The sequence below is a fragment of the Lacerta agilis genome, chromosome 3, assembly GCF_009819535.1.
Source record: "Lacerta agilis isolate rLacAgi1 chromosome 3, rLacAgi1.pri, whole genome shotgun sequence".
In the NCBI taxonomy this organism is placed as follows: Eukaryota; Metazoa; Chordata; class Lepidosauria; order Squamata; family Lacertidae; genus Lacerta; species Lacerta agilis.
In genome coordinates this window covers 112,403,238-112,474,899 of record NC_046314.1, presented here as the reverse complement: position 1 = coordinate 112,474,899, position 71,662 = coordinate 112,403,238, and the positions used below count along the sequence as shown (strand labels likewise).

The 71,662-nt window shown below is 46.5% G+C and overlaps 1 protein-coding gene across 1 annotated transcript; it reads left to right on the top strand.

Annotated features, from left to right (window-relative positions):
* The first annotated feature begins 21,747 nt into the window (after positions 1-21,747).
* GATA4 (GATA binding protein 4) lies at positions 21,748-71,223 on the top strand. Its single transcript, XM_033145482.1, has 8 exons — positions 21,748-21,845; positions 27,217-28,060; positions 35,103-35,166; positions 63,444-63,610; positions 65,521-65,646; positions 67,094-67,181; positions 68,434-68,585; positions 71,021-71,223. Exons 2-8 carry the CDS (start codon positions 27,461-27,463, stop codon positions 71,201-71,203), a joined length of 1,380 nt encoding a protein of 459 aa, XP_033001373.1. The 5' UTR covers positions 21,748-21,845; positions 27,217-27,460; the 3' UTR covers positions 71,204-71,223.
* The last annotated feature ends 439 nt before the right edge of the window (positions 71,224-71,662 follow it).

Genomic DNA, 71,662 nt, shown 5'->3' with positions numbered 1-71,662 from the left:
GTTTAACTGGCCCACAAGCCGCCCCCGAACCAAACCACCCGCTCTGCAAGTCCCCATGAGCTGCGCTAACCCGGCACAGCGCAGCACAGGGACTCGCAGAGAGCCAGTGTGGTGTAGTGGTTAAGAGCGGTAGACTCATAATCTGGGGAACCGGGTTCGTGTCTCCACTCCTCCCCATGCAGCTGCTGGGTGACCTTGGGCTAGTCACACTTCTCTGAAGTCTCTCAGCCCCACTCACTTCACAGAGTGTTTGTTGTGGGGGAGGAAGGGAAAGGAGAATGTTAGCCGCTTTGAGACTCCTTCGGGTAGTGATAAAGCGGGGTATCAAATCCAAACTCTTCTTCTTCTTCGCTTCCACGGCACCAGAAATCGCGTCTGCGCGGACGTTAGAAATCACAGGTGTGCGCGATCCGGCCCACGGAGGGATCTCCACTGGAGTGAACCGGCCCAGGCGAAGTCAACCTTGCCGACCCCTGGCTTAAGAGTGTCAGACTAGGACCAGGGAAACCAGGGTTCAAATCCCCACTCAACCACGCGAAGCCCACTAGGTGATATTGGGCCAATCGCCACCTTTCAGCCTGACCTACCCGGCAGGGTTGTTGTAGGAAACGAATGAGGGAGAACCGTGTATCCCAATTCGACCAACTTGGAGGAAAAAGGTGGGGTGTAAATGCAATTAAAAAGCAAAGACATCACTTTGCCGACAAAGGTCCGTATAGTTAAAGCTATGGTCTTCCCAGTAGTAATGTATGGAAGTGAGAGCTGGACCATAAAGAAGGCTGATCGCCGAAGAATTGATGCTTTTGAATTCTGGTGCTGGAGGAGACTCTTGAGAGTCCCATGGACTGCAAGAAGATCAAACCTATCAATTCTCAAAGAAATCAGCCCTGAGTGCTCACTGGAAGGACAGATCCTGAAGTTGAGGCTCCAGTACTTTGGCCACCTCATGAGAAGAGAAGACTCCCTAGAAAAGACCCTGATGTTGGGAAAAATGGAGGGCACAAGGAGAAGGGGACGACAGAGGATGAGATGGCTGGACAGTGTTCTTGAAGCTACTAACATGAGTTTGGCCAAACTGCGAGAGGCAGTGAAGGATAGGTGTGCCTGGCGTGCTCTGGTCCATGGGGTCACGAAGTGTCGGACACGACTGAACGACTGAACAACAACAACAAATGCAATTAATGATGATTGTTGTTGTGGGGGGAGGGGCACAACTGCAAATTAAGCCTGTTCCTGTCTTTACCACCAACCCTCTGCCTTCTGTTTCATGGGCATCTTGCCAGCGTGTGATGGGATGAGGAGGGTACTGGCTTGTCTGTGCGTTGGATTAAAAAAGAGGGAACAGTTGCTCAGCCCAAAACAGCAGCCCGGCAACAAGAGACCTTGCGCAGAGAGCAGCTCGGAGCCCCGGTGGGTCCAATAACCACTTAGGAATCTCAGTCTGTAGCATATTCCAAATTCCTGGAAAGCTGAGCTCATCTGGGGGAGGTTGCGAAGGAGAGAACCCAGTCACGATGTCTTCTTTACCTAGGACCGACCGTTTGTTGGGCACACAGAAGCCATTGTGGGCGATTGCGGAAGAGAGAGAGGAAATAAAGGAAAGGTTTAAGTGTGTGTTTGCTTGTTTGCTTCCTTGCATGTGTTTATATATCCCTTCCAGCTCTAATAATAATAATAATAATAATAATAATAATAATAATAATAAAAAATAATTTATTTGTACCCCAGCCACCCTTGGCGGCTTCCAACAAATGTCAAAATGCATTAAAATGTCACAGATTAAAAACTTCCCTAAACAGGGCTGCCTTCAGGTATTTTCTAAATGTCAGTTAGTTGCTTTTGTTGTTGTTCAGTCGTTCAGTCGTGTCCGACTCTTCGTGACCCCATGGACCAGAGCATGCCAGGCACGCCTATCCTTCACTGCCTCCCGCAGTTTGGCCAAACTCATATTAGTAGCTTCGAGAACACTGTCCAACCATCTCATCCTCTGTCGTCCCCTTCTTTTTGTGCCCTCCATCTTTCCCAACATCGGGGTCTTTTCCAGGGAGTCTTCTCTTCTCATGAGGTGGCCAAAGTACTGGAGCCTCAACTTCAGGATCTGTCCTTCTAGTGAGCACTCAGGGCTGATTTCTTTGAGAATGGATAGGTTTGATCTTCTTGCAGTCCATGGGACTCTCAAGAGTCTCCTCCAGCACCATAATTCAAAAGCATCAATTCTTCGGCAATCAGCCTTCTTAATAGTCCAGCTATTGAAGCCAAAGCTGTGCGTAAAATCCAAAACTGAAGCCTCCTTCCAGAGCAACAGGCATAACACACTTAGGAGGCAGGGAGCCTCATTAAACTAGGCACATGCAGAGCTGAACCCACCCTGGGGCCACATTTCAGGCTTGGTCAACCACCAGGGGCCACATGCCAGTGGTGGGCGGGGCCAGACTGGGCGGGGCCAACATAAACGTCAAACACGCAGGGCGTGCCGACAGCCCCTAGCTTACAACTCTTCATTAGGAAAATAATTGAAAATGAAGTTGCCAGTATCGTAATCCCGTTACACAAATCTATGGTGCAACGACATTTGGATCAAACCCGTCCACGCATCACATAATATAAACTGTGGAACTCTCTCCCACAAGTGGCAGCGATGACCACCAACCTGGATAGCTTTAGGAGCAGGTTGGACAAATTCCAAGGTGCCTACTGGGTGTCTAACTTAACCATTAAGGCTCTGATCAGACTCCAATGTTTCTGAATACCAGTTGCTGGGAGCTACAGGAGAAGAGAGTGGCGGGGAAGGGGCCGGGGGCAGCTCAAATCAATTTAATCAATAAAAATACTTAACAAAAAATTGTAGAAAGATTTTGACAGATTTCTCTAAGCAATTTGAAAGAACGGTTGTTGAGATGTTTCATTCGCAATCTGCTAAAAAGAGAAGGGTTTCTGGTGGGTGCCCTGCCTCCTCCCCCCCCCCCAACATAAATCCTGGCTCGCCCATGGAGAGTGGGTGCCCTTGTGCTTGAGTCCTCTGTGTGGGGTTTCCATAGACCTCTGGTTGAGCCCCTATGGGGAAGCCCAGCCAGATGGGCGAGGTACAAATAAATTATTATTATTATTATTATTATTATTATTATTATTATTATTATTATTATTATTTCGGCTAGCTGATATTCCTGCATTGCAGGGGGCAGAACCAGATGAACCTGGGGGCATAGATGAACCTTTTCCTGCGAGGAATCCTATTCGGAATAAGGCAATTTCCCTTTAAAAAGGGGGGGAAGTTGACAGCTATCCCTGGGGGAGGGAGGGTACAGTTCTGTGCTTCTATGCACATAGGTTCATAGGCACACACACGCAAGCATTCATAAGAGGGCAGGATATGCTTCCATCAGCGGTGTCTCCAAAAAAAATTACCGTATATACCCGAGTATAAGCCGACCCGAATATAAACCGAGGCACCTAATTTTCCTACACAAACCTGGGAAAGCTTATTGACTCAAGTATAAGCCGATTCACCTTTGCCGCTGTGGAGGAGGAGGAGGAACGAGCAGCCCGAAAGCAGCCCTTTGGGCTGCTCCTTCCTCTTCCTCCTCTGCCAAGTTTGCATTTATGCGAGCAGTTCAGGAATGGAACAAGCTGCCTGGGGAGAGTAAAGAACCGCCATTCTTGTACACTTCTTAAGGAATGGTTGACTGGGGTGAGCGGGCAGCGGCGGCACGAGTGGAGAGAAAGGGCTTCTTTCTCGCCGCCCCCACCGCCCACCTCACTCGAGTATAAGCCGAGGGCAGCTTTTTCAGCACAAAAAATGTGCTGAAAAACTAGGCTTATACTCAAGTATATACAGTACACATCTCTTGGGAAGACAGGCGAACTACCAGTAACACCAGTTTGCTGGAAGAAGCAAAGATCACCAGTGTTGAAGCAATGATTCTTCAACTTCGTTGGACTGGTCATGTTGTGCGGATGCCTGATTATCGTCATCCAAAGCAACTACTCTATTCAGAACTTAAAAATGGAAAGCGTAACGCTGGTGGTCAACAAAAGAAGTTTATAGACTGTCTCAAGGCAAATCTAAACATAAGGTAAAGGTAAAGGGACCCCTGACCGTTAGGTCCAGTCGCGGACAACTCTGGGGTTGCGGCGCTCATCTGGCTTTATTAGCCGAGGGAGCCGGCGTTTGTCTGCAGACAGCTTCCAGGTCATGTGGCCAGCATGACTAAGCCGCTTTTGGCGAACCAGAGCAGCGCACGGAAATGCCGTTTACCTTCCCACTGGAGCGGTACCTATTTATCTACTTGCACTTTGTGCTTTCGAACTGCTAGGTTGGCAGGAGCAGGGACCGAACAACAGGAGCTCACCCCGTCGCAGGATTCGAACCGCCGACCTTCTGATTGGCAAGCCCTAGGCCCTGTGGTTTAACCCACAGGGCCACCCGTGTCCCTACTAAACATAATGTAGTACTGTATAAACACTGACAACTGGGAAACACTTGCCTGCGAGCGCACCAATTGGAGAACAGCCTTTACCAAAGGTGCCATGGGCTTTGAAGACACTCGAACTCAGGACGCAATGGAGAAACGTGCTAAGAGGAAGACATGCTTGGCAAACCCTCACCGTGATCAACTCCTGCCCGGAAACCAATGTCCCCACTGTGGAAGGATGTGTGGATCCAGAACTGGCCTCCACGGTCACTTAAGGACTCATTGTTAAAACTGTGTTTACAGAAGACAATCTTACTCGGCTAAGAGGGATCGCCAAAGAGAGATATATAAGAGAGATATTCACACATTCAGAAACACACGCACTAGGCAGTGGGGAACAGGCAGTCAAGCAGATATTCACATACACACACAGCAATTTGGGGGGGGGGGCAGGGAGGACAGGCCGTCTTTAAGCCACTTCCTTTCGAGTAAGCCTGCTTAGGATTTGTTGCCCCAGAAGCCTCGCCTTCGTTTCTCCCGCGGCGTCCTGCTTAGCGGGAATGCGCTCTGCACATGCTCTGAGTCACACTTATCGCACAGTGGCACATGTCCGGAATGAAGCCGTGCCAAGAGCAGGCTCGCTTCTTCTCCGCTGGGCAAGAGCGCTTCTTCTCTTCCGCCGCCTCCTCTCCTCGTAGTCCGGAGACAAGCGAGGGGATCGGGGCCGCTGGCTTCTGCCCCCAGCCAGCGCCTGGGTGTCTGCGCCCCAGCGGCAGAGACAGGCCGGCGACCCCGGCGCGCTTCCTATCAGCGGACACCTCATTAATATCCCCCCGGGAGGGCGGCCTGGCTCCGGCGCAGGAGGGGAAACCGGAGCAGGCGCCGTTTACACGGGGCGGAAGAGGACGGAGCGGGAAGCGATTGGAGAGCGCGCAGAAAGGGGACGGGGAAGATCATTGCGTTCTACAGGAGAGGGAGCTGAGAGGCGCGAATAGGGCAGAGGGTGGAGGGGGAGATTGTCACATAAAACCAGGCCAGGCCACGATAGGGTGGGTTGCAGCATCAGTGGTGGTGCAGGAAGATATTCAAACACGCAGGATGGGGGGGGGGGGTAATTGTATTAAAATGGGGCCAATACGGGATCAGGCCCGGCCCTTGGCCCATCTAGTCCAGAGCATCCTGTTCTCACAGTGGCCAACCACGTGCCTTTAATGGGAAGACCAAATACTGGATCTGGGCATGGGCATAGCTGTGGAGGGGGGGGGGAGCAGAGGGGCAGCTGCCCCCTCCCAGAAATCAAATAAATCAATTAAAATATTTAAGTAAACGAGGATTCCCCCCCCCAAAAAAAAAAACCCACCAACAACCATAAATCCTGGCTACGCCCATGGACGTGAGCAGGAGAAGGGCAAATCTTCCTGCTGGTACTTCCTAGCATTCAGACAGTAAACCAGGAACGTAACCACTGATAGTCCTCTCCTCCATGAATTTCTCCATTTTATTGCTTTGCATTGCATTTCTATACGCCGTTCATCCAAAGATCACCGAGAGATTTGCAATTGAATTGAAATGAAATGAAATGAAATGAATTGGAATGAATTGAATTGAATTTATTTGGTCCAATCTGGTGACCATCACTCCATCTCCCGCAGTGAACGTCATAGCTTAACTCTGATGGATGAGTGCGTTACGTCACGTGCCCCGAATCTGCCAGTTTCCCACTTCATTGGGCTCCTGAGCTCAAAATCAAGGCAGAGGAAGCAAGAGGTGCGTCAGGCTCTCAGATCAGGCGCTCTGAAGTGGCCCCATTGACTTTACCGGGGTCACTCTTGAAAGAAAAGTGGTTCCGGGGGCTATAGCCAATCTCGAAGGCAGAGTCCTCTCTCCTGTTTTGATACTCAGCTGGCCAGAGCTAAAAATAAATAAATAAACAAATAATTGTGTGTGCGCGTGTGTTTTAATATGCCAGTGTTTTAAAACTGTTTCTGTAGATGCAGTAATTTCACATCTGCCTTCGTCGTGTTGTGAAATTGCTTTGAGATTCTCCATAGGAAAACGAAAATGAAAATTCGAATGAATGCTACCGAATGCAGGTTGTAGCCAAACAGAGATGTATGAGCGTAATGTGTGCACGAGAATTAAGATTTATGCATAAAAATACAAATGTATTTGAAAAGATGATGATGATGATGATGATGATGATGATGATAATAATAATAATAATAATAAAAATAATAATAATAATAATAATAATAATAATAATAATGTGGCATCCAGCTGCCTCGTTCCGTCAGAGCAAGGTTTTTTACGTGTGCCAGGGAACTTTGCCCGCTCTCCTCTCTCTCTCTCCTCCCTGGGTGCGCCTACTCCCTCCCCCAAATCTGTCCTTTGAAAGAACCCGGAGAGAATATTTAAAGGGAACATGGCGAGGAGGAGAAAGAAAAGTATCTAGTATTATTTATAGCACTACATTGCTGCTACTCTGTTGTTGTGCGCTTCAGATTTAATTCAGTTTCTTGTGTGAACGTGGCTGGGCCATTTAACTTGGAGAAAAGCTGCAGAACTTGGAGCTTGGAGCAAAATGATGAGGGCTCGACATAGTGGCGATTGATCTGGCTTTTTAAATATATGCCCCACTAATTGCACAATTTATGCATTACATAAATTGAGGTTTAAAATTAAAGCCTCTCCATCATTGGGAGATTTAATTTACAGTGTCTGCTCTGGAGTAAGCCCCACTAAGTTCCAATGGGGGGGGCATGCATGCATTCATTTGCAACCTTGAAGTCAGTCCCATTGAACTTAATAGGGCTTCGCTCTGAGTAGACGTGCTTGCAGACCCGTCATACTGGCTGCGAGGAATTCTCCCCTGAAATCAAGGAGCAAATCTGCTACTGGGTAAATTTGCTTAGGATTTACTCAGGATTTTAGCATATTTGTCTTGGGAACTAATTAGAGAAGCTCTGTTGAAAGGTGGTCTGCGCATAGTGTCAACAAACAAACAAATTTAAAAATGAGTATTTGGGTGGGGGGACAGAGAGAGCGACTATGTCCGTGGCGTTCTGCTTGCATATTTCTTCTTGAAAATGAGAGTCAGCATCAGGTAGCGGCTAGCAATGAAAAACCTAGGCAGCATCTTAAAAAGCAGAGACATCACCTTGCCGACAAAGGTCCCTATAGTTAAAGCTATGGTTTTCCCAGTAGTGATGTATGGAAGTGAGAGCTGGACCATAAAGAAGACTGATCTCCGAAGAATTGACGCTTTTGAATTATGGTGCTGGAGGAGATTCTTGAGAGTCCCATGGACTGCAAGATCAAACCGATCCATTCTGAAGGAAATCAGCCCTGAGTGCTCACTGGAAGGACAGATCCTGAAGCTGAGGCTCCAATACTTTGGCCACCTCATGAGAAGGGAAGACTCCCTAGAAAAGACCCTGATGTTGGGAAAGATGGAGGGCACAAGGAGAAGGGGACGACAGAGGATGAGATGGTTGGACAGTGTTCTCGAAGCTACTAATGTGAGTTTGACCAAACTGTGGGAGGCAGTGGAAGACAGGGGTGCCTGACGTGCTCTGGTCCATGGGGTCACGAAGAGTCGGACACGACTAAACAACAACATGAGGTAGTGGCTAGAGAGTCGGACTACGACCTGGGAGACCAGGGTTCAAATCCCCACTCGGCCATGAAGCCCCTGAGTGACCTTGGGACAGTCACTACCTCACAAAATTGATGTGAGGAGTCGGATATGCCAACGTAACTCCTTGCAGGGAAGGTGGGATATCAAAATAATATTAATAAATGTAAATCACAAATAATATGTGGACTGCAATCACACTTCGTTAAGTTCCCGCTGAATGCAATCATCATTTACTTCTGAGTAAATATGTTCAGGGTTCCATTAATGGAGAGCAGTAATTATTGATGCCGAACACTTGAAATGATTGACATCAGCAGAGATTTACTTTCAAGAAATGAAAAGTCTCTCTTTTATTTGGATATACCCCAAACTCACTAGTTCACATTATAAACGGTTACACGAAGTAGCAAATCCCGCAGCGGCTCCAGATTATCTGTTTGTCTGTTTCTTCAAATGCATTACGGCAGATAAACATGTTTTTTTTTTACAGCCTGATGCTAAATATTTGATTTTGGAAAGATCAAAGGGATCCCAACTGATCCTGTGTCTCTTCGCTAAGAAGTAAACCCCACTAAGCTCAACGAGTGTCTGCACAGTTTATTCCAAAGTAAAACCCATTGTGTTCAATGGTGCTTACTCCGTAGGAAGTACCGTAGTAGGATCCTGCCCCCTTTCCTCCCAAGAACGTGTGCAGCGGATTAAACCCTAACACTCCCCCAAATCCTGTGCGTTTTTCTTAGAAAGCGAAAGCTGCAATTCTACACCAACCTATCCTGGGATTCAATGGGGCTTACTTTTCAAGGGACATGACTGCGCTGAAGTCTCAGAAAGATCCTATACACCTTTTCTCAGTGATAACCGCCCACTAACTTGGACTTACTCCCAAGTAAACCTGGGGAGGATCACGGAGCCTGAACTCACTCTTTCTTTCTTTCTTTCTTTCTTTCTTTCTTTCTTTCTTTCTTTCTTTCTTAAAACGAAAGTTGTATTCAACTGTCCTCCCATAACCAGAAAATAATCTGAAAATATCTGCCAGCTAACACTATGTGCTAATGGCTGAAAATGGGGTCCTAACCCTCAGTGTCCCGATGTAAAGCAGATGGGCCCTATCCGGATTAACAGTTAAATTGGTGCCGTGTTTATAGGCGAATGGGCGGCGCCTAAGGCCACGATCCTAAACGCTTTACTTGGCGGCCGTGCAAGAGAATTTCTGCGTGCGCTCCTGAGGGATTTGCGCGCGCCCTGTTTCTGAGTAGGTGAGCATTTAATTCCTCCCCACCGGATCGATCGGCCTTGGAAAACTGGGCGCCCTCCAAACGTTGCTTTGGTCTATAACACCCACCCGCGGTCCCAGGCAGCTGAAAATCCAAAATAACATGATTGTCGAAAGCTGCAATCCTAATGCATACTTTCTGATTCTCCAGGGAATTTGCGGCCGCGGCCCTAACCCCGAAAGTAAGTCCTGTTGGATTCCATACGGTTTGCTCCTAGCTAAGTGGGGTTTAGGATCGCAGCCCTTCTCGGGGTTTGTAATGGATCAGATTTGCTAAAGCGTTGACGAAAATAATAAAAAAAGAAGTTGGGAAATTCATCAGACTGGACGTTCTTTCTTGATTGCCATACGGTGACATCAGTAATGCTCCGAGTAGACCTTTTGAAACCAATGGACTTAAGTTACACTACTCCATTGATTTCAATGAGCGTATTTTAGGACTTACATATCGCCCTTTGTTACTATAATTATTATTTTTAAAAAAATGTAGAGCAGGCTTCCTCAACCTCGGCCCTCCAGATGTTTTGAGACTACAATTCCCATCATCCCTGACCACTGGTCCTGCTAGCTAGGGATCATGGGAGTTGTAGTCCCAAAGCCATTTCTCTACTAAGCTTAACGTCCCCACTGATCTCGGGAGAGGTTTAAGCAGGTGCTTATATTTTTCCCTTCCCCTCCCCCTTTGAAATAAATAGAACATGCACCGCCATCTTGGCCACGTTTACTCGGGAGTAAGCCCCACTGGGCTTGCACTAGGAGTCAGAAGGGATGAGACTGCCCCCTTGGCAATTTCTCTGGATACAGTCTTACTTGAACGCAAGTCCCACATAACACATTTAATTTACTTATAAAAATGTTAATGTTTTATATGAATTTCCTTCTTTTCTTTTCTTGTATGATGTATTTATTATGGTTATGTTTTTAAATGTAAGTCGCTTGCAGACTTTTTTAGATAACAGGCGGCATAATAATAATAATAATAATAATAATAATAATAATAATAATAATAACGAAATAAATAAATTACAATAATATACAATAAAATGAATACAATAAAAACAATTGAATTTGCTTCCAATTAAACGTTTTTTTTCTTTTTCATAATTTGTCCTTTCTCAATTTATTGCCACTTTTCCCTTATCTCTACTTAACTTTCTTCGATTCTTTTCTTTCCCAGCAGAAACCAACTCGATCTCTTCCTATACGTGGTGGATGTCTTTCCCGCAGCTTTTCCGTAAGATTTTCCTCCTTCTTTACACAAGACTGAGCGAAGTCCAGATTCATTTTTTTCTCGCTGTCAAGAGAAGCCTTCTTCTGGAAAAGGCAGCAAAACCACCAGCGCTGAAGTCAGATTTTACACTGTTCCTCTTTCGTGCGTGTGTCATGTTGTAAAAATATTATTACCTCTAAAGAAGAAGCATTTTTCCTTAAAAAGCAAATTAATAACGAGGAATTTTTGGAATAAATTTTAAGCAGCAGGGCTAAAAACCGAAAAAGTCGTTATTTTCCATTGCATTCACGGAATTTACGGAGGTAAATTTGCCTTTACGGGGGTTATTTGGTTATTGATTTTATTTTGATTATATATTTTGTGGTTTTATATTTTGATTTTTTTCTGTGAACCGCCCTGAGACCTCCGGGTATAGGGCGGTATAATAATAATAATAATAATAATAATAATAATAATAATAATAATAATAATAATAATAATAATAATGTTTCCTTATGAAATATCTATGGCTGTGTGTTTGTTTGTTTGTTTGTTTGTTTGTTTGTTTGTTTAACGAGCGTATTTTTAAAACCTATTTTTTCCCACGTATCTTTATATTCCGCAAAGATATTAAGACTAGTTTGTTTTTATCTTATTAAAATGTATAGAATTAAGGCATATTCAATGTATTTGGCGTTCTTTCATTTCTTTCTTTTTAAAAACAAACAAACAAACCCTCTTCTTATTGAATATTCCATAAGAAACTACAGTCACACACCGTATAAATCCTTACTCGGGAGTTCCATTGATTTCAACGCATCCTTCTCCCGGGTAAACGCGGGACTCCCCCACAGAAATCAACTGGACTTACTTCTGAGTAATCCGACTGCAGGCAAACCGGGCGCAACCCTACCGAGAAATCCTCAGTGGAACAAAGTTAACTTCCGAGTACAGTAAAAGCATATATAGGATGGATCAGGCCGTTTGGTTTCTTAAAAGCAAAAATGCCATCCTGTTATTTCGGAGTGTGTGTATATGTTTTATGTTCTTACAGCAACGTTCCGCGAGGACGGAAGATTCCCTTCGGAGACAAATCAGAGACTACTTTATAGTTTATAGGAAACGCACCCATTTTCCTGGATCGTCGGAAAAGCTGTAGATTACCTCTGCTCATTGCAACGTTTCAAACAGATTCAGCCGCTCTTTCGACACCGCGCTCTGAAAAATATACAGTACATATGCGTAATTTTGCGCCATCATCTCTGCCTCCAGCTGGACATCGAGACGATCGCAGACTTTCCCCCACTTCTTCTTGGCTGTTGTTAAGTAAGAGTCTGTCTCAATTTCACAGCCGACTCTTTACTCTCTGCCTGTTTTATCTCGAAAAGATTGTAGCTCCCCCCCCCGTTGTTGTTTTTTTTACACACCCGCTAAGCTTCATACGCAACAGAAGCCGACCACCGCTATCACCGCGTGCAATTTTTCCAGACGCTGCGTTGAACACTATATTCTGCAAGCCTTGATATTCTCCTTGAAAATAATTACTGCCTCCTGGAAGAGCAGAAACCACCATTTAAAAATAAATAAAAAAACAAAAAGGCATTTAATTGTCTCCCTTCGAATTGCAAAGCAAAATGTTGGCACTGGAGCCAGATCAGACACCATTAAGTCATAGATAATGCATTCTGCAGCACCATGGTTAATGTCACAGCTCTGATATGAATGTGCTTTAGAACCACAGTGATTCTTTCTTCTATGAAGAATGCAATTGTTCCCATTTCACAGACAGGGCAAACTGAGACCAAGCAGCGGCAATTGACCCGAAGTCAAGGAGCCCAGCCTAGAGCTCTGAACTTCATTGCAGGAGTTACCAAACTGCGGTCCATGAACTTGAAGTGGTCCAGGGCATGCCTGTGAAGGACACTTGCCGTTTGAATTCTGTTCTATGGGATTCAAACTGCGATACAATAAAATGCATTATAGGAGGCAAAGGAAGGAATTAAAATACAATTTAAAAATCATACAGCACCTAGCACAGCACATTACAATTGCTCTACAACAGGCAGGGAAAAGTCATTAGATGGTTCTCCAAAACTCTCAGCAGCTGTCAAGTAATCTGTAGCAGGGGGATTGATAACCACAGCCCTATTGGATTTCACTGACTCTTGAGGGTCGCAAGATGTTAATATAATACAAACAATCCACTTAAATACAATTGTAAACGGGGGGGGGGCGGTTGGAGGGGGGGAAGCATAAGACCAGTTTACAATCTCATAATAAACTAAACAGCAGGTCAATTTAGTTTCAGGTTAGGAAATAAAACAAAGATAAACTAAAAGAAGGTATCATATCTGCAGCCCATGCTATATCACAGTTTGCATTTGATTTCAGTGCTGATGAGCTTCGAGACCCCAGTCTTAAATAATTTACTTCTACATAAATCTTTTTTGTAGCCGAGCGATTTAGTTTCATTTGATTTGTTCAGGGGGATCGTGGTCTTCAAAGTATATAACATTTTGATGCAACTCTTGTTCCTTTGTTATGTGTTTTATACTGTACTGGTGCTTGTACACCAAAAAATAAAGGAAAGCATTCAATCATATTTGGAAGGGACACCTGAGGATCATCTAGTCCAACCCCCTGCAATGCAGGAATATGCAGCTGTCCCATACGGGGATCAAACCTGCAACCTTGCCATTCTCAGTACCTCACTGTGACCAACTGAGCTATCCAGGCAGTGTGGAAGGGCAATCATTAATTTCAGTAATTAAAAAGTTTTTGTTTAGGCAAGCCTCTCCAGGCATGTAGAAGTCAGGTGTGTTTTAGTTCTTTTTGGCTAGCGTTGATTTTAATCACATTTTGAATATTGTTAAATACCTGTTAAATATTGTTAAATACCTGGACATGAATTTCAAAAAGAAAGGGGGAAACGCAGGGGATACTTTACCGAACGGTGCCCCAAAATATGCACCTGGACTTGTTTCGATTAATTTCTACAGGAGACTTTGCAGTTTTTAAAGTCATAATTAGGAAAAATTGTAATAATCACATATAAAAGAAAGAGTATGCAAGAAGTAAATAAGGAGGCCATTTACAGGATAAAGGAAGTCTTTTGTTTTTATGTGTAAGTGGATAGGAGTTTAATTTTGATAATTAAATTGTCAATTGTGGTGGGTTTGTTTGTATGTATGAGTTGTTGTGGACTATGTTGTAAATAAATTTAATTTTAAAAAACACCTATTTTTGACTGTTTTTTGGTCCATGCATCCATGTTTTTAGGACCTACCTTATTTCTACCATTTTAATCTCAAGTGTCCAAAGACAAGGTAAAAAGGTGCATGTTCGGCATTCGCTGGCATCTGTACAGCGAAGGTGCCAGGTGAACCTATGTTCCGCAACTTAGGAGCCACCACAGAAAAGGCCCTTATGTTTTAGCTACTGAGAAGAAGATTTGTAGGAATGCATAAATGATAAAACAGTACAGAATGAGGCAAGATCGGGGCCAGAATTATGGGCAGGCTAGTTCTGCGCTAGGCTCAGGAGTTTAGGTTTATCCCCATCACAGATGATTTACTGAAATTTCCGCTCAACAGCTGAAGCAAACAGTGCATATTCACTTGTAAAGATGGAGACAGTGACGTGCACAGCCAGCAGTGCATTAACATTCTTATTCTATTTTAAAAAGCATTATTATTATTACAACAACAACAACAACAACAACAACAACAAAACAACAATAATAATAATAATTTATTTATACCCCGCCCACATGGCTGGGCTTCCCTAGCCACTCTGGGCGGCTTCCAACAAAATATTAAAATACAATAATCCATCAAACATTAAAAGCTTCCCTAAACAGGGCTGCCTTCAGATGTCTTCTAAAAGTCTGGTGGTTCCTGTTCTCTTTGAAATCTGGTGGGAGGGCATTCCACAGGGTGGGTGCCACTACCGAAAAGGCCCTATGCCTGGTTCCCTGTAACTTGGCTTCTCGCAGTGAGGGAACCGCCAGAAGACCCTCGGAGCTGGACCTCAGTGTCCGGCCAGAACGATGGGGGTGGAGACGCTCCTTCAGGTATACTGGGCCAAGGCCGTTTAGTACAGTACTTAGAAGAAACTGTTGCAGCCGTTGAGCCCATTCCACAGACTTGTAAGCAACCCTGCATGAGAATTGTGTGTCAGTTGCAAAATAAGCTGGGATAGAGGGTATTCATCAGCTGCTGAACAAACGGGGGGGGGGGTTGATGCTGAAGATGCTAGGAGCCTAGGGCATCATTTGGTCTAGGGATGGCCTCTGCCATGATGATGGGATTATATATTATTTTGACTTAGTCAATGGGTAGATCAGAACCAGGATCTAGGCAGCCACTCCCCACCCGCAACAAAGTGACTTGGGTTCCTGGCAGAAGAGATAATCTGAATTGTTTGAAAAGGACCTGATTAGGGTTGCTAGACCTTCAGGGCTCACCTGGAGTCTTGGCTTGCCTGCTGCCCTCCAGGTGGCAGAGGGAGGGTTTGAATCTGGGTGAGAGCACCTTAACAAATTTTTTTTAAGAAAAGTGCATGCAGATTGCAAGCTTCAGGCTACAAACCATGACATCACCACGGCCTGCCCTTGGGTCTCAGGCGCTCCTGACCTGACAGTTCTAGACTTGATGTGGCAACAGACAAGCTCCTCAGGCATTCTGCACAAACTGCACATATTGTAAAACAAACAAACAAAAAAACCTAGAAATTATTGCACATATAGGAAGTCAGATCATTGACCCATCAATCTCAGTATTTTCTACACTAGTTTGTAGCAGCTCTTCAGGGTTAACTGGCAAGAAGTTTTCCCCAGTCCTATCTGGAGACACCGGGGATTGAACCTGGGAGCGTTTGCATGCAAAGCAGAAGCTGTACCACTGAGCTATGGCCATTCCCCCAAACCGTTCTGATTTTCAAAGGTGGAAGTGTGCATGCACACGAAAGCTCATACCAATAACAAACTTAGTTGGTCTCTAAGGTGCCAAATCCCAAACCAAATTGGGCCAATTTGGGCCCTTGTCCAGGTCAGGCCAAGGCAGCTGCAGATCACTATTGAGTGTAATGATTTGTGCCCATTGTAGATAAATATGATCTGTAAAAAAAAAAAAAAACCCGGACAGACTGTCTCCAAACTGTTGCAATTACAACACCATATAAGGATAATGCCAGGGTAAGGAGAGAGGGAGAGGGGGAGGAAAGGAGAGGAGAGGGACCTTGCTTAATCAGAGCTGTAGGGCTAGCCTAGAGAGCTATTAAGAGACCCAACCCTCTTCATTCACAGGGCATGGGGGCTGCAAAAATGGTGAAATCTTAAAATACAGAACTCTCTTGTAAATTCTGTCTTGTGGAAAGAGTTTGATGGCATTTGTTTAGCCTGTCTTTTGTCTCCTTCACAATATATATCTTTTTGTTTCCATCATTTCCCAATCAATCCTAGTCCCACCCTTGTTTTAAGTTTGTTGTCTTAAGCTGTTTTCCATATCTGTCTTTATTCCCACTTGAAAAAGAGAAACATTTAAGAGTGTCTAACACACAAACCCTCTTGAGCTACCTGTCTTCAGTTCGGCAGGGTTAATACCCTCTTGAGGTCGTGTCATGTCTCCAAATTCCAAGCACCTAGGTGAAACAACAACAAGCTTCTTTAATTTTAAAAATCAAAAGGGGATAGCCATCAAAACAAAAACCCCTATAGCTGCTTGCCTGCAGTGTGGCACACTTAATACCATCCTGAGAGGTTACCATATCTCCAAATTTCATTCCCCATATGAATAAAAAAAAACAGAAACAAAGCTTTATGGCCATTTTGAAACATTTTAAATTTTCAAGTTGTTTGAATGAAATTCCTTGATCTAGCTGTCAAAAACAACGACAGGATTAATCCCTTATGTAGGGGCTAGCACATCTGCAAAATTCACAATCCTATAGACCCAAATTTATTGCATTTATTTGTTTGTGTGTATACATCACTCTTCTTCCAAAGATCTCAGGGACAAAGATCTCACAGAACACTGTGGCCATTTTGGCTACCCAAAGAATGTCAAGGATTTTCATTTTCCGGACTGTGGTCTGGATTCAGTTCTGGCACAGGCCAGATTTGGTCCAGTCTAAATCAGGTCTGATCTGGATTGACAAATCAGACCCATGAATCACACAAAGGCCAATTCTTTCTTCAGAGCAGTCTCCTTTGTAATTTTTGAGCTCCAGCGCTCTAACAAACGCATTACAACCACTGGGAACTGCAAGAGAATTTTGCGGCATGGAGTCCCCCCAGCCAGGACACTCCATTCCGTTCTGTTCCACCTCCCCACTCCTGGTTTTCTGCATTCTCCCCTCTTCCAACCATCTGTTGGTGCCTTCTGCACCCATAAGGAGTGCTTAACCCAGGGGTCAGCAAACTTTTTCAGCAGGGGGCCGGTCCACTCTCCCTCAGACCTTGTGGGGGGGGGCGGACTATGTTTTGGAGGTGGGGGGAATGAACGAATTCCGTCGCCCCACAAATAACCCAGAGATTCATTTTCAATAAAAGCACACATTCTACTCAGGTAAAAACACGCTGGTTCCCGGACCGTCTGCGGGAGGGATTTAGAAGGCGATTGGGCTGGATCCGGCCCCCGGGCCTTAGTTTGCCTACCCATGGCTTAACCCTTGTTGGACCAGCTTGCTTATCCCTCCCTCGTGTTCACTGTGTGGATGGTGCCTTTGGGGCTACTTAAGAACCAGCACACGTTGAATTGAGTTTGCATTTGTCATGGATGCTTGTTGAGATTCCTGCATTGCAAGGGGTTGGATTGGATGACCCTCAGGGGTCCCTTCCAGCTCTACAATTCTACAAACCTTTGCTATCCCAGCAGACAAAGTTCAGCATCATTTGGGGAGGGGGGTAATGGGACTCCACTCCTCAGCAATCTCTTAGCCAGGCCAAGACTCCGCAGCCCCACACTTTGCTTCATCAAGGGATTGGTATCACGTGCCCTGAGACTGTTCTCTGTCGTCCTTGGTTGGACCTGTGCATGTGACTATACGTCAGGCAGACAGAAGGGTCTAAAGGTTAATAGGGCAATAAGAGAGCAATATTGCTGCATTAAAAAAAAAAGGAGGGAGGGATATCATCCATTATTCTGCAGCCTTCAAGACCGATAACAGGAAAAAGCAGCCATTCATTCTGGGCAACAATGATTTATCATTTCCTTACTGCTGGTTTTTCAAATACAGGTTTTTTTAAAAAAAAATAAAAAAAATAAAAAGTTGCTATCTTAACACATTCTGTTACTATTTTTATTATTATTTAATTTATATGCCGCTTTAGGTGCCAAAATGCCAAACCCCTGTCTGAAAGTTAGCAGGGCTAAACCCCCAAGTAGGAAGCTAGGCTGGCAAGTCTGCAAATCTCATGGCCCAGGGAAGAAGACAAGAAAGTTGCGGCTATTTTGAGAAAACAAAATAAAATAAAAAATTCCTTCCAGTAGCACCTTAAGAGACCAACTAAGTTTGTTCTTGGTATGAGCTTTCGTGTGCATGCACACGGCTATTTTGGTTCCTCGATGCAAGTTAATGGGATTTCTGAAGACTTGTGTCCACGTGGATGGACTTCCTCCGCCCTTAAAAAACCTCACCTGATATTGATTCATTGGAAACGTATATCTCAGTCAGTAGAACATGAGACTTTTAATCTCAGGATTGTTGGTTCGAGCCCCATGCTGGGCAAAAAGATTCCTGCATTGCAGGGGGTTGGACTAGATGACCCTTGAGGGTCCCTTCCAACTCTATGATTCTACGAGAATACCATGTCCCCCTTCCATCAATGGCTAGAAGACATGACAGCTCCTGCAACGTACAAATGGATTGCTTTTAGACGCAGAACGTGCATGGATAAATATAACATTGTTTGGAATGCATTTATAAATGGTATAAGGACTTGTTCATAATTTTGCATTTCTTGGAATAAATGTATTTTTCTTTCACACCCGTATATCACATTGGATCACAATTTCAAGGTTTCTTTGTTCATTGCTCTCTTTCTTTTCTTTCACTTCCTCGCTGAAAAACTTCAATAAAATATTCTTTTTTTAAAAAAGAGACTTGTGTTTTGTGGATTAGGCTCTGGATCAGACCGGATTAAATATGGTCTGATCCAGGTTTGCAAATCAGGCTTTATAAATTGTATGTGTTTAGTAGCCCTGCCCTGCATAATCGATCTCAAGGCACAGCATTTGAATGGCAATGATCATCAACTTTTCGGGGACCCCAGCGCCCTCAAATATTTTACCGGGGGGGGGGAGGCCTCAGCTCCTAGGAATTGGCTTCCCTGCTAGTAGCCATCCCTAGCCCTCTCCCCCATGAATTTGCCTAATCTTCTATAAAAGCCATCTAGCTTGGTGACCAACAGTGCCTCCTGCAGGAGTGAGTTCCATAGTTCTCTGTATGAAGAGAAGGACTTCCCTTTTATCTGTCCTGAATTTTCCAGCATCCAGCTTTCATGAGTTTGGTAGCATAGAGAGGCAGGGACAAGGTGGGAGGGGCACACCGGGCATCGCGAGGGGCTCGCAGGGTGGCAGGGGGGACCGCAGGGCATCCCGGGGGCTGTTGGGCATCCTGGCTGGGGGACTGCAGGGTGACACGGGGGGGGGCCTGCAAGCTGGCACAGGCCCTGTCCTTCCCTCAAAAAGCTAGCTAAGCAAGTTCTGGAGATGTTCCCCCCAAAAGCTCAGCTTAACAACTCTGGCTGATCTCCCAACTAGTTGGCTTTCCCAACGCCACAATATCCTTTTGAGGCCCACATTCACAGCACGTTCCCACTCCTGTCTCAGCGACATCTATCCCGGCTTGGGTCATGTCCACAGAATGGAAAATTTCGGGATCCCCAAGGACTTGCTGGCCCGGCTGTGTGGGAATGCCGCAAGCCTGGAGGCAAGCAGTAAGGTTGCTCATCCATAGCAGTGACCAGCAGAGGAATGAGCACTGGGAAGAGTGTAGTGGGAAGAATGGGACACCTCTATGTGCGACAAAACACGCCTCTCCCGCAATGGTCTCTGCCAAGACAGACAGGTGCCAGCAGCAGCAGCAGCAAGACCTTTACTTATACAGGGACCTAATGAGAATATCCATTAAAAAAAGCAACTGTACCAAAAGGAATTCTTGTGAAAATGAGTAATATTAAGGTTGACGGGATTTTGTCCTTGTTCAGGGTGCTATACATGGGCGTACCCAGGGGGGCAGGGGGGGCAGCTGCCCCACCCCCCAGAAGCAAAAAATTAAAATTAAAATTAAATGGTTATCAGCAGCCTAAAAGGAAAAAAAAAGCTCGACTGGTTTTTCTCCCCCTCCCAAAATCTCAATAACAATTGAGCTTGGACTACTGCAACGCGCTCTATGTGGGGCTGCCTTTGAAGGTGACCCGGAAACTGCAATTAATCCAGAATGCGGCAGCTAGACTGGTGACTGGGAGTGGCCGCCGGGACCACATAACACCGGTCCTGAGAGATCTACATTGGCTCCCAGTACGTTTCTGAGCACAATTCAAAGTGTTGGTGCTGACCTTTAAAGCCCTAAACGGCCTCGGTCCTGTATACCTGAAGGAGCGTCTCCACCCCCCTCAATCAGCCCGTACACTGAGATCCAGCGCCGAGGGCCTTCTGGCGGTTCCCTCACTGCGAGAAGCAAAACTACAGGGAACCAGGCAGAGGGCCTTCTCGGTAGTGGCGCCCGCCCTGTGGAACGCCCTCCCAGCAGAGGTCAAGGGAATAAACAACTACCTGACATTCAGAAAATTCCTGAAGGCAGCCCTGTTTAGGGAAGTTTTTAAACTGTGATATTTTAAATGTATTTTAATGTTTGGTGGAAGCCGCCCAGAGTGGCTGGGGAGACCCAGCCAGATGGGCGGGGTACAAATAATAAATTATTATTATTATTATTATTATTATAGCTCTTCTGCTCTTGCTGAGGAACAGTTGGCCACTCTGTGTGTGTGTGTGTGTGTTTTGCGCCGGCTGTTTCCCCCTCCCTCATGCCGACAAAGAGCTGGTGTGCCTATCAGAGACCGGATCCTAGCCTGCACCCTGCTTGGTCAAATGGGGATGCAGGCTGAGACTTGGGCAGTGTCAGGGGGCGAATTCATCGTTGCCGGGATTCATTGTTGCAAGGGAGCTTGGCAAACTGAGTTCCCTTGCATGGTGAGTAGTTCCTTTGCGAGGACTGAGGATCCTGGGAAACTGAGTTTTTCAGCCATTTGGGGCTTTCTGTTTGGGGGGGGGGAGTTTTTTTCTGTTTTTTGAAGCTGTTTTTGTTTTTGAACCTGAACGACCATGGCTTGCGCCCCCCCCCCCCTAGTTTTGATCCTGGGTACACCCCTGGTGCTATATTACCCCTAATTGTCTGTCTGTCTGTCTATCTATCTATCTAAACACACACACACACACACAGTTTCCCTCCCCCCAAAGGAATGAAGCTTGGCTCAGTTGTGCAGCAGATACACTCCCACGTCCAAAAAGCATCTTTTGAAAAAGTGGAGGAGCAGAAGCTCCCAGGTTCAGTTCCCAATGGCATTTCCAGGCAGGGCTGGGAATCACAGAATCTTAAGACTTGGAAGGGATCCCGACGGTCATCTAGTCCAACCCCCTGCAATGCAGGCATCTCAACCCGATGTCCCCCCCCCATCCAATTTGAAACCTGAGCAGGCCCTGCTTAAGCTTTGCAAATGTGTGCCAGGCCGGCTGTTCCGTCGCTGCGACGCTAGCAGGGGGCCTCCTGCAGAGCTGCTGCCGGCCCGTGTTGGCACTACTGAGTTGGCTGGATCAATGTTCTGAGTCATGGGAAAGCAAGTCCCTGTGTGTGTTCCTATGGTGTGGCGAGGCCAAGTCGCCAGGGAGGAGGCAAGAAAGTGGGGAAAGAGGAGGAGGAGGAGGAGAAGGAGGAGGAGGAGGAGGGATGAGGTGGGAAGCGTCAGCAGAAGCCCTGCTTGTCGAGGTCCTGGCCGAGGGGGGCTGGGCCGGAGGCGCCTGACGCCTTTGCCTCTCTCTCTCTCTCTTTCCCTCTCTCTCTCTCTCTCTCTCTCCCCCCGGCAGGAGGGAGGCGTGTTGCTCCTGCGGCCGCCCGAGGCAGGCAGCCTGCTGAGACGGGCCAGGAGCCTAGCGCGGGCCACTTGCGGGCTTTTTTCAGCGGCGTGATCAAGGCTCCCTGGCCCCCGGAGCGCCGGCACTGCAGGCTGCGCCTCGGCGCTGCTCCGGAGTGGAACCAGCTTCGTGGGGGAGAGAGCCCGACTCGGAGCAGGCAAACGGAGACGGAAGAAAGCAGGTCGGTTGGATGGATCTCTCTCTCTCTCTCTCTTGCAGTCCTCTCACCATTTTTCTTGATTTCCCCCCCTTGCTCGCCACTACCGCTTCTCTCCTTGCCAACTGTTCCCACGTATTGCGCGCACACGTACTGGACCTTTATAGAACCGTAGACCTGTAGAGCGGGGAGGGATCCCCAAGTGCCATCTAGTCCACCCCCTGCCACGCAGGAATCGCCCATGGAACATTCCTCACCCTCAAAGAATTCTGGGCTCTGTAGTTCAGGATGGGCTGCTGGCAATTGTCACCCTGCGAGGGGGAAACTACAGTGCCCAAAATTCTTTGAGGGAAAGGCTGCTCTTTGGATATATTTGATGGTTAGATGTACGCGGATCGAGAAAATCTGGTCGTCTTTCGCTTCGTCTGATGCTGGATTCTTAGGGCAGCAAATGTCGCTCCCTCTTTGCGCAGGATCCGCGGTCCCCTTGGATAGGTTCCGATGTAGGTTTTCTCCAGCCTCTCTCTTCCTCTTTGCAGCCCAAGCCGGCCTTTCCTTTCCCAGCTCAAACGGTAACCTTCTCCTCCCGGGAATGAGTATCGCTGAACCCAACGAGGCGCGTTAAACGAGCTTAGGATCGCGCTGCGCGGATTCCAAGACAACCCCCCCCCCAGCTTCCACTTTCTCGTTCTTTTTCCTTTCCAGTTTCATTTCGCCCCTTCTATCTCCTTCTTCTTCCCCTCGCCAGCTCCCTGGATCTCCGTTCGCTTCATTTTTAAATCCTTCCCTTGCTTCCCACAAAGCAGACTGTTCTTTTCGCTTTAAAAAAAAAGGAGAGGAGAAGAAATCGGCGGCTGGAAACGCAACGAGGGTCCCTTTTTAGAAAAGCGGAAAAATAAAAACTTCTTAAATCCTTCTACCCAATCGTTATAAATAATCCCATCGCGGTAGTTTCGGCAGGATTTTACCTCTTTTTTGCGCAGATCTCCTCTACCTCTAGTTATCCCCCTCTTAAGGTTAGTAGTGTGGGATTGCTTCAGTCAAACGTGGAAACTTTTAAACTCCGATCTCTGTTGGATTGATAGACGTCGTGTAGAAATTATTGTTGCTATTCTACGTCTGATATTCTCCCAGGTCTCCTTGCTGTTTTGAAAGTCTTCCTTATTTGCCTTCTTTTTAGCTACTTGCTACATCATCATCATCATCATCATCATCATCATCATTATTATTATTAAAGATTTTTGTAACAAAATCTATATGCCGCTCGAGTGCAATAAAACTTGTAAGCTGTTTGCAATAAAATCTCCAAGCGGCCTTACATCACCACTGGCTACTTTGTAAACCCACAGGTCTGCTGGTCGAGATTCTCATTTAACGGGTAGGATTTTCATTTTTAAAGGAGAGCTCTTGTTCAAAATGTGATTCCCACCCCCCTCGCTTTTCAAACAGGGTTGGGCTTTTTTGTGGGGGCGGCAATAAGATACATTATTTTTTTAATATGTGGGGTTTCAAATGTACAGCTACTATTTATTTCTTCCCCACTAAGGCACTTGTTTTGTTTAAAAAAATTATTATTATTTCCTAAAAAGTCTCTGTCTTTTTGTGATCGCTTTTTAAAAGCAGGGGAGCAACAGATATCTGATTTTAAGCCCGTAAGTTAAAAACCTCTTTTGAGCGCGGGACGAAGCCACTCGGGGGATTTGATTCAGTATACTCTCATTCTTACTATGATTTCCGCGTAAAAAGAGGATTCCGTTCCGAGTAAATCGCTCTTGCAGTATTTCCAAGTAAACCTCCGCTTATTCCCCACGTTCAAATCTCCTTCGTAAAATGTAATAATAATAAAAAAAACATTCCGTTCTTAAAAGAGGGAGCTGGAAACGATTGGGGGGGGACCCTGTAAGGATAGATTTAAAAAAATTCAAAAACCAACCTTCCAAATATTTCTAGTATGTTTATCCTATTTGGATTCTCCCCCCAATACACACACCTTTAAATTTTGCAAAGTTTTATTTAAAATCAACCCAACTCACTTTTCTTCTGCCAAACATTTGCATCTACATATAAAGTCTCTTTTATTTACATGTGTCGTTGGAGTTAATTGAATTTCAGAATTGCAAAAGCACCTTTTTGAAACCCCGCTGGGAGAAATGTAGCGGGGCGCGCATTCGTTTGCTAGGAAGTTTTTAAGAACCTCCTGCTTTCAGTTTCGAAGTGTTGCGAGTCGGCTGGAGCGTGTCCGTATTATTTCCTGCTCGCCTTGCTATTTTGTGTATGAATCTGTACGCTTCTCAAGGCTGCAACGCAATGCTGAAGGTTATATACATTAAATCGCATTATTTTGTGCGTAATTGTCGTCCCCAGATGTTATATCTGTGCACGTTGCGATTTAGATTCGCTCCTGCGTTGTCAGAAAATATTCATTATTTTGAAGAGTTCTAGTTCTACAAACATTTTCTGCAGGAGATTGCTAAAATATATTAGATCAATCCAATAATTCATGAGTGAATCAATGTAAGGGTATGATTTATTTTTTAAAAAAGGAAAAAGTGTGGTGTGTGTGTTTTTTTTAATGGAACGCTGGCAGCCGATTTCTAATTATCCGCTTGATAAATCTGGAACAGAAACGTCTAAAACTTTTAACAAATGCTGCGGGCGTTTCGTACAGACAGACGTGTTAATTTCAAGTTACTTTAAAAAAAAAGAAGAAGCTTCCCCTACTTAAGTTTATTTCTGCTGTTATTGAGCAGCTGGGGAAGAATCTTCGCGACGCTTGAATTCGGTTTCACCTACGGGGAATGAGGAGTGTGAAGGGGGGGGGGAGTGTTAATTCGTATTAACCTGGAAAATCTGGAAAGAGGGTTTGTTCCGCTTCACCTTGGCGCAAAAACAGCGGGCATGCTGGGAACATTTTTTTGGGGGGGGGAGCTGAGACCGCGTGTGATCCGATTTAAAAGAGAAGCCACCCTTATCCATAAAAATAAAAATCCCCTAATCTCCGTTTATGTTTCATTTCCACGAGAATCTCCTTTGGGGCCGATTGGCAGGAGAGAGAGGCTGGGGAGAGCGGCGAAGGAACCGGTCTCTAAATTCAAATCGAATTCAGTGTGGGGTTGTTGTTTTTTAAAGAAGATCTCGATTTTAGGCATCTCTTTGGGAAAGAAGTTTTTCAGAGAGGCTTCAGGGACTGGATATTGCAGCCCTTGGGAGTCAGGCTATCGAAGTCCACGTGCTTAGATGTTGGGGGTGGGGAGCTTGAGAGTCAGGGAATGGCACTTTGCACATGCCCAAAGGTTGCCGGCCCATCGCCTTGCGCAAGAGTCAGCCCTAGCGCGGAAAGCAGATTGTGTTGGAAGTAGGTTGCTAGTTCCTGTGTCTCCTAATGGGGTTGTCCATGCAAGCAATCCTTTTCAGTGACCCCATCAGTTTCGGCACTTTAAAAGTTTCTAGTCCCCTGTGTTTCGGGCATTATGTGTTTCGGGGACCGTTTGAGAAGGGAGTGGAGGTGGCCTTGCTCCCTTGGTGCCTGCGTGCAAAATGCAGACTGCTGAAGGGGGCTGTTTTTTTTGTGCCGCGGGGCAGGCGTCCCAAAGGCCCCGGAGAGACATTGTGGCACAGTGGTTAGAGTTGTGATTACACTTAGGCTGGGGAGACTCTGGGTTCAAATCCCCCACTGCCATGAAGCTCACTGGGTGATGACTGCACCCTCTCCGTTTAATCCACTTCGCAGGGTTGTGGTGAGGATGAAATTGCAGGAGGGGCAGAACCTCTGAACTCCTTGGAGGAAAGGTAGGACTTGAAGGTTAAGAACAACAGGAAAACAACACCTTCATATTCTCCTGCGTCAACAGAAGAATGAGCAATTAATGTTAGTTAGCCTGTCCTGCGTTTCCTGCTGCTGTTTCGAATATGTAGATGTACATGCATTGTAGATGGGGTCACACGTGTGTTCCATGCATGTGTTGCAGTGCTCTTGCGCACAATTATACCCCCCCTTGCAGTATGCACAACCCACATGGGTCCTACAGCTTGCCTCTCTTAAGTGTGGTTGGGCAGAACGGGCAGATCTTGAACTGCGCATGAGGAAATCATGACTCATCACACTTGCCTTTTGATGCGTACGCAAATGTGCATTTTGACAAGCGGGGGGGGGGGGTCCGTTCAAGGCAGCAAAGAATAGCTCTGTAATGAACATTCCTCTCCCTCTGAGCACGCATGGACGTCATGATCCTGGAAGGAATTGTGGCCTGTGGCATTTTCAACCCATCCCATCCCATCCCTGAGCATGCGCACAGTTTCCAGACACCCCGTTTCTGTGTCGAAGTGAGCCTCAAACGGAGCTCTGGATTCCTCCCTTGAAGGGTTGGACTAGATGACCCTTGGGGGTACCCTCTCAACTCTACAATTTTATCCTTCTGTGAAAAGTATACACCCATGTCACAGCACACTGGGACCTATCCGACTCCCGTCTTTCTGTGTGCAAACCAACTTAGACCTTTGCTCACCCCCTTTCCACTGCCTGCCTCCCCCCCAACAATTTTTTTTTCTGTTTTCTCCCCACCCCAGCCCTTCTAGGCTCCAGTTCCAATCCTTTAGTATTTTCACTCCCTTTCCCAAAAGGACAGTCTGCTGCTGTGATGTGATTTCAGATCAAACAGCCAGACTTGATCCAATTAGCAGCATCCATACCCCCAGGGACAAAGGTTTGGCTGTGCTGCTGATGCCCTCTTGACCGTCTCTCACCTTCCCTAAGTTTATTATACCTGCCTTAAATGGGGAGGGGAGCCTTTTTGAACCACCTTTTCTCTCCCTCTTTCTCTTCCCCCTTGTTGTTGTTCAGTGTGTCCGACTCTTCATGACCCCATGGACCAGAGCACGCCAGGCATGCCTATCCTTCACTGCCTCTCGCAGTTTGGCCAGACTCATGTTAGTAGCTTCGAGAACACTGTCCAACCATCTCATCCTCTGTCGTCCCCTTCTCCTTGTGCCCTCCATCTTTCCCAACATCAGGGTCTTTTCTAGGGAGTCTTCTCTTCTCATGAGGTGGCCAAAGTACTGGAGCCTCAACTTCAGGATCTGTCCTTCTAGTGAGCACTCAGGGCTAATTTCTTTGAGAATGGATAGGTTTGATCTTCTTGCAGTCCATGGGACTCTCAAGAGTCTCCTCCAGCACCAGAATTCAAAAGCATCAATTCTTCGGCGATCAGCCTTCTTGATGGTCCAGCTCTCACTTCCGTACATTACTACTGGGAAGACCATAGCTTTACCTATACGGACCTTTGTCGGCAAGGTGATATCTTTCCTTTTTAAGATGCTGTCTAGGGTTGTCATTGCTTTTCTCTCCCTACCTACACTCTACCTGCAATGTCCCATTCTGTCTCCCCTTCCTTTCTAGGTGTGAACCAGGCCCGGGAGGGAGAGGAGGATGCCAGACCACGGAAGCCACTGCTGGCCCTGATGCCCAGAACCACCTTGAAGAAAAAGGGTGCATCTTCCTGTTAGGACCCGGAAAACTGCTCCCCCACCCTATCCTCTCGTCCTGGACCTGATCGGGAACGGCACGGTCACCTCCCGTCCTGATTTTGGAGGCAGACTCTCCCTTCCTCTAACCCACTTTGGTCTCGCCAGCTCCTCCAGAGATGTACCAGAGCTTAGCCATGGCTGCCAACCATTGCCCTCAGGCCTACGAAGGGGCGAGTGGCTTCATGCACGGTGCGGCTGCCACTTCCCCCGTCTACATCCCTACCACCAGAGTCGGCACCATGATTCCCAGCCTGCCTTACCTCCAGGGGTCCGCCTCATCACAGCAAGGCAGCCCCTCCGGCCACTCCATCTGGACTCAGCCCGGAGCCGAGAGCGCCTCGTATAACCCCGGCTCGACGCACCCCTCCGTCTCGCCCAGGTTCTCCTTCGCCGCCGGATCCCCCATCCCGACCACCACCTCCAGAGAGGGGGCCACGTACAGCAACCCCCTCAGCATCACGGCCAACAGCAGGGAACAATACGCCCGCAGTTTCACTGGATCGTACTCTAGCCCCTACCCAGCAAGCTACATGACCCCGGAGCTGGGGGCCACTTGGACTTCCTCGCCTTTCGACAACCCCATGCTCCATAACCTCCAGAATCGGGGGACCCCAGGTGGGACAAGGCACCCCAACCTAGGTAAGACCCACTCTCTCTTTTTACCTTTAGTTAGGGTCTTTCTAGAAAGGAAGGAAAAAAGCTACATTGCTAAGCAGGTTTGGGCTGTGCTGATTTTGAACTGACCGACCAATTAATGAACTGAAAAAATTATCTGGAGAAGAGGACGTTTTGAAATGATGCTTTTATGCTTAACAGCAAAATCGTAGGTGCTAAGAAATAAGGTGCAACGAAGCAAATGAAAGCGTCTGTTCACAAACGGTAGCGGCGTTTGTGTTGGGTAGAGTGTGGTGCTGATAACGCCAAGGTTGCAGGCTTGATCCACGTAAGGGGCAGCTTCTTATTCCTGCATTGCTGGGGGTTGGACTAGATGATCCTCAGGTGTCCCTTCCAACTCTGCGATTCTTTGAAACGGAAGGCTGCGTAAGGTTGATCTTTGCTGCTAAACATGTTCCTCCAAAGCATTAAGATGAATGCCCATCTTTCTGTGAGCTTCTTGGGTTGATCTCTGTGTGTACTTATTTATAATAAGTTCGTCATTTTTACTGTAGACCAAACTTTTATCAAAGCATTCGCATGTACTCTCCGTCCCTCAGTTTTTAGCTGTCGTGATCCATACTGCTGACTGCTATTTCCTGCTCATACATTTAGGTGAACCCTGAATATTCTACTACAGGGTACTTGGTTATTTGAACGATGTTATCTCTGAAAATGAGGACATTAAATATATATATATATATATATATATATATATATATATATATATATATATTTTCCATGAGTGTGAATTAACTTAACCACGAATAGTAATAAAATTGCTACTCTTAGGAAAAGAATTGGGAGCATCGTACATTCCACTTTAAGAAAATATAAACGGAGCTGCTTGCCGGTATTTCTTTTCTAAATTTCTGAATCCATCTGTATTGCTAAGTAAAAACAAAAATCCAAATGATGCTGATTTTGGAGAGAATGCCTTTCCTTCAGTTGTTGGTTTTGGGGAAAGCCTGATTCAGTGCTACGAGGTTTCAAAGGTGTGTGTGTGTGTGTGTGTGTGTGTGTGTTTTGTTGTTGTTGTTGTTCAGTCATGTCCGACTCTTCGTGACCCCATGGACCAGAGCACGCCAGGCACCCCTATCCCTCACTGCCTCTCGCAGTTTGGCCAAACTCATGCCAGTCGCTTCGAGAACACTGTCCCACCATCTCATCCTCTGTCGTCCCCTTCTCCTTGTGCCCTCCATCTTTCCCAACATCAGGGTCTTTTCCAGGGAGTCTTCTCTTCTCATGAGGTGGCCAAAGTACTGGAGCCTCAACTTCAGGATCTGTCCTTCTAGTGAGCACTCAGGGCTGATTTCTTTAAGAATGGATAGGTTTGATCTTCTTGCAGTCCATGGGACTCTCAAGAGTCTCCTCCAGCACCATAATTCAAAAGCATCAATTCTTTGGCGATCAGCCTTCTTGATGCTCCAGCTCTCACTTCCGTACATTACTACTGGGAAAACCATAGCTTGAACTATACTCAGCAAGGTGATGTCTCTGCTTTTTAAATGCAGAGGGGCTGAACTTGAGCATGCCTTGCCTTGAGGCTGCTAAAGACCCAGCAGTCTGTGGGTGGGGCCCTGATCCTGTAGCTCCAGGCTGGGGGGGGGAAGCAAGCTTCCTGCTTAATTTAGGATACAAAGGAAAAATGAAGAGTTTCTTTCCCTGTAAGGATGGAAGCAGCTAACACTTTGTGGAGGCCATTGGGTGATTTTTAATCTGCTACTAAAGATGCCATATTTCCCCCCTCTCTCCTTTAACTTTAGAGCTTTTGTTGACATGAATTAAAACTGCTTGACAGGTAGGGTTCTAATCCCCAGAGACTTTGTTAGCAATAAGAAGGTTGCCAGATTGCTCAAGAAATCCAGTCCACACCTCAACATCCAGTTGCAAAAGAAGAAATTGGGAGTGAAATCAGCTAGGGAGACAGGCAGCTAAGCATTTTGATGTGGTTCTGGTTCTGATGTGTCTGAACCTGGGAGACAAAGGTTGGGTTCCACAATCTCTGTTCTGGAGGACCTCAAGCCATTCCTAACCTACCTAACTCCCTAACCTACCTCTCAGGGTTGTTGTGAAGGTAAAATGGGGAGCGGGAGGCCTTGAGCACCTTGGAGAAAATCTGAGAGGTACATATAACGGAATTAAAAAGTGAATAGGAAATCATGTTTTCAGACAGGCAGCAGCAACAAACTTGCAGCAGGAACACACTTGGCATGTTACAAACATATCTCTTCCCTGTATGGCAGAACAACATCATAGGTGGCGCTAGCCAAATTTCCTGGGTCTGGGGTAGGGAGGGGACATTGCATTAGTGGGGTGACACAATGAAGGAGGTCCCTGTGGCGATCACCCCAAACTTAGGATTGGCACAGAAGGAGTTAAAAGGAATAACCAGTAAGAACCTTTAGGGGGCGGAGTTATGTGGGCTATATAAACCCCTCCCGGGGAAGGAAGGGAGTTCTTTGTTTTTCCGTCTTGTCTTTAGTCTTTTGAGGCTTGTCTTTTGTCTTTGGCAAGGGGGTTTGTTGTGGGGATTGAGAGGTTGGAAGAAGGGTGGCAAGGGAAGGAGTAGGAACAGGGGTGGGAGAAATCGTTGGGCACTGTTGTTAACAAGAACACAACCAAGACAGTGCTGTTTATTCAGAAACCACATGCTTATGTACTAAACTTCAAATAAAACAGTTTTGTTCCAATATTCTCCTTGACTGAACTGAGTGAAGTAAATACCAGACAGACTGGTTGGTGGCAGCGGTTAATTAATAAAGTGGTGAGCACAGGTATCAACGGACCGTTAAATGTCTGGGGGACCTGTGCAGGTTGAGCGAACCGCCACAGTCCCTCTCTCAGATGATATCATAGAATCATAGAACCGGAAAGTGGGAAGGGACCCCCAAAGGTCCTCTAGTCCAACCCCCGGCAATGTAGGAATCTCAGCTAAAGCATCCAGGACAGATGGACACCCAACCTCCAAGGAAGGAGATATATCCCCAGATTTAAGATTTCAAGAGAACGGAGAGGATCTGGTGGAGAGCCTTGATGCCGAATGGGACCATTTCCATTTGGAGAAAAGGTGATTCGGAAGTGACACGATGACAGAAGTTTCTAAGTCATGCGTGGCACGAAGGAAGTGGACAGAGGAAAGTATTTGTCCCTCTCCCGTAACACTAGAACAGGGGTAGGCAACCTAAGGCCCGTGGGCCGGATGCGGCCCAATCATCTTCTCAATCCGGCTCACAGACAGTCTGGGAATCAGCGTGTTTTTATATGAGTACAATGTGTCTTTTTTATTTAAAATGCATCTCTGGTTTTTTGTGGGGCCTGTCTGGTGTTTTTACATGAGCAGAATGTGTCCGGCCCACCACATGGTCTCAGGGATGGTGGACTGGCCCACGGCTGAAAAAGGTTGCTGACCCCTGCACTAGGACAAGAGGGCATACGATGAAGCTGGACAGGCAAAAGAAAGCACTTCTTCACACAGTGGTGTAGTTAAACTGTGGAATTCCCTCCCACTGGAGGCACCACCAATGGCTACCAATTTGAGTGCCTTTAAAAGAGGGTTAGGCAAATTCACGAAGGAGAGGTTTTAATGATTACTATGCTCTGCCTCAAAGAGATACTTCCGAATACCAGTTGCTGGAAACCCCGGGACGGGGAGAGGGCTCTTGTGTTTGAACCCACCAGCAATCTCTCCTTATGTTCCTAATCATTTAGACAGGCTGGTGCAGCAGTTGAGTGTGGTCAGTCCTTTATCTTGGAGGATAAGGCTGCCCATGGATGCTAGCCACAATGGCTATGTTCCCAGTCCCGTGTCGGAGGCACGATGACCCTGAGTGTCTTTATTTTTTTAATCCCCAGTGGCGATCAGCCTTCTTGATGGTCCAGCTTTCACTTCCATACATCACTACTGGGAAAACCATAGCTTTAACTATATGGACCTTTGTCGGCAAGGTGATGTCTCTGCTTTTTAAAAAGCTTGTCTATAGCTTATATGTAAATCCGGCACTGGATGGGGGTTGAATTCAAAGTGGTTGGACTTCATAGGATACTCAGAGGCTTGGCAGCCATCTGTCAGGAATGCTTTGATGGTGTTTCCTGCTTGGCAGGGGGTTGGACTGGATGGCCCTTGTGGACTCTTCCAACTCTATGATTCTATGATTTCTACTGTTTAGAGTGTTGGAGGAAGACACAGAAGACGGAGGTTCAAATATCCACTTGGATATTTGGGGTGACCATGGTCCTATCATGAACTTTCCGCCTAACCCACCTCACTGGGTTGTTGTGAAAATAAAATGGGAGGGGGGGGAGAAACATGTATGTCCCATTGAGCTCCTCAGGGGGAGGTGTGATATAAATGCAATCGATCTAGGGAATGGCCATGGTTTAGTGACTAAGCATCCGCTTTGCATGCAGAAGGTCTCAGGTTCAATCCTGCGGGCATCTCCAGGTAGAACGGGGAGAGGCCATTGCCTGAAATGCTTGAAGGTTGCTGCCAGTCAGTGTAGACACTACTGGACTTGATGGACCAATGGACTAGCTTGCTATAAGATAGCTTCCTACGTGGTTGGCATCCGTCTGTCTTGAGCAGGGGTAGGCAACCTAAGGCCCATGGGCCACAAGCGGTGCACGGGGGTCGTTTAACCGGCCCCCGAGCTGCCCCCGAACCAAGCCGCCCGCTCAGCGAGTCCCTGCGCACTGTGCTAAACTGGCGCAGTGCGGGGACTCTCTTCCGCGGCATCAGAAATCATGTCTGTGCATGCACAGACGCCGGAAATCGCATCTGTGCAGACGCCAGAAATTGCAGCTGCACAGACGCAGACACTGGAAATCGCGGGCACACATGCACTCATGCGTGTGCGCAATCCGGCCCACAGAGGGATCTCCGCTGGAGTGAACCGGCCCAGGCGAAGTAAACCTTCCCGACCCCTGGTCTTGGGAGACCGTGCAGGAGTGAGTGTGCCTTTGGGGGTGAAGTCAAACTATTGGAAGAAGAATAAGAAGAGTTTGGATTTGATATCCTGCTTTATCACTACCCGAAGGAGTCTCAAAGCGGCTCACATTCTCCTTTCCCTTCCTCCCCCACAACAAACACTCTGTGAGGCGAGTGGGGCTGAGAGACTTCAAAGAAGTGTGACTAGCCCAAGGTCACTCAGCAGCTGCATGTGGAGGAGCGGAGACGCGAACCCGGTTCACCAGATTACAAGTCTACCACTCTTAACCACTACACCACACTGGCGAGTTATAGCACTTGCTGCGACTGCAGAGACTGATGTGGGAGAGACATGCTCTGCTGCACCTGGAGCAGCCGAAGGCATCCAGTTTCGCTGTTACAGATGCAAGTGTATACAGCGGCACCTTGGTTCTGCAACTTAATCCGTTCCTGAAGTCAACGCGGCTTCCAATTGGCTGCAGGAGCTTCCTGCACTGAAGCGGAAGCCGCGTCGGACGTTCGGCTTCCGAAAAACGTTCGCAAACCGGAACACTTACTTCTGGGTTTTCGGCGTCCAGGAGCCGATTTGTTCGTCAGCTAAGCTGTTCGAGAACCAAGGTTCCACTGTATACATTAAACCACAGCTGTCAACCTTCCCTTTTTTGTGGGAAATTCCCCTATCAGTATTATAGTCTATAGCAGGCACGTCCAACAGGTAGATCGTGATCTACTGGTAGATCACTGGATGTCTATGGTAGATCACTGCCCCCCAAGAAGCTCAACAAGTTTGGCTCCCCCAAAAAAAGCTCAACATTTTTGCCCTGGATCCCTAAAAAACGTGGTTTTCTCCTCCCTAAAAAAGCTAATCAACTTTGACCTGAACCCCCCAAAAGGGGGTAGATCACTGCCAGTTTTTAACTCTGTGAGTAGATCACTGTCTCTTGGAAGACTTCTGTTTCAGTGTATCTGAAGAAGTGTGCATGCACACGAAAGCTCATACCAGGAACAAACTCAGTTGGTCTCTAAGGTGCTACTAGAAAGAATTTTCGATTTTGTCTTGGAAGTTGGCCACCCCTGGTCTATAGCAGTGTTTTTCAACCACTGTTCCGTGGCACACTAGTGTGCCGCGAGATGTTGCCTGGTGTGCCGTGGGAAAAATTGAAAAATTACTTTATATATAGTCAATATAGGCACAGAGTTAATTTTTTTAACATTTTCTAATGGTGGTGTGCCTCGTGATTTTTTTCATGAAACAAGTGTGCCTTTGCCCAAAAAAGGTTGAAAAACACTGGTCTATAGCATAGTATTGATAGGGGAATTTCCCGCAAAAAAAGGGGAAGGTTGACAGGTATGCATTAAACCCACAACTTGCATGCATTTATGTTGTTGTTCAGTCGTTCAGTCGTGTCCGACTCTTCGTGACCCCATGGACCAGAGCACACCAGGCACGCCTATCCTTCACTGCCTCCCGCAGTTTGGCCAAACTCATGTTAGTAGCTTCGAGAATACTGTCCAACCATCTCATCCTTTGTCGTCCCCTTCTCCTTGTGCCCTCCATCTTTCCCAACATCAGGGTCTTTTCCAGGGAGTCTTCTCTTCTCATGAGGTGGCCAAAGTACTGGAGCCTCAACTTCAGGATCTGTCCTTCTAGTGAGCACTCAGGGCCGATTTCCTTGAGAATGGATAGGTTTGATCTTCTTGCCATCCATGGGACTCTCAAGAGTCTCCTCCAGCACCATAATTCAAAAGCATCAATTCTTCGGCGATCAGCCTTCTTGATGGTCCAGCTCTCACTTCCGTACATTACTACTGGGAAAACCATAGCTTTAACTATACAGACCTTTGTTGGCAAGGTGATGTCTTTGCTTTTTAAGATGCTGTCTAGGTTTGTCATTGCTTTCCTCCCAAGAAGCAGGCGTCTTCTAATTTCGTGACTGCTGTCACCATCTGCAGTGATCATGGAACCCAAGAAAGTGAAATCTCTCACTGCATGCATTTAACTCGTGTGCATTCAGCTTTACGCGCTGGGCAAACTGTAAAAATAAAAGGGAGCTGTCGTCTGGGGTGGGAAAAAGACTTTGGCAGCCCCACAAACCATTGCACCCAATGTGTTTCGACTATATGCGATTCTGGATTTAGGCGCAATCCCCGGGACGTCGCCGCCTCCTAAATTTCAGGCTCCCTGCCGATTTTCTGCTGGGATGCAGCTGTTTGTTCCTGGTCCTGGCCTTCGATGCGCAGGTAACGCCTGTGACTTTGTACTTTGCTGCAAGGCCTGAGAGGTCAGCCCTTCCAAGCACACCCAAATATGCAACACAAACACACTGCCGTTCAATCATGGCCTTTTGTTGATGTGACAAGGACAATTTATTGGCTTGTGTTGGAAAAAGAGCCGGCAGAGTTGTAAAAGGAACATGCAAATGTTTGCTTGGGCCGGCTGAGAAGGAGAATAGGACCCCCCCCCCCCGCCTTCCCCGGGGAAACCTGGCTGCTCCCTTTCTTCTGTAATTATACATCATTCAAATAGCAACTCCAGGAACCTCTGACTGGCAGGCAGGAGGTGTTGCTTGCAATTGGATTTGGCTGCTCTCCTTAGTAGGGACTTAAGCAAGGCAGGAGTTGGGTTTTTTCCCCTTCTTAAATGAGAGGCTGCAGAGATACTTAAGCTTTGAACTTGAAGAGTCTTTAAGCCTGCAGTTGCTAGCAATTTGCACTTCTTATAGCAGGGGCTTAGCAAGGTAAATTGGTACCCAGGGCAAAAAAAAAAGAAAAGAAATTGTCATATACACAAACACCCCCCAGGTGTAGGAAGGTCAGGTGGTACCCGGTTCGGGAAATTTATTGTCGCCCCCCCATTGATCCCCCCCTGCAAAAATGTTATTTCATATTTTCTTACAAAGGAATAATAACAAGTAATAATAATAATAAAACTTTTTTTTATATCCCGCCCTCCCCGGCCGAAGTCAGGGTCAGGGTGGCTAACATCAGATACATAACATTGGTATAAAATCAAACAATAATTAAATTGCCTCCTTAAAAACATCTCAAAATCAAATTGAAGTCTAATTAGATGGCTTTCCCCAGGGTTAGGGTTGGGAACAGCAAGTGCTCCACTGAACTGAAATTTCAGCCTTCATGACATGGGAAAACAGCCAAGTAAACAGCTGTTTTGGTGGAGGAGGGTCAAGATATTAACCGATATGCGTGAAATTTCATATATAGCTATATAATCCCTAGTATAGTAAGGCAAGACCTTTGGAGCAAGCATTTTTTTAAAAAAGTTTTTTTTATGAACCGCCCGAGTAGGGCAGTAAGTTCTGAGTTTTGTTTTGTTTGGTTTGGTTCTAAGTTGCTTTGGGTTACAGGGAAAGCTACCAGCAAATTTTTAAAATGAATTAATGAAAAGGCATGCAGGGAGCATGTCATCAGGGGCGTAGCGGGCTGCTTTGCCGCCCAGGTGCACAGTTCACCCAAGATGGCGGGCGCGAGCGGCCGGCACCCCTTCCGACCCTGTGGCGGCGGGGCAAATTTTAAGGCTGTAGCGCACGAACAGCAGCACAGACGCTGTGCTGCTGTTCACGCGCTGCAACCTTAAAAGTTGCCATGCGCTAGCAGCGCCGATCGGGGGCGTCAGGGCACCGCCCCGAGTGTCACCCCCCCAGGGCGGTACCCGGGGCGTCCCGCCCCTCTTGCTCCGCCCCTGCATGTCATTGTACCTCTGAAAGAAATGTGAAACTCGCTGCAACACACACAGTCCCACACTAGTCCTCATTGTTCTGCATCCATTCCTTGCGCTCTCCGTGCTTCTCTGTGCTTCGGGGGGGAGGGGAGCAAGGGATCAGCCTGAGCGTTCTTTTTCAGTCGAGGAAACCTCTGAGCTTTCCTTGGCTGGAAACAGTTTATTCTAGAAGAGGGTTGAGCTCCGCAGATAACAACAATGGAAGTCCTGTTCATGTTGCAATCGCCAGCACTTTTTAATATGCCACTGCCAGAGATACGTTTGAAATACACAGACGGGGTGAGAATGAAAGGAGACCACTCTTAACAGATTGCAAAAAATAATAATGTTGGAGGCTTTTAAAGCTCCTATGATGTGAGTCCATAAACCTTTTCAAGGTCTTATATTTGCAAGGACACTTTTGAATCTCCCATTCAACCCAAATTTCTGTGGTGGTCCTCGTTGCAGGTACATTGATAAACTGAATAATACAGTTGGAGGGCGATCTCAAATAGCTTCTAATCCATTTCAGTGCTCCTATTTTGTCCCGATTTTGCTTTTTTGGGGGGGTGGTTTCCCTTCTTAAAAGTGCATTAGTACACACATTCATGCATTTTTGTAAGCTGGCCCTTGTTGTCAATACAGCATCAGCGTGCATAGCATTTTGCTGAGAATAGGAGGGAAATCAGGTCTCCGCCCCAAGGAACCTGCAATCCAAAATATGAAAAAAATGGAGGTGACAGAGGAAGGGGAGGCAGGGATAAGCCCAATGGAATTGTTCCAATTGTACATTCTTGAGCAGGGGCGACACACTCTGCCCAACGGTGAAACTGGGCTTTCTTTCTTTATAATATAATAGTAGCAATAATTATAAATTATTATTTATACCCCGCCCATCTGGCTGGGTTTCCCCAGCCACTCTGGGTGGCTTCCAACAAAATATTTAAAATACAATAATTTGGATTTGATTTTAATGCTTCAGTCCCTCTTGAGCTCAGAGCAGCTCGCGATAATCACAGTAGGATTAAAAACAACAGACGTAGGAATCACAATAATATCAAATACAGAAGCACATAAATAAAGGGGGGGGGAATCATCAAGGCAACCAATGCCATTCAATAAAGTCGTCATACTTTCTTGTCTTTAACCACTGCACCATACTGCCCCCCGCCAGTGTTGGAGAATCTCTTCTTCTTCTTCTTCTTCTTCTTCTTATTATTATTATTATTATAAAATTTTACTTTTATTAATTGGAAAAAATGCAGACATATACAAGAATATACATGTACATTTCAATAACAAATCAAAAAGAAAACAAAATATGAAAAGTAGAAGAAAATAAGAATGCAAGAAAGAAAGAAATATAAGAGAAAAACTATATACAAAAAGAAACATTATCTTCTTGATTAACACTTAATTAAAATGTCTGGGTGTCAACCTTCCATTCATTCTCATTACACTGTTTATACTGTTGTTCTTTTTCCTCGCACAGTTTAATAAGCTTTAATATAATTTCTGACTAATTAAAAAAACAACAATATTTAGTATCTGGTTTTATTTACAAATATCATTCAAGTTCTGCTAGTATGGAATGATTCGTGCTATATAATCCTAAATAATTCTTAAATATTCTCCAGGGAGAATCTGTTCTTTTAAATGTCATCAGGGCTTCCCTTCCAAACAAAGACTTAAACCTAATCTCCTGGACATGGAGGGATCCCTGGAATAATGCGTCACCAACTGGCACAAAGAGTGCTGTGCTGTTTTTTATCATGTGGCATTTTAATAGATTTTTAAAGTACTTTTAATTACTTGCGAACCAATTCTCTTTTTATGTTTTTAGCTTTCTGTGTTGTAAGTTACTTTTGAGTTCTGGCCTGGTGGAAATGTGTGATTGTAAATTATCATCGCCATCATCATTCAACCAGGATATTTCAGCTGCAAATAGGCATTGCATGTTCAGAAGTGTGTATATGTGCTCAGAGTGGCTCAGTCAGCGGAACACAAGACTTTTAATCTCAGGGTCAAGGGTTCAAATCCCACGTTGAGCGGAAGCTTCCTGCATTGCAGGGGGTTGGACTAGATGACCCTCGGGGCCCTTTGCAACTCTACATTTCTGTGATTCTATGACTGTTACTCCAGGAAAGAAAAAAGAACAATTCATGGCCTTGAAGGTGCTTTCAAGCATCGCTGCAATTCTCAGCCCTAAGGCTGACTCTCAAGGTGTTGGAAGGAACATGCCGAAAAGTTGGAAGGTGGTCATTAAGGGAGAATACAGAGCAGCTGTGGGGAAGCAAAGGTGCAAAAAGAACCCTGGAGTGATTTTAGGGAATCAAATGACAGGGAACATATGGAGAGAACTTTTTTCCCATCTACCCTGCTTGTGTGCTTTTTTTAAAAAAAAAAACCTCCTAAGGCAACTGAGCAAGAGGAATGCCTTTTCCTGTGGCAATCTCTACAGCGCCCCTGCCTAACTTCCTATTTAAAAAGTCAAATAACCGCAGCATAAGACATCTGGTCGATCACTGTGAGTCATGGAGTAGGCCTTTGGTCTGACCCTATATTCCTAAAATTTCTTGCATGCTAATAGGTGGAACCTCATAGCTGGGTTTTCAATGCCTAACATTGTTGTTGTTGTTGTTGTTCAGTCGTTCAGCCGTGTCCGTGCCAGTGTGGTGTAGTGGTTAAGAGTGGTAAACTCGTAATCTGGGGAACCGGGTTCGTGTCTCCACTCCTCCACATGCAGCTGCTGAGTAACCTTGGGCTAGTGACACTTCTCTGAAGTCTCTCAGCCCCACTCACCTCACAGAGTGTTTGTTGTGGGGGAGGAAGGGAAAGGAGAATGTTAGCCGCTTGGAGACTCCTTCGGGTAGTGAAAAGCGGGATATCAAATCCAAACTCTTCTTCTTCTTCTTCTTCTTCTTCTTCTTCTTCTTCTTCTTCTTCTTCTTCTTCTTCTTCGTGACCCCATGGACCAAAGCACGCCAGGCACCCCTATCCTCCACTGCCTCCCGCAGTTTGGCCAAACTCATACCAGTTGCTTCGAGAACACTGTCCAACCATCTCATCCTCTGTCGTCCCCTTCTCCTTGTGCCCTCCATCTTTCCCAGCATCAGGGTCTTCTCCAGGGAGTCTTCTCTTCTCATGAGGTGGCCAAAGTACTGGAGCCTCAACTTCAGGATCTGTCCTTCTAGTGAGCACTCAGGGCTGATTTCTTTAAGAATGGATAGGTTTGATCTTCTGGCAGTCCATGGGACTCTCAAGAGTCTCCTCCAGCGCCATAATTCAAAAGCATCAATTCCTAACATAGGAGATATCATCTACAGGTGAAACACGAAAAATTAGAATATCGTGGAAAGGTTCATTTCTTTCAGTAATTCAACTTAAAAGGTGAAACTAATATATGAGATAGACTCATGACATGCAAAGCGAGATATGTCAAGCCTTTATTTGTTATAATTGTGATGATTATGGCATACAGATGATGAGAACCCCAAATTAACAATCTCAACTTTGGGGTTTTCATCAGCTGTGTGCCATAATCATCACAATTATAACAAGCAAAGGCTTGACATATCTTGCTTTGCATGTCATGAGTCTCTCTCATATATTAAACTCCATCAGCTAATGAAAACAATTGCTTACATAAATGGACTTTTCCACGATATTCTAATTTTTTGAGTTTCACCTGTATCAAGGGGTCCATTTCACCTCCACCAGGTGGAATGGACCTTTCTCCTCCCTTGGAGGTTTTTAAGTAAGGTTAGATAGCCCATCTGTTATGGATGTTTTAGCGGAGATTCCTGCATCGCAGAGGGTTGGACTAGATGACCCTCAGGGTCCTTTCCAACTCTACGATTCTATGAATGAATGAACGAACTTCTGCTCATGGAAGGAGGGGGCATGCTCACAGAAGTCAGTAAACACTACTCTTCTCCCATGGATATGGTGGAAACGGAATTATAAAAATGGTTCGTTTTCTTCTTCTAAATCCCTTCTCTCACACTGTGAACCGAGAGACCCTATCTGTGTTTATAAAGCAGCTTTAAACAGCCATGGCTTCCCTCAAAGAATCATGGGAAATGTAGTTTGTCAAGGGTGCCACGAGTCGCTAAGATAAGGTTATCAGATTTTTTCCCCCCAATGAATCCGGGGACACTTTTCAACTTTAATGGATTTTGTGTGGGGACTGATTTGTAAATCCGGGGACTGTCCCCGGAAAATGGGGACGTCTGGTAACCTTACGCTAAGAGATCCGCTGTTCCCCTTGGAGAGCTACGATTCCTTTTTATTTACCTATTTTTAAAATCGTTTTTGAATTGAAAGTTTTCCACTTAAAATGCAATAAGAGCCAAACTAATCTTAAAAAAAAAAGAAAATAGGAAAGAAACTGGAAAAGAGAAAAAGGAAAGAAAGAGAAAGAGAAAAAAAGATAAAGGAAAGAAATAAAGAGAATTATTATTATTATTATTATTATTATTATTATTATTATTATTACCGTATTATTATTATTATTATTTATACCCAACACATCTGGCTGGGTTTCCCCAGCCACTCTGGGCGGCTTCCAACAGAACACTAAAATGCAGTAATCTATTAAACATTAAAAGCCTCCCTAAACAGAACTGCCTTCAGATGTCTTCTAAAAGTCAGGTAGTTGTTTTTCTCTTTGACATCTGGTGGGAGGGCGTTCCACAGGGCAGCTGCCACTACCAAGAAGGCCCTGTGCCTGGTTCCCCGTAACTTGGCTTCTCGTAGTGAGGGAACTGCCAGAAGGCCCTCAGCATTGGACCTCAGTGTCCGGGCAGAACAATGGGGGTGGAGACGCTCCTTCAGGTATACTGGACCGAAGCAATTTACCGCCTTAGAGGTCAGCACCAACACTTTGAATTGTGCTCGGAAAGAGAGAGAGAGAGAGAGACACACAGAGAGAGAGAGAGAGAGAGAGAGAGAGAGAGAGAGAGAGAGAGAAATAATATCAAGCTCTTCGTGTCTTTTTTCCACATACAGAAGAGTGAACTTGCCCAGCTCTCACCTGGGAGCCTCGTCTCATCCCCTTCCCCCAGTCTCCCAATTTGAAAGATCAAAAGAACTACGATTCCCAGAGTTCCCTGGGAAAAGGGATTGATAGTTAAGCCACTCTGTGGAGTCAGTGTTCTTTTTTGCACCAGGATCTGGTTTGTTGCATGGCAAAGAGTTCCGCTAAAAAACAAGCTGGAGAACGTGTCCAGAGGAGGGCAACCAAAATGGTCCAAGGCCTGGAAACGATGCCTTATGAGGAACGGCTTAGGGAGCTGGGTATGTTTAGCCTGGAGAAGAGAAGGTTAAGGGGTGATATGATAGCCATGTTCAAATATATAAAAGGATGTCATATAGAGGACTCTGCTGCTCCAGAGAAGTGGACACGGGGCAATGGATTCAAACTACAAGAAAGAAGATTCCACCTAAACATTAGGAAGAACTTCCTGACAGTAAGAGCTGTCCGACAGTGGAATTTGCTGCCAAGGAGTGTGGTGGAGTCTCCTTCTTTGGAGGTCTTTAAGCGGAGGCTTGACAGCCATCTGTCAGGAATGCTTTGATGGTGTTTCCTGCTTGGCAGGGGGTTGGACTGGATGGCCATTGGAGTCTCTTCCAACTCTATGATTCTACCCTGGTTTACATTGTATCACACACCACTTTTAACATCTTTCAATATCTGAAGAAGTGTGCATGCACGCAAAATCTCATACCAACAACAAACTTAGTTGGTCTCTAAGGTGCTACTGGAAGGATTGTTATTTTTTTTGGATTTCCCCCCACTTTTAACAAGTCACAGTTTCCCCAAATAGAATCCCGGGAACTGTAGTTTTTAAAAGGCACCGAGCCTTGTTAGGAGACAGAGCACAACAGTTCCTAGAGTTCCTTGGGAAGCGGGATTGCTCTCATCATTTTGCAGGATATCTGTGCTCCTTTTTTTGTACGCAGAGACCTTCTCTGCAGCCAAGGAGCAGTAATTGCTCTCTTTCTCTTGCATTTTTTGACATTTAAATGGCCCTTTGCCTTCTGCCAGTAGGAGATGGAAGGGGTTTTGCTAATAAGGACAGTCAATCTTCAAGTGTTGATGACCAAACCTGACCTGGAGGTTTGTTGAGCTAGTGTGAATGTTTGGGATCAAGGTGCCAGTCTAATTTAAGAGGCAGGCGCCAAGTCTTCTCTGAGTTTAGCTTCCCTGGAGGTGGGAATCCTAAATGTAAACTGCTAATGGGTACACAGCAGGCCTTAATTCTCAAGGAGAGGAGGAGCAGCTGGAATCTGTCGCTGGTGGTGCTTCCTGGATGTTGTATATGAGTAGCTAAAAGTTAGAGTTGGAAGGGACCTCAAGGGTCAGCTAGTCTAATCTCAGCTAAAGCATCCAAGTTGCTCACTGGGGCTACTCTTTTTCTGTTTTTCTTTTAAAAATATTACTACCCCACCCATCTGGCAGGGTTTCCCCGGCCACTCTGGTCGGCTTCCAATAAAATATAAAATAATTCATCAAACATTAAAAGCTTCCCTAAACAGGGCTGCCTTCAGATGTCTTGTAATAGTCAGATAGTTTTTTATTTCCTTGGCATCTGGTGGGAGGGCGTTCCACAGGGCGGGTGGCCACCACCGAGAAGGCCCTCTGCCTGGTTCCCCGTAGCTTCACTTCTCGCAGTTCCAACCTCTGCTTAAAAATCTCCAAGGAAGGAGAGCCCACCACCTCTCATGGGAGTCTGTTCCACTGTTGAACACCTCTTACTGTCAGAAAGTTTTTTCTATATGTTTAGTCAGAATCTCCTTTCTTGCAACTTGAAGCCATTGGTTCCAGTCCTACCCTCCAGAGCAGGAGAAAATAAGATTGTTCCCTCTTCCATGTGACAGCCCTCAAGGTATTTGAAGATGGCTATCCCATCTCCTCTCAGTCTCCTCTTTTCCACGCTAAACATACCCAGCTCCTTTGACCGTTCCTCATAAGGCTTGGTTTCCAGACCCTTGATCCTCTTGGTTGCCCTCCTCTGCGCACGTCCCGGCCTGTCAACATCCTTCTTAAATTGTGGTGCCCAGAATTGGACACAGTATTCCAAGTGTGGTCTGACCAAGGCACAATAGAGTGGTACTATGACTTCCATCGATCTGGACACATGTTCTTCAACATGTTTCTGTTGAAGAAGTGTATCTGAAGAAGTGTGCATGCACACGAAAGCTCATACCAGTATCAAAATTAGTTGGTCTCCAAGGTGCTACTGGAAGGAATTTTTTTTATTTTTTATTTTGTTTTGAAATATAGTGTTATATACACGATATATCAGGGGTCCCCAAACTAAGGCCCGGGGGGCCGGATGTGGCCCAATCGCCTTCTAAATGCGGCCCGTGGACGGTCCGGAAATCAGCATGTTTTTACATGAGTAGAATGTGTCCTTTTATTTAAAATGCATCTCTGGGTTATTTGTGGGGCCTGCCTGGTGTTTTTACATGAGTAGAATGTGTCCTTTTATTTAAAATGCATCCCTGGGTTATTTGTGGGGCCTGCCTGGTGTTTTTACATGAGTAGAATGTGTCCTTTTATTTAAAATGCATCTCTGGGTTATTTGTGGGGCATAGGACTTGTTCATATTTTTTTTTTCAAAATATAGTCGGCCCCCCCCCACAAGGTCTGAGGGACAGTGGACTGGTCCCCTGCTGAAAAGGTTTGCTGACCCCTGCGATATATGATACATCAGAGAGGCCTATATGGTTACATACATTGCTAACGGCTGCATGGAAATGCCTGCTATCTGCTAGGCTGCCTTTCTTCCCCATGCATAAAAATGTAAGGCTGTCGTCACGCAACCTCCATTGGAGGGTTTTGGTAGTGTCATGTCACAATCCTGGGTTTGGCTGAGGTCAGGGTGGAGCAAGGGAGCAAAAAAGGAAGGCACGTTGCACAACAGCATGGCATGGGAACGAGAAAGAAGGGAGCAGAGAGAGGCATAAAGTGCTAGATTAAAACAGAAGTTCCAGTACAGCAGAGATGGAGGAAATTGCATTCTGCATTTAAAAAACAGCTAAGTTCCACTATCTGTTTAGATTATGCCAGCAAAGCAAAGATGGGTCGATTAAGTAGAAGGCAGAGGAAAAGAAAGAGTTGTTCATGCATATTTCATAGAATTATGTCTTATCACTGGAAATCTTGCTGGGCAAACTCATTGACTGGCGTGCAACTAGGTATTAATGCTGCTATGAATAGATCTAGCACACGTCATGTTCATTAATTCCAGTGGGTCAACGCTGAGTAAATCTCCCACCTACACCGTGACCTATGCCAGGCATGTCCAATAGGTAGACTGTGATCTACTGGTAGATCACTGGACGTCTGGTAGATCATTGTTGTTGTTGTTCAGTCGTTCAGTCGTGTCCGACTCTTCGTGACCCCATGGACCAGAGCACGCCAGGCACGCCTATCCTTCACTGCCTCCCGCAGTTTGGCCAAAGTCATGTTAGTAGCTTCGAGAACACTGTCCAACCATCTCATCCTCTGTCGTCCCCTTCTCCTTGTGCCCTTCATCTTTCCCAACATCAGGGTCTTTTCCAGGGAGTTTTCTCTTCACATGAGGTGGCCAAAGTACTGGAGCCTCAACTTCAGGATCTGTCCTTCCAGTGAGCACTCAGGGCCGATTTCCTTGAGAATGGATAGGTTTGATCTTCTTGCAGTCCATGGGACTCTCAAGAGTCTCCTCCAGCACCATAATTCAAAAGCATCAATTCTTCGGCGATCAGCCTTCTTGATGGTCCAGCTCTCACTTCTGTACATTACTACTGGGAAAACCATAGCTTTAACTATATGGACCTTTGTCGGAAAGGTGATGTCTTTGCTTTTTAAGATGCTGTCTAGGTTTGTCATTGCTTTTCTCCCAAGAAGCAGGCTGCTAGATCATTGGCTCCCCCCAAAGAAGCTGAACAACTGTGGCTCCCCTAAAAAAACAGCTCAACATTTTACCTCCTCCCTGAAACAACTCAACAACTTTGACCTGAACCCCCCAAAACTGCCAGTTTTTAACTCTGTGAGTAGATCACAGTCTCTTGAGAGTTGGCCACCCCTGGCCTATGCCATCTTTTGGACTACCCTACTGCCTTTTGAGTGAGAGCTGGACCATAAAGAAGACTGATCGCCGAAGAATTGATGCTTTTGAATTCTGGTGCTGGAGGAGACTCTTGACAGTCCCACGGACTGCAAAAAGATCAAACTTATCCATCCTTAATGAAATCAGCCCTGAGTGCTCACTAGAAGGACAGATCCTGAAGTTGAGGCTCCAGTACTTTGGCCACCTCATGAGAAGAGAAGACTCCCTGGAAAAGACCCTGATGTTGGGAACGATGAAGGGCACAAGGAGAAGGGGGTGACCGAGAACGAGATGGTTGGACAGTGTTCTTGAATTGACTAGCATGAGTTTGGCCAAACTGTTGAAGACAGGAGTGCCTGGCGTGCTCTGGTCCATGGGGTCATGAAGTGTCGGACACGACTAAACAACAATTGCCTTTTATGTCTTCCTCATCTTCTTCCTCCTTTCCTAATCCCTTTTGCCTGTTTTTCTTCCCTCTGCAATATCAGCAGCTCAGCCAATGGCAGCCTTTTGCCTGCCCTGCTTCTCTGTGACATCAGCCAATCAGGGTCGTCTTTCTCCACGGAATGTTCATTTGGGAAGCTCTAGGGAGGTCCATCTCTCCTTCCCCTGGCTCTCATCCTTTGCCATCTTTCTTCGTCCCTTCCCTCCCTCTTGCCTTCTCTCCTCTCTCTCCAGCACCTCTCCTCCAAACAGTTCATTCAAACTTTGGCACCTCCATTCTGAGACTTGATCGATAGGGACCAGCTTACCAAGTTAATGATAATCGCAGAATAAACCCTGGTGTTTCAAAGTTCACCCAACTTTAGCAGCGGTTCGGATTCCCACCCGCCAACCCCCTGGCAACACACATAACCAAATGACCTGAGCCACGAGGATTTCATCGATCGGCCCGGGCAGGCGGAGGAGTTTGAACTTGCCCTGCGCTCCTCTCTCTCTCTCTCTCTCTCTCTCCTGCCTCGATCTGATCTGGGTTCAAGACTGCTTTGATTCTCTTCCTTATCGAAAACCATTCCCCCTATCTTATAATGTCTGTTATTTTAGATAAAAAGCCCAATCAATTGAGCCCGAAAGTTTTATTTCCTTCTGATAACTCCGACCCAGGCTGTTTTAACGGGGAGGTCAGTGTGTTTGCAGAGTTTGGAACTGACCCCTGCAGATACTTGTCAGCTGCTGCAAAAAAATGCATGTTGCCGTTGTTGTTTTTATTATTATTATTATTATTAATAATAATATTAATGTTAATATAGGTGCAGCCTTGCACCAGTTGTGAACCAGTTGTGCAGTGCATGAGCCAGGCATTCATTCATTTCTTCCTTTGTGGACTAACATAAGGATAGCACGCTGGATTCGCCCAGCTAGTCCAGCATCCCATAGACCTTAGTAGGACAGTTGAGCATATGCTTAAATGCCTCTCATTTACAAAGCTCTAAACACCTTGGGACTTAGGCCCTTAGCAGGCTGATGCTCCCGGAGGAAGCTTTCTCTCATTCTTGCTTAAGACACTTTAATCTCACGCAGCCGTGCAAATCTGGGGATTATAACTCAAGGGCGGTTTGGAGCTCCTGTCCACTTCCGTGCATTTCATGAGAAAAGCTGGCTGCTCAAAATGGGCGGGGCTACCCAATGCCTCCCTTTCCCGGCCCCGCCCACTTTCTCAGCAAGCCCCGCCCAGGCTCTCTGGCAAGACGACGCCCCTTATTTTGCTCTTCCTTCCATGTTTCCTGCACAGGAAACACTCCAGCAACGCTGCTGCCAAAGTTCAAGGGCAAGCCGTGCGAGAGGAGGAGGAGGGATGGTTTTCTTGGAAATGTTTTTCCCTCCCGTCCCAGGAAGTCAACAGGATGTGATCCTTTTGCCTTGAGCCTTGAAAGGGCTGGCTCTCAGAATATGTGCTGTGTCTTGAAAGAGTAACTCCGCGTGATTGAAAGCGCCAGATCGTCCTTTTAGCCGATCCTTCCGCTTTGCGATGGTCTAGAGCAGGGGTGGCCAACTCCCAAGAGACTGAGATCCACTCACAGAGTTAAAAACTGGCAGTGATCTACCCCCTTTTGGGGGGGGGTTCAGTTTAGGAAGGCGGAAGGCCCAAAGTTGTTGAGTTTTTTCAGGGAGGAGGTAAAATGTTGAGCTTTTTTTAGGGGAGCCACAGTTGTTCAGCTTCTTTGGGGGGAGCCAATGATCTACCAGTGATCTACTGCAGACGTCCAGTGATCTACTGGTAGATCACGATCCACCTGTTGGACATGCCTGGTCTAGAGCAGTGGTGGCCAAACTCGGCCCTCCAGCTGTTTTGGGACTACAATTCCCATCATCCCTGATCACTGGTCCTGTTAGCTAGGGATGATGGGAGTTGTAGTCCCAAACAGCTGGAGGGCCATGTTTGGCCATCACTGGTCTAGAGCATGGGTAGGCAAACTGAGGCCCAGGGGCCGGATGCAGCCCAATCGCCTTCTAAATCCGGTCTGCCGACGTTCCAGGAATCAGCATGTTTTTATATGAGTAGAATGGGTCCTTTTATTTAAAATGCATCTCTGGATTATTTGTGGGGCCTGCCTGGTGTTTTTACACGAGTAGAATGTGTGCTTTTATTTAAAATGCATCTCTGGGTGATTTGTGGGGCATAGGAATTCGTTCTTCTTTTCAAAATATAGTCCGGCCCCCCCACAAGGTCTGAGGGACAGTGGACCAGCCCCCTGCTGAAAAAGTTTACTGACCCCTAGTCTAGAGCAGGGATCGGCAACGTTTTTGTGGCTTGGGCCGGTTCACGGTCCTGCAGACACTGCGGTGGGCCGGAGTGTGCACGCGCGCACGCGCAAACGCTATTTCCGGCGCTCCTTGCAGCACGGAGGAGGCATGCGCAGCTTCCCATTGGCTGCAGGCCAGCGTCACGGAAGGCGGTCTCCTCTCTGCTCCGCGCCGGTTTAGCACAGCGCATGGGAGCCGACCAAGCAGGCGGCAGGGGTCCCTGAGCGGGCGACGGGGGTCCATGGGCTGGTTAAACTACCCCATGGGCCGCTTGTGGCCCATGAGCCTTAGGTTGCCAACCCCTGGTCTATAGGGTGTGAAGTAGATGAGCAGCTTTAGCTGCCCCACAACAACACGGTGAAATCGGCCATTAATGGCCCACCCGTTTGCAGATGAAGAAGCTCAGCCTCTGGTTGGCCCTTATGGGAAAAGGATGCTGGACTAGATGGACCATTGGACTGATCCAGTAGGCTCTTCTTGTGTTCTGGGGACATGGTGCTGTGGTCTAAACCACTGAGCCCCTTGGGCTTGCCGATCGGAAGGTCGGCAGTTCGAATCCCCATGACGGAGTGAGCTCCCATTGCTCTGTCCCAGCTTCTGCCACCCTAGCAGTTTAAAAGCACGCCAGTGCAAGTAGATAAATAGGTACCTTTGTGGTGGGAAGTTAAACGGCGTTTCTGTGCACTCTGGCTTCTGTCACGGTGTCCCATTGCGCCAGAGGCGGTTTAGTCATGCTGGCCACATGACTCTGAAAACTGTCTGTGGACAAACGCCGGCTCCCTCAGCCTGAAAGCGAGATGAGCGTCGCACCCCATACTGTAGTTGCCTTTGACTGGACTTAACCGTCCACTGGCCCTTTACCTTTCTTGTGTTCTTAAAAATAAAACTCTGTATTTGGCTTCAGACCAGTTGTTGTTTTAAGAAAAACACATACGATCAATTAATTCTTCAGCTAAGTTTTCCATAATTGGGTGATGACTGGATTTTCGTTCAGTTGTAAGCTTCTGGAAAATAAATCTTAGCGGCGTAAAACTTTATTTCTTTATTTTTATTTCTACATTCGTCAGAACTCTTTAAAAAAAGACGTGCTCCGAATCGAAGGGCTGTGGAGCATGTACAGAGTGCGTCTGCAGATTGTGGGAGCAAAATTAACTGCGGACCCCAAAATTTGGGATCCTCTCCAAACCTGTGCCAAAGTTTTGCAGAGTTTCGTTTGGGGGGGGCAGTGTTTTAACTGCAAAACCGTGGCACAGGTTTGGAGAGGATCCCAAATTTTGGGCTTCGTGGGGCTGATAGCGGACTCCTGTGGGAAGATCTTCGAGTTGTCTTCCAGCGCTTACATTCTGTAGGAGCACCCGAAACGCTGGCGAGGGTGTCTTGTGACAGACAGGCCTAAATATGTGAACTATTCCTGATAAGGCCATCAAAGGCAAGTCCGACACAAAAGTAATCCTGTTTGTTTTACATACAAAGGCTCCAGATTCTTCAAGACTGGGCTGCTATCAAAGGAAGGCTCTGGTCTGAAGCCCCTACCCATCAGTCTGCTGGTCCTGGGACAGATTGAGGAAGCCTCTGTCTTGCTGTGGATGTCTCTTCTTCGCTGAGTGCTCTTAGTTAAATTTTAACCGCTCAAACCTCCAGACTGACGGACCCCAGCCCCACCCTGTAGCTCTGCAGAGATCTGGCCAAGGAGATTTGCAGAAATCCTGTATAGGCAATTGATTCGAATCGAGGGCTTCTGGTTCGAAATGCTGTCATGCAACATTTTCAGACTTTGGTCTCCTCCTTCAACCTCCCGGCCAACCCAGCCCATTAAGTCCTACGATTACGTGACCCATTGTCAGCTTTCATGTATTTTCTTTTCCAGGCTGTGAGAACAAAGCTAAATAAGGCAGGCTTAGGTGAAACCTATTGACTTTGAAACTTAAAAGCATTCTTGAAAACGAAAAAAGCCGGGTGGGTGGAAATCTCATGATTCTAAAGGTAGGCTCGGGATTTTTTCAACGCCCGACATCACCTCTGCGCGCCGTACTGCCCTCTGCAGGATGAAGCGCTGAATTGTGAGCCTTGGGTGATGAGAATTAAGACAAAACTAAAATAAAAAATTCCTTCCAGTAGCAGCACCTTAGAGACCAACTAAGTTTGTTCTTGGTATGAGCTTTCGTGTGCATGCACACGAAAGCTCATACCAAGAACAAACTTAGTTGGTCTCTAAGGTGCTACTGGAAGGAATTTTTTATTTTATTGTGTTTTGACTATGGCAGACCAACACTGCTACCTACCTGTAGCTAAGACAAATCCATCACAGAACGGGTGGGATTCATCCAGCCTTAGATGGATGGAAGATTACAGGGCTGAGGTTGCCAAGGCGAAACTCTTGATTCTGGACACGAAGCATGACTGCAAGTCCTTGGCACCTAAAAATTTAAGGAAGCAGTGATTTCTGGTGATTTCAAAGCTTTACTGCTTATATCATATGTTTGCTTTTCATTTCATGAATTTGGTTATACCGCTGGATTGTAGACAAACAAACCTCAAAGTGGTTACTTCTTTTTCTCCGGCATGGATAGCTCAGTTGGTTAGAGCGTGGTGCTGATAACGCCAAGGTTTCAAGTTCGATCCCTGTATGGAACAGCTACAAATTCCTACATTGCAGGGGGTTGGGCTAGATGACCCCTTGGGGTCCCTTCCAGCTCTTCAATTCCTTGATTCTGTTTTATGATTTATTCCAGTATTTTGAACAGGAGGCTGAACGAGATATGCCATTGGCCGCATCCAGCAGGGACCTTCTTATGTACTTATGCAGAATGTAGACGTGTCTTTTAATCTAGTTTTTAGCTTATCCTTGATTTTAATTATTGTGATCTTTCAGAGTTTAGAATAATAATAATAATAATAATAATAATAATAATAATAATAATAATATATTTATATCCCGCCCATCTGGCTGGGTTTCCCCAGGCACTCTGGGCAGCTTCCAACAGAACACTAAAATGCAGTAATCTATTAAACATTAAAAGCCTCCCTAAACAGGGCTGCCTTCAGATGTCTTCTAAACGTCTGGTAGTTGTTGTTCTCCTTGACCTGTGATGGGAGGGCGTTCCACAGGGCGGGTGCCACTACCGAGAAGGCCCTCTGCCTGGTTCCCTGTAGCTCTGCTTCTCGCAGTGAGGGAACCACCAGAAGGCCCTCGGTGCTGGATCTCAGTGTCCGGGCTGAACGATGGGGGTGGAGACGCTCCTTCAGGTATACAGGACCGAGGCCGTTTAGGGCTTTCAAGGTCAGCACCAACACTTTGAATTGTGCTCGGAAACGTACTGGGAGCCAATGTAGGTCTTTCAAGAACGATGTTACGTGGTCTCGGCAGCCACTCCCAGTCACCAGTCTAGCTGCCGCATTCTGGATTAGTTGTAGTTTCCGGGTCACCTTCAAAGGTAGCCCCATGTAGAGCGCATTGCAGTAGTCCAAGCGAGAGATAACTAGAGCATGCACCACTCTGGCGAGACAGTCCGCGGGCAGGTAGGGTCTCAGCCTGCGTACCAGATGGAGCTGGTAGACAGCCGCCCTGGATACAGAATTTTTTAGTTCATTGTTTTATTCTTCTTGTAATTGCTTATGAGGTTTCGTGGGGGGGGGCATGTTCTCCTAACAATCTTAATATATATAGATAGATTTATTTGAAACAAATAAACAATAAATGGTAGCCCAGACCATCTGGAGACCACTGAGTTGGTCTAAGCTGGTTTTACTAATACCTGCGATACAGTGCCTTAAGCCATCATCATTTTTTTAAAAAAAGAAACAGAACCATATGAGCTTTATTTTATTTTTTTAATGTCAAAACCAGCTCGCAGCCTGGATAGCTTGAAAAGGAAACCTGTAGGCAGTCTCCTTTTTCTTCATTTCTCCAGCAGACCAAATCAATCATGCGTGGGGGGGGGGTATTTTTTCTGGACATGTTTCCCAACACAAAAGTGTTAAAGGAAGAAAAGGAGGGCACAGGGTTTTCCAGGGCAGGTGTTTGCACTTAATTCTGCAGAATTCGAAAGGTGGATATTTATTATTATTCCCAGCCTTATGAAAGGAGGCCAAGCATCTCTGAGACCATCCTGAGAGTAAGCCCAGAAGGGCTCCTTTGATGGGTTGAACTGAGGGTCACCAGGACCAGTATTAAGTTGCCAGTGGTGGACAGCCAGTCCCCCCCCCCAAAAAGAAACCTTGCAGGCAGAGTAGATAATGGGGTTGGGGGACTTCAGCTGGATCTGACCCTCCATAACTTTTTCTCTAGCCCTCAGGACTCTCCGCCAAGCACCACCCATCACATCCTCCTTGGGTGCTTTTGTCCCTGTTGAAATTCCATTTTGTTAGCTTGCCCTCCCAGGCGCTGTGGTCCAAACCGCTGAGCCTCTTGGGCTTGCCGATCAGAAGGTCGGCGGTTCGAATCCCCGCGACGGGCTGAGCTCCCGTTGCTCTGTCCCAGCTCCTGCCAACCTAGCAGTTCGAAAAGCACGCCAGCGCAAGTAGATAAATAGGAACCACTGTGGCGCGAAGGTAAACAGCGTTTCCATGCGCTCTGGCACTCATCATGGTGCTCCATTGCGCCAGAAGCAGTTTCGTCCTGCTGGCCGCATGACCCAGAAAGCTGTCTGTGACAAACGGCGGCTCCCTCGGCCTGAAAGCGAGATGAGCGCCGCAACCCCATAGTCGCCTTAGACTGGACTTAACTGTCCAGGGGTCCTTTACCCTTTACCTTTACCTTTTACCTTCTCCAATATAGCTACAGGTAGGTAGCCGTGTTGGCCTGCCATAGTCAAAACAAAATAAAAAATAAAAAAAATCCTTCTAGTAGCACCTTAGAGACCAATCTGTTAAGGTCATTTTGAATTCTGATTTTGCCTTCTGTGGCATTGGCTACCGTTCCTCGTTGGGTGTCATCTGCAAATTTGACGAGCATCCCCTCAACTCCTTCATCCAAGTTATTTATAAAGATGTTGAACAACAACAAGCCCAGGACAGAGCTCTGCGGCACGCCACTTTAATTTTTATTTTATTAAAAGTTTATTTTTATTCATTTTCACTTTTACCATTTGACATCATACATGAATCATAATCATTTTACAAATCGGATTCTCAGAACCCCCAAGCTTCCCTCTGCCCCTCCACGGTTTCCCCAAATATTCTATTCAAACTGCATCGTACCCAAAACAGCCAGAGAACAGGTGTGCACAGATCGGATGCTCTGCAGCTGGGAATTTTCCACCTTGCAGGAAGACCTTGACATTTCTCTCCCTTTCCCCCACCCCAACCACCTCCACCCCTTGCTTGGCATTCACCTTTGCAGGATTTTGCATGGCTGGGCTTTGGCGCGGCACCATTGCACCAAGGCCACCCCCTTATCGTAGCAATTTGTCAAAGGAAGAGCGGCTTCTCGGGGTGGAAGAGCTCCCCTCGAGATCTGTTTAGACGGAGCCTCTTAAGTGCTTCCCCTGGGAGCACAAATCCCTCCTCCGCCAAGGCGATTTGCCCATCTGGGTACGTGTTGATATTAAATTCCCCCCTGTCTGTAAACAGAGCGCCAGAGGGAGGATGAAGGAAGGTCCGTTGGCATTGGAGAGGAGGATGGAGATGAAAGCAGCTGGGATGATGAAAGGGAGTCCAGATAACTGATGGAGGAACAGGCAGATTCCACCCATCAGTGCCTGAACTGGGTACCTGGGAGGCAGCTCACCACCACCCCCCTCTTGTGGCTGGACTGTGGATTCCTTTTTCGCGCAAAACTTTCTTTCTCTCTAAACAAAAAAAAAAAAAATCCTTCCAGTAGCACCTTAGAGACCAACTAAGTTTGTTCTTGGTATGAGCTTTCGTGTGCATGCACACTTCTTCAGATACACTGAAACAGAAGTCACCAGATTCTTACCCGTGTTTCTCCTAAAATAAGACACCGTCTTATATTTTTTTCCCCTCAACAAAACACAGTATGGCTTATTTTCAGGGGGTGTCTTATTTTAACCGCGTCGCATCGGTACGCTGCATAGCCACGCCTCTCTAGGCTGTTTTAATGGGAGGTGGCGCATCACTATGGCTTGTTTTCGGGGTATGGCTTATTTTCGGGGAACGGCTTATATTTTGCAAATGCATAGAAATCCTGCTATGGCTTATTTTATGGCTATGTCTTATTTCTCCCTCCCTCCCTCCCTCCCTCCCTCCCTCCCTCTCTCTCTTTGGTTCTTGGGTGGCTAAGAAGAAATTGGAAAATAAAAGCAATTAGGGTCTGAAATAAAAACTGTTGCCGCACAGAGCGCTGGTGTTTATTTTTTATGTTTTTTTCCACCATTTTATTATTTATTAAATCTGTATTATTTGTTATTTTAACAAATGTCATAACATTTGTACCCCACTGGATCCGTAAAAAAAACCCCAAACAAACAAACCACAAAGCTGTTTATGAAAAAAAGATAAAACGGTAAAAATCATACGTAAGAAAAATTCACGACAATAATTTTGACAACTTCAAAAAAGGTTTTTGTTTTTTTTTTTAAAAAAAGGCTAAAAACAAATTAAAACTATGTTTTATATATGCTGTAAGCCGCCCAGAGTGGCTAGGGAAACTCAGCCAGATGGGTGGGGTATAGATAAAATTATTTATTTATTTATTTATTTATTTATTTATTTATTTAAACCTGCATCAACTTTCTAAACCTCTGGGTAGGTTTGTCTAAGCAAGAATTTTTTAGCAGGTGCCTTCGCTGTGTCCTTCCGGTGTCTGCTTTGAATAGCCCTCCTGGCTAGTAGCCATCAAGTCCATTTAAATCCATCTGTGTTTGTGGCCATCACTGCCTCCTGTGGGAAGGAGTTCCACAGTTTCTTCTTTGGCAATCATTTGTAGCCGAGTAAGATTGCCTTCCACGGTCTTAATAGTGGATCCACATGTCCTTCCACAGTGAGGGACATAGGTTTCCGGGCAGGAGTTAATCATGGTGTGGATTTGCCGAGCGTGCCTTCCTCTTAGCACGTTTCTCTCTTGAGTCCTGAGTTCGAGTGTCTTCAAAGCCCATGACACCTTTGGTGAAGCTCGCAGTCCAGTGTTTCCCAGTTGGTGTTTATACTACATTTTTTTAGATTTGCCTTGAGACAGTCTTTAAACCTCTTTTGTTGACCACCAGCATTACGCTTCCCATTTTTAAGTTCGGAATAGAGTAGTTGCTTTGGAAGACGATCATCAGGCATCCGCACAACATGACCAGTCCAACGAGGTTGATGTTGAAGAATCATTGCTTCGACACTGGTGATCTTTGCTTCTTCCAAGTACACTGGTATTAGTTCGCCTGTCTTACCCATTCTTAAAGAAATCAGCCCTGAGTGCTCACTGGAAGGGCAGATCCTGAAGTTGAGGCTCCAGTACTTTGGCCACCTCATGTCTTCCCAAGTGATGTGTGTAAAAAAATTGTGAGACAAAATTTAACTATGTGCTGTGTGAAGAAGAACTTCCTTTTAACCATCCTGAATTTTCCAGCATTCGTGGATGTCCACGAACTTAGTGTTAAGTTCTTGACTCTCCCGTTCGGAGGGAGAGCAAATATTCCCTGAAATATGTCTGTGACAGAAAGAGGTTTTTTTAAAATAATAATAATAATAATAATAAAGCTCCGAGAGCAACATAAATCTTTTCTGAATGGAATGTGATCGCCTGCTGTAGCTATTGTTCTGCTGCTGGGCAGGAACTGTCCAGACCTTTTGCTGCCTTGAATAAGCATTTCCTTTCCAAGTTGTTGGGACACCCACGGGAAAGAATCGGTGTCAAGAGGCCTCATAATGACAGGATTTAGATCCGGTGCCAGAAGCCGAAAGCCATAAATTGAGACGCCTTTGCCTGCTGCTCTTGGCACAGAGAACAGGCTTCGGAGTCCAATGGCCTCTGCAAATAGCAAGAAGCAGGTAAGGGGTTTGGCACTGTGGCTGGATCTGCACTGATATGAAAAAACGCTATAGAAAAAAAGCACTATAAAAATGCAGTTTAAAAATGCAGAATAAAAAAATTCCTTCCAGTAGCACCTTAAAGACCAACTAAGTTTGTTCGTGGTATGAGCTTTCGGGTGTATCTGAAGAACTGTGCATGCACATGAAAGCTCATGCCAAGAACAAATTTTGTTAGTATTTAAGGTGCCAATATATGCGATTGATGCCCGGATGCTATTTTGGACAGGCGAATCCCAGCTATGTCTGGACATATACACCAAAGAAAATCCCACGTTGCAAAACAGAACACTCTGAACAGCAGACAGTACATCGCCATGGATCAACTATCACTAAAAAGTGTGCTACACTTTTTTGTTGTTCAGTCGTTCAGTCGTGTCCGACTCATCGTGACCCCATGGACCAGAGCACGCCAGACACCCCTATCCTCCACTGCCTCCCGCAGTTTGGCCAAACTCATGCCAGTCGCTTCGAGAACACTGTCCAACCATCTCGTCCTCTGTCGTCCCCTTCTCCTTGTGCCCTCCATCTTTCCCAACATCAGGGTCTTTTCTAGGGAGTCTTCTCTTCTCATGAGGTGGCCAAAGTCTTGGAGCCTCAGCTTCAGGATCTGTCCTTCCAGTGAGCACTCAGGGCTGATTTCTTTATGGATGGATAAGTTTGATCTTTCTGCAGTCCACGGGACTCTCAAGAATCTCTTCCAGCACCATAATTCAAAAGCATCAATTCTTCCGCGACCAGTCTTTTTTATGGTCCAGCTCTCACTTCCATACATTACTATGGGAAAACCATAGCTTTAACTATATGTACCTTTCTCGGCAAGGCTTTTTAGTGATTGCTAATCCATGGAGGAGACTCTTGAGAGTCCCATGGACTGCAAAAAGATCAAACTTATCCATCCTTAAAGAAACCAGCCCTGAGTGCTCACTGGAAGGGCAGATCCTGAAGTTGAGGCTCCAGTACTTTGGCCACCTCGTGAGAAGAGAAGACTCCCTGGAAAAGACCCCGATGTTGGGAAAGATGGAGGGCACAAGGAGAAGGGGACGACAGAGGATGAGATGGTTGGACAGTGTTCTCGAAGCGACTGGCATGAGTTTGGCCAAACTGCGAGAGGCAGTGGAGGATAGGGGTGCCTAGTGTGTTCTCTTCCATGGGGTCACAAAGAGTTGGACACGACTGAACAACAACAACAATCCATGGCCATTTGATGTACCTTTGGTGACTATTAATTTTCTGATGAAAATTTATCATAGAAATGGTTCATTATCCTGGAAGAGCTGTACTGTCTGCTGCTGTGCTTGGAGCGCCCTATTGTGACATTTGGAGCACCCATCATCTCACGTTTGTAGGGTATTGAGTGTGGAAAGGCCTCCATTTCAGTGATCTCCAACAGTGACTTACCACCCCTACCATTCCTGTTCATGGAACATTTGTCTCTTATTCGTTTGTGACTCCATGCCCATATTATACTGCATGTCTTCTGTTTACGTCTGGACATACGAGCGCTCTTGTGCTCACAGGTCCTGCTTCTCAGAGACATCTGGGTGGTTGCTGTGGAAGCAGGATCCTGCGCAAGATGGGTCTGGCTGGCTTTTGCCTGGGGCTGGGCGAACGTTTGGTTTGGCGGACCTCAACTTCTGCTTTGCGCCATCTTGGAAAGGAGAGCGAGTCCGTTCCAACAGCACGCTCAGCAGGGCCGGATTTGATGCGTTGCGGCCTTCAAGGCTTGCAGCTGTTATTTTTAAACCGTTCCGCTCCACGGCCAGCTTCCCACCCCCCGTTTGCAAGTGATTCCAGCTTCTGTCTGGCACAGGACTGAGGCTGAATGTCTTCCAAAGAAAAGAAGGCATGTGCTGCTTATCAGCTTGGGCTTGGACGTTGTGTATACTCTGCCTAAGAACTGCAGTGTGCAGCACAAACAGCCCTCTGTTACCGCATGGTTATAAATCCTGGGCCGGATATAAATCCAGGGCATATCAGATGGCAGGGGCCCCCCTCCACAGAGACCCTTCCCCTACCCTCCAACATTTATCTGATGAAAATAGGGACATCCTATTCTATCATTATCTTTTTTTTAAAAAAATAATAATATTTATTGAACATTTTTAACACAAAAAGTACAAAAAAATACACATACCTACAATTACATAAAAACTAACAAAAACTAACACAATAACATACATATATATCTTATTCCTAATATTTCTTCCTCGCATTGTAATGGACTTCCTCCTGTCTCCTCTTCCTGCGTTCCTTGTCTATCCTCTTTAGTTACTTCTAAACATCTTATCAAATCATATTTTATAACAAAACTTATCTAAGTATCTAATCTTATCTATTTTTCTTAACTTATAATCATCTTTCTTAACCACTTATCCTTACTTTACTTCTACAGCTTAGCTTTTCTCCTAGTTATATCTAATTGTCAATCATACAATAATTTTTTAAAATACAATTTAAATTTCTTCCAATCTTCTTCCACTGCGTTGCCCCTCTGATCACGAAGTTTCCCGGTCATCTCAGCGAGCTCCATATACTCCATCATTTTCATCAGCCATTCTTCAATGGTTGGTAATTCTTCTAGCTGCTGTTGTGGCATACATGAACGAATTTCTATCACATTTAGAAATATCTTGGCCTAGGATGCCCAGCAAAAAGGCCTCTGGTTTCTTTTTTAAAGTGTTTTTCAACACGTCCTATTCTATCATTATCATTACTGTGCTATTTATAAACCCACCCACCCAGGGCCGTATTTAGGTTTGATGAGGCCCTAAGCTACAGAAGGTAATGGGGCCCTTTGTATGTCCAGCTGTCCTTTGTCAACAACAAATTGTCACTGTTTTTTTGTGTTGGATATATGCAGAGCTGTCAACCTTCTTTTTTTTTTGCATTGGGAAACGGCCATAGCTGTCAACTTTCCCTTTTTTTGCAATGGGAAACGGTGCTGGAATTTTTGGAATTTCCCGCAAAAAAGGGGGAAAGTTGACAGCTATGGATATGCTACATGGTAATTTATGGACCTAATAGGTATCTCAAGCCATTTGCACATGTGGCCGCACAACCAGTCCATGCAGAATGTAGGCACCCTATATATAGAAAGGAGCAAACCAGTGATATTTTACGGAGCAGGCTAGCAGGCGGGGCCCATGACTTACATCATAGGAGCCTACACAACACAAAACACTGTTGCTGTGTGTAGGTTTTATTTTATTTTATTTTTATATTATATTTTGGAAATGTACATCCAGTGTTTTTTCCTTTAATTTTTCTTGGGGTGGCCCCCAAGAGAGTGTGACCCTAAGCTATAGCCTGTTCAGGGGTCAGAGAGATAAACAACTACCTGTCATTTAGAAAATACCTGAAGGCAGCCCTGTTTAGGGAAGTTTTTAATTTGTTGTATTGTATTTTGGTATTTGTTGGAGGCCGCCCAGAGTGGCTGGGGAGACCTGGCCAGATGGGCGGGGTATAAATAAATAATAATAATAATAATAATAATTATTATTATTATTATTATTAGCTTATATGTAAATCAGGCACTGCACCCAAGCTGCTCTGGGCAGCTTCCCACATATATAAAAACATAATAAAACATTTTTAAAAGCCCCTTCCTTTATTGGGCTGCCTTTAGATGTCTTCTAAAGATCTCCATGGCTCAGGGGTCACATACCTGCCTACCCTCCCAACATTTCTCCAATGAAAATAGGGAAGTCCTAAGGAAAAGCGGGACATTCTGTGATCAAATCAGAAATCGGGACAGTTTCTGTAAATCTGGGGCTGTCCCTGGAAAATAGGAACGCTTGTAATAAATAGAACAGACAGAGGTTTTTAAGTAGAGGTTTTGTAATTGCAATTCCTGCAATGCGGGGAGTTGGAGTAACCCAAATACCTGTACCTGCGGGAAACTGGCAAGCAGGACGGGAACAAGAAGAGCAGTCTCCCCTCTCACAGTTTCTTTTTTTAAAATATAATATTTATTGAGTTTAGAATTTACCATGATCACAATCCATCAATTGTTGTTGTCGTCGTTCAGTCGTGTCCAACTAAGTTTGTTCTTGGTATGAGCTATCTGAAGAAGTGTGCATGCACACGAAAGCTCATACAAAGAACAAACTTAGTTGGTCTCTAAGGTGCTACTGGAAGGAATTTTTTTATTTTATATTTTCATAGAATCATAGAATCCTAGAGTTGGAAGAGACCCCAAGGGCCATCCAGTCCAACCCCCTGCCAAGCAGGAAACACCACCAAAGCATTCCTGACAGATGGCTGTCAAGCCTCTGCTTAAAGACCTCCAAAGAAGGAGACTCCACCACACTCCTTGGTAGCAAATTCCACTGCCGAACAGCTCTCACTGTCAGGAAGTTCTTCCTAATGTTTAGGAAGATTTTGATTTGTTTAAACCTCCACCAGTCTCTCACAAACTTATTTTTCGCACCTCACCTATGAATCTCGCTTTTGGTGTGGGAATTACTGGGCGGTTGGACTAGATGATCCTCGGGGTCCCTCCCAACTTGACAATTCTATGATTCCCTATGAAAATTGCCCTTCTGGCCTAGATTGGGATGATGCTTCCCCCTAGTGGCTGCACCGTTAGCAAGCAGGCAAAGTTACCGGTAATTTGTGCTGGTGATTCTATACAAAGAAGTCCTTGTACAGTTTTGTGACCAGGATACCTAAGATCAGGGGTCAGCAAACTTTTTCAGCAGGGGGCCGGTCCACTGTCCCTCAGACCTTGTGGGGGGCCGGACTATATTTTGAAAAATATATATAAATGAATTCCTATGCCCCACAAATAACCCAGAGGTGCATTTTAAATGAAAGGACACATTCTACTCATGTAAAAACACCAGGCAGGCCCCAAAAATAACCCAGCGATGCATTTTAAATAAAAGGACACATTCTACTCATGTAAAAACACGCTTATTCCCGGACCATTCATGGGTCGGATTGAGAAGGTGATTGGGCCGTATCCGGCCCCTGGGCCTTAGTTTGGGGACCCCTGTCTAAGATAAAGCTGGCATTACATCTAGAATTTCCTGGACATACCTGGGATTTGCCCGTCGAAAATGGCACCCAGGCGGGATTTTTTTGAAAAGCGGCTAAAATGCTTGAGGAAAGCATGTGGCAATCCATATTGGAAGTGTTGGTTTTTTTCCTTGGCGATTTTCCTAAATAAATTGGTGCAAACTTCATTCTGGGGGGAGATTCTGCAACAATTTTGCCCACCCCACCCTCCAAGAAAAGCTCAGCAATTTTGCAAAAAACAACAAAAAAAACCTCAATGGATTTTCACTTTTTTGAAATTTATCTCCTTATGTTGTACCCAACTGCATTCCTGCATCTATGACCTTATCAGGAAATCCGTTCCATACAATGTAGGAACAGGTCTTGTGTGGCACTCAGCCTTTAGAATACCTTCCTGTAATCTATCAATACAGTTTTATTATAGTTGCATTTTATAATATATATATGTATCCTAATTCTGTCCTGTCCCCGCCTCTCCATGCCTATATTTTGGTCACTGTCTTGGGTGTTCCTGGTCCAGAAAGGTGGCTTATAGATTTTTAAATCAAAAAGTGAAACTGCAATTCATTTGAATCTTCCTTCCTGGAGCAATATGTATACATTTACGTATTTTGTCTGGCCTCAGGGCAGAAGAGTCACTCGACTCGGATTTGCCTGTGATTCTGCATATCGCCTGAATTGGAAATGCATTTCTAGACCAAGCCTTATGAGGAACGGTTGAGGGAGTTGGGTATGTTTAGCCTGGAGAAGAGGAGACTGAGAGGAGATAGGATTTGTTGTTCAGTCGTGTCCAACTCTTCGTGACCCCATGGACCAGAGCACGCCAGGCACGCCTATCCTCCACTGCCTCCCGCAGTTTGGCCAAACTCATGCCAGTCGCTTCGAGAACACTGTCCAACCATCTCGTCCTCTGTCGTCCCCTTCTCCTTGTGCCCTCCATCTTTCCCAGCATCAGGGTCTTTTCCAAGGAGTCTTCTCTTCTCATGAGGTGGCCAAAGTACTGGAGCCTCAGCTTCGGGATCTGTCCTTCCAGTGAGCACTCAGGGCTGATTTCTTTAAGGATGGATAAGTTTGATCTTCTTGCGGTCCGTGGGACTCTCAAGAGTCTCCTCCAGCACCAGAATTCAAAAGCATCCATTCTTCGGCGATCAGTCTTCTCCAGCACCATCTTCAAATATCTTAAGGGCTGTCCCATGGAAGAGGGAACAAGCTTGTTTTCTCCATCTCTGGAGGGTAGGACTCAAACCAATGGCTTCAAATTACAGGTATACCTTGGTTCTCAAACGCTTTGGTACTCAAAACAACTTGGAACCCAAACACTGCAAACCTGTGCTTTGTTTTGAGTGTTACGCTTCCGTTTTGAGTGTTATGCTGAGGCCTGCCGTTTTTGCTATTTATTTTGCGTTTTTCTTTTTGGCACTCTTTCGGTTTTGTTTTTGCGACTGTGCGTAACCCGGTTCAGCTACTGTTTGATTGATTGATTGATTGATTGATTGTGAGACTGCAGTACATTGTTTATTGCTTTCATTTTATGGACCGTTAGATAGTAAAAATCATGTTAAATCGCTGTTTTAGGGGTTGTTTTTTAAAAGTCTGGAACGGATTAATGCATTTTGCAATACTTCCTGTGGGAAAGCGCGCCTTGGTTTTGGAACGCTTTGGTTTTGGAACCGACTTCTGGAACGGATTAAGTTTGAGAACCAAGGTACTACTGTACAAGACAGGAGATTCTGACTTAACATCAGAAAAAATGCTTTCTGACAGTAAGAGCTGTTTGACAGTGGAACGGTCTCCCTCAGGAGGTGGTGGACTCCTTGGAGGTCTTTAAGGAAAAGTTTTTTATGCTTTCGCTGTGATTCCTGCGTTGCAGCGGGTTCCTTGCAATTCCACAACTCTATAATTCTGCGAGACCAATTTTTGCTCCCTCTTCCTCTCCCCCTTCCTCTTGCTACCTGCAGATTTTTATGACGATTACTCTGAAGGCCGGGAATGTGTCAACTGCGGAGCGATGTCCACCCCACTGTGGAGGAGAGACGGCACCGGCCATTACCTGTGCAACGCTTGCGGTCTCTACCACAAGATAAACGGCATTAACCGACCGCTGATCAAACCCCAGAGGAGGCTGGTAAGGAAACGCCTGCGCCATCCTAGGATGCCATCTCTGAGCTCAGCCTGGAAGCGCGATCTCAGTTGCTGGCGGCCAATTAGAAATTTCCATCCCCTAGTTTATGATATTGCATCATTGCTTGTTATATTTTTAATACAAAGGTTCCCAAAGTGGGCAGTAGCGCCCCCTAGTAGACGGTGGGATTACCTAGGAGGATGCTTGATGTCAGTAAAAAGTTACCGTATTTTTCGCTCTATAAGACGCACCTTTTTCCTCCTAAAAAGGAAGGGGAAATACCTGTGCGTCTTATGGAGCGAATGGTGGTCCCTGGAGCTGAATTGCAAGGGGGCCAAAAGAGGATCATGCTTTTTATTTTACAAAGAGAAAAGGGGGTGTTGAAAGGACCCCGCTCAGCAGCTGATCAGCAAGAGATTGGGAGAGAGATAAGAGTCCCCGGCTCCCTTTCAGCCCCGCCCTCCTTTGTTGAATGTGCTGCAGAGGGAGGTTGTTTGTTTCCCCAGTGACATGTGACTGGCTGATTAGATTATCTGTCTGGAAACTGTAGAAAAGGCTCCCTTTCCTTTAGAAGCTGCAGAAATGTGAGTTGAACCCCATAAAAACGGGGCTTTTCCTTTTTGCTTTTCCCCCTTTGCAAAAGGAGCTTTGCTTTTCCCCCTTTGCAAAAAAAGCTGCAAAACTTTTAGCCGATCCTCAAAAAACCAGGGCTTTTCCCTTTGCAAAAAAAGCTGCAAAACTTTTAGCTGATCCTCAAAAAAAACAAGGCTTTTCCCTTTGCAAAGAAAAGCTGCAAAACTTTTAGCTGATCCTCAGAAAAACAGGGCTTTTAGAGGAGGAAAACCAGCAAAATATTTTTTTCCCTTGTTTCCTCCTCTAAAAACGAGATGCGCCCTATGGTCCGGTGCGCCCTATGGAGCGGAAAATACGGTAAGTGAAAAGACAGTAGGCGGTTGCTGGAGATGCAAATGACTATCAGACCCTGAACATCCTTGGGTCAAGTTCATCAGTTTTGTTGAATTAATAAAACTAGTTTTCATTGGATTTTGGAGGAACATGCAATTGATGGATTACTGCATTGTGTTTTATTGCCTTGTTAGTGGGTCGTGAAAAATGACATTCTGAATAACTCCTTTTGTAAGGGAAGGGGCACCGGGGAAGAATTTTAGGAACCAAGAGGGTGTTGGGCCCGAAAAGTTTGGGAACCGTGGTTTAAATATATCATCACCATTCTTGAATTTATTACCTGCTCATCTCCAGCAGGTCCCAGTTTAAAAATTCAGGATTAAAAAGGGATTGCAGGAATAGGGTGGGCCCTGAGAACACATGTCTCAGATGTCAAAAGGTCAGAGTAGAAGGGACCCTGAGGATCATCTAGTCCAACCCCCTGCGATGCATTAATATGCAGCTGTCCCGTAAGGGGATCGAACCTGCAACCTTGGCGTTATCAGCACCATGCTCTAACCAACTGAGCTATCCAGGTTGCATCTTCAGCATTTGCAAAAGCTGTGTCATGAAGAAGCCAGAGGCACCTCTGTGGGGAGGGAATTCCACAACTTAGGGGCTGCTGCAGACAAGGCCCTGTCCTAGGCCACTCCGGCTGAGCTTCTGAGGGTGAAGGAACGTCTGCTGATCTTAATACCTGAGGGGATCTGTAGGGAAGGAGCCGATCTCTCAGATGCTTAGGGCCCGAGTGGTTTCGGGCTTTGAACCCAAACCGTGAGCACCTTGAATTGGACCCAGAAACAAACCGGCAGCTGTTTTAGAACAGGGGTTGTGTGAGATCTAGAGGTGACCACAGCCAGGAACCCGGCCGCTGCAGACTTTAGGTATTCTTAAATAAGAATGGTTTGCCCTAGGCCACTGGTGAGTTAACAGCCAATTGTTCTCGCTTCCGACCCTTGTTCCCGCAGTCGGCATCCCGTCGGATCGGACTCTCATGCGCCAATTGCCATACCACTACCACCACGCTGTGGCGCCGGAATGCAGAAGGCGAGCCGGTCTGTAACGCCTGCGGTTTATACATGAAGCTCCACGGGGTAAGAGCAATGTGCCAAAGCGGAGCATTCATTTTGCAGTCTCTCTGGAGCATGGAATATGTAGTGTACGAAAGCGCTCTCCCTGCTTGGCTTTTCCTGCGCGTTGGGGAACTATTTTATTTTGTTCAGTCCTTCCATTTATTTCCTCACCTTTCCAAAGAAGAACATACCTCTTGCAGTCTCTCTGGAACATGGAATACGTAATATGCATGGCTCCATGGAACTACTGCCCATGCTTAGCTTTTCTCTGTGGCGTGACATGTGTTGTGGAACTATTTGATTTTGTTCAGCCGTAAAATGAAAAGAAAACACTTATTCAATTAGTGTATAGTTAAAACTGTGGAACTCCCTGCCACAGAAGGCAGCGATGGTCACCAACCTGGCTTTGAAAGAGGATTTGACAAAATTCACAGAGGAGAGGGCTGTTGATGGCTACTAGACAAGGTGACCATGCCCTGCCCTCCACAGTTTGAGGCAGCAATGCTTCTGAATACCAGTTGCCTGGAAACTACAGGAGGAGAAAAGGGTCTTGTGTTCGAATCCTGCTTGTGGGTTTCCCACAGGCATCTGGTTTGCCCCTGTGGGGAAAGCATGCTGGACTAGATGAGTCCTTGGCCAGATCCTGCGGGCACTTCTTATGTTCAGATGCTCTTAGATTGTCTTCCTTGCAGTGAGATGAAACAGTTCTGCCTCAGTTCCTGGACAGGGGCGTAGCAAGGGGGGGCGGGGGGCCCCGGGCAGTGACCCTGCTGGGGGTGACACTTCGGGCGGCGGCCCCGCCCCTGGGCTTTTTTTATTTTTTATTTTTTATTTTAATTTGTAGGCTATTTTTGTCAGAACCCCCCCCCCTCGCTGGCCGCCCCTGCGGCTCCGCCCCGGCAGCGCCAAAAATATTCCCCCCTTCCAGCGGCAGAGCTCGGCATGGAGGCAAGGGGTGGGCCAGCGAGGTGGGCTACCACCCCCTCCTCGCTAGCCCGCCCCTTGCCTCTATGCCGAGCTCCGCTGCTGGCTGGCTTGTGGAGCCGGGGCACCCCTCCTCGCTGGCCCGTCCCTCTCCCTGCCCCGACTTGCGCTCCACCAAGGGAGCCCGGGCGGCGGATTCAGGAGTCGTTGCAGCCTGCAGAGACTCCCGAATCCGGCGCCCGGCACCCCTTCGTGCAGCAGCTGCTCGCGCAGGCACGAGCAGCCGCGGCATGAAGGAGTGCCGCCGCCGGGTGGCAGCTTCAGGAGACTCCCAAAGCTGCCGTCTGGCACGCACGCATGCACCGCAATGCCCCGCCCCCAGGGGTGCCTCTTGGCTTCCCGCCCCCAGCATCCAAGGGGCTAAGGACACCCCTGTTCCTGGACTTGCAGTCCAGCTCCCGTTAGCCATGGACTGTTGTAATATTGGGAAGGGTTAATGTTCCTGGATCTTTGTGCATGCCCTAAAAGGTTGGTGTCTCCTTAGGTCCCGAGGCCTTTAGCAATGCGGAAGGAAGGGATCCAGACCAGGAAGCGGAAACCGAAGAATTTAAACAAATCCAAGGCGCCAACAGGTGAGAACGCAGAACTGCTTGTTTCACAAAATGTATATACTGTACCGCTTCACAGCCCAGGTCAGAAGCAATGAAACGATTTGTACAGATCACAGAACCATAGAATTTTAGTCCCAACTTTAAGAAGAATGGCAATTTAAGCTGATGGAATATGCGCAACTTGCCGACTCAACTAATAATAATAATAATAATAATAATAATAATAATAATAATAATAGTTTATTGTTTATATCCCACCCAAATAATAATAATAATAATAATAATAATAATAATAATAATAATATTTTATTGTCAATGTACAACCTGTGTACAATGAAATTAACGCAGCCACACTGGGCGGCTTCCAACCAAAGATTAAAAATACATTAAAACACCAGTCATTAAAAACTTCCCTAAACAGGGCTGCCTTCAGGTGTCTTCTAAACGTCAACAAGAAGAAAATACGGTTAGAGAAGACTGGAAAATGTTTATTGAATATATGGGGGGAAATTGTGTACACTTCAAAAAGGTTGGCAACATTTAGATAAATTCAACCGTGTAAATAAGTTTCGGTGGATGTAATAACGGAATACTGAATGGTTTATGTAAAATATGCAGGGATGTATGGGATGGAAAATGAACCATGGAAAGAGAAGAAGGGAAGTCATTGATATTTTTAGGAGGTTTAAATGAGTATTCTAAATTGTAAAACAGAAAATTCGAACCACCAACCTTCTGGTTAACAGCAAGAGCCGTTGCGCCACACAATTCATATTCCATAAATGATGGAGCCTTGTCTCAGGGAAAGCCTTCTTAAACGAAAACAGTTCGAACTGTTAATTCCTAAAGTTCGACAATGGAACGATCTCCCTCAGGAGGTTGTGGACTTTCCTTCCTCGGAGTTTTTTAAGCAGAGGTTCGATGGTCACCTGCCATGGATGTTTTAGCTGAGATTCCTGACTTACAGAGGGTTGGGTTGGATGCCCTTTGAGGTCCCTTCCAAATCTACGATTCTATGGAAACATCTTTCCGAGGCCCCTGAACTTCAAGACATTGCAATTTATGTAATTTCAGCTGATTCCAGAGGACTTGAGCTGCGATGCTAAAAGCCCAAGGGAGACCCACCACGTGCCCAGTTTGTTATCCTTGAAAAAAAAAAAAGGGAAGGCCACCCCCCAATGAAAAGACTGACCGCAACAAAATCTGGCACAGTCTCAAGACAGACCTAGTTTGATGCATTGCTGTCTTCTCCCTTCTCTTCTGCCATGCCCAGGGTCTGCCAGTAGCGACAGCCTTCCCTCGTCCCTCAGTTCTGCCCCCTGCACCAGCACGACAACCACCACAACTGCCATGGAAGAAATGCGCCCCATCAAAATGGAACCGGGGATCTCCTCTCATTACGGGCACCCGGCGCCCATTCCACAGGTGAGGAAGGAAGGAAGCGCCGCAGGGGGAACGGGGCAAAAGGAGAAGATTGTGGGCCCAACTCTTGGAGCGATTGTAGAGTCGTAGTATTATATCGTTCCGGGAACCTTAGTTCTTAAAATAAATGCCAAACACTGGATTTAGGAGAAATCAAGAGTAAGCGTTTTATTGCTGAGCAATAGGTCCAGGGAGTTAGCTCCAAAAGACTGGACATCAATCACAGGTATCCAAAGGTTTTTTATAGATCCTTCAAACGTTACATATTCATGCCTTGCATTAAGCATCAAGCCAATGAGTGTATGACAGAAACCCAGAAATCCAACCCTCTTGTCCCCAGAAGACTCTCTGAACTTCACCCTAGTTAGCTGAGACAAGGAGATTCACTTCTGCTTTCTTGTAACAACCTTCTGCCCCTGTGAACTCTCCTTTCGTTGGGTCATTCTTTCAGCTTGGTAAGCATATAGATCTCATTATGTCATTTGGTAAAACACTATATGTATCTCAGACACCCAGAACATTCTGCAGACATCCTGTTTCTCCCAACATCCTGACTCACTTGGGGACATAGGACCCATGACATAATTTATATCTTCTGCGGTCAATCTGCCTAGCTAGATATTTCTGCTTAGTTCATATATAACCCACAAACTCTTTGTAAGAAGCATTCCTTACAAGGTACAGTCTTAACACATAAGCATACAGAATAAAGCAAAGGTGAGATTATATGTTCCCAGGTTACAACAGTAGAAGTGTAGAATTAGAGGGGACCCTGGCAGTCATTCCTGCAATGCAGGAATCGCACCTAAAGTGTCCCTGATGGATGGCCACCCACAGGGCCGGATATGGCTTTGAGGAGGCCCAAAGCTACTGAAGGTAATGGGGCCCTTTATACAGGTGAAACTCGAAAAATTAGAATATCATGGAAACGGGCGGGGCAGGGGGGCGGTCCGTCCCAGGTACAGCGCACAGAAATGCCGTTTACCTTCCCACTGGAGTGGTACCTATTTATCTACTTGCACTTTGACGTGCTTTCGAACTGCTAGGTGGGCAGGAGCTGGGACCGAGCAATGGGAGCTCACCCTGTCGCGGAGATTCGAACCGCCAACCAGTGGTGTCAAGTATCCCGTATCTGCCGGGATTCTCCCGTTTTTAATTGCGTTTCCCGCTGCAGTCCCGGATGACTTAAAAACCCGTATATTCCCGGGTTGTGTGAGAATGAAAGTGGATGGGGTGCTTTGGGGCAGCGCCCCAAGAAACTCCTCCCCTCCGGCCGTGCGCCTTGCAGGCCTGCCGAGCAACACGCTGCCCGCCCCTCTAGCTGGCCCTGGCCCCGCGCTGCCATTTGCGCCTCTCAGGAGAAGCTGCACCAGTGGCTGCCACCGCCTGTCCCACGCCTGCTTTGGCGCGAGGCTCCACCCGGCTCGTGCTTGAATGCGCGCCCGGCATTGGCATTGGCGCTGTCGCCAGCCGCCGCCGCCTCAGTGCAGGCAGCACTAAGCGGAGGAGGGTGGGTAGGCGGCGGCTGCTGGTGGTGGTGGTTCCTACCGAGGTGGCCTCAGCGTGGCCCGAGGCGCCCGGCCACAAGGGCTCTCTGTGGGTGCCTGCGTGGCATGGACGGCACCCAGAGGAGCCGAGCAGAGTCTCCTCGCGGGAGAAGGCGGCGGTGGTGCCCATCCAAGCTCGGCGCCCGCAGCTCGCCAGTGCCCTGAGCGCCAAGTCCGAGCCGCGGCGCTCCCTCCCTGGGCGAGGCGTGTGGGGAGGGGGGGAGAGGACTGGGCGGTGCGGGGTGGGGGTGCTGGGGGAGCAGTTCTCCTCAGCTGCCTCTCGCTCGCTCGCTCTCCTCAGGAGCTTCGCCTCAGCCTCCTGCGCTGGGCGGGAGGGGTGGGTGGGGGGAGCGTCGGAGGAGAGAGAGAGAGAGTGGCAGGCGAGGGGACTGTCGCCTCCGCCTCTTCCTCGGCGGCTCTCGGGCAGCCGGAACTGCACGCGGCTGCGGCGGCAGGAAGCGAGCCCGGAGTGGAGGGATGTGGGGCTTGGGACGAGGCAGGATCTTCGCCGTCTTCTCCGCTCTGGTCCTGGTGGCCATGGTCTGCTGCGCCCAGAGTGGAGCCTCGGCATCTTTTCCCATCGGCTCCGCCCACTTTTGCTTCTGGCTCCGCCCACCACTGCCACGTGACTGTCATAGGTGAGGCTGCTGATCCCTTATTTTGAAATCCGAAAGTTGACAGCTACGCCCCCGACCTTCTGATTGGCAAGCCCTAGGCTCTGTGGTCACCCACAGAGTCACCCACGTCCCGTATTAAGCTTATTATTCTGTGTAATTGTGAGTTGCTGCTGTTAATTACCTCCTTACCCTGTGCTTCCATTGGTAATCTGTTTCTCTATCTCTCTTTCTCCATTCCGTCTCCACTCCTCTCCCCCCCCCCAAAAAAAACCAGGCATTCTCAGTCTCTGCCATGTCCGGACATGGACCCGCTCTTCACTCTGCCGTGCCAAGCCTCAAACTTTCCCCACAGAGCTACCCGGCAGCTATGAGCCAGTCTCCACAGCCCAGCTCCAAGCAAGACTCCTGGAATAGTCTGGTCCTGGGCGAAAGCCATGGAGACATTATCACGGCGTAACCATCTCTGCCCCTCTCAGGCTCGGGATCCCAAAGGTTCATCTAGTCCAACCCCCCTGCAATGCATGAATGATTATCATTTCCAAGATGATTCCCGGGACAGGCTTTGGCTGTGCGAATGCGTTTTCCAGACATTTGATCCTCATTGAAATACCCCAAGGCCAGATTACCGCAAGATTATGCGTCCGAGCTGTCAACAGATCTATCCCCTCTTGACGGATCTTTCACCTTGCCCAATGTCCCCGGAAAGGCAACCAGGTTTTTGCACACAGCTTAAACGATCGAGTCTTGAAAAAGCAAAGCCGTGGACATGAATTGTGCGAAGGCGGGAGGAGAAGAGAGAACATGTGGACCAAACAATACCCCAATACTTGCGAGTGATGGGGGAGATGATAGTCAGCGGCTGGCGGCCCCCATGCACAAATCTGGCCCCTCTCGGTGGTGATATTTGCCCACTCGG

Excerpts from the sequence above, each read along its gene's own strand:
- GATA4 (XM_033145482.1), top strand. The coding sequence starts at position 27,461 with ATGTACCAGAGCTTAGCCATGGCTGCCAACCATTGCCCTCAGGCCTAC. Across the intron at positions 35,167-63,443 it reads TCCTGGCCTTCGATGCGCAG|ATTTTTATGACGATTACTCT; the intron begins GTAACGCCTGTG and ends TGCTACCTGCAG. Across the intron at positions 63,611-65,520 it reads TCAAACCCCAGAGGAGGCTG|TCGGCATCCCGTCGGATCGG; the intron begins GTAAGGAAACGC and ends TTGTTCCCGCAG.